At 37.3% G+C, this 72,089-nt stretch overlaps 1 protein-coding gene and 1 pseudogene across 1 annotated transcript; one reads left to right on the forward strand and one right to left on the reverse strand.

Annotated features, from left to right (window-relative positions):
* Positions 1 to 13,127: 13,127 nt before the first annotated feature.
* On the forward strand, positions 13,128 to 18,691 carry LOC147483113 (uncharacterized; annotated as a pseudogene).
* A 45,944-nt stretch (positions 18,692 to 64,635) lies between these two features.
* Positions 64,636 to 66,125, reverse strand: LOC147483114 (UDP-glycosyltransferase 90A1-like). Its single transcript, XM_086578323.1, has one exon. It carries the CDS (start codon positions 66,074 to 66,076, stop codon positions 64,691 to 64,693), a length of 1,386 nt encoding a protein of 461 aa, XP_086434449.1. The 5' UTR covers positions 66,077 to 66,125; the 3' UTR covers positions 64,636 to 64,690.
* Between the last annotated feature and the right edge of the window lie 5,964 nt (positions 66,126 to 72,089).

The following is a 72,089-nucleotide window of genomic DNA, read 5'->3' on the forward strand; positions in this document are numbered from 1 at the left end:
AGGTATGACACTTGACTAAATTACGTAACAAAAATCCTAGAACCTAGCTACCACAACTCATGTGATTTGGCCATTGTGAGGGGCGTATGTGATATGATTGGCCCTTCTGGCGTTTCAGTGAATCTGAATGGCCCTTCGGGCGTAAGTAATTTGATTGGCCCTTCTGGCGTTTCAGTGAATCTGAATGGTCCTTCTAGCGTAGCCGAATGGTGGCTTGATTATTCCGTTCGCAAATTTAGAACGAGATGCGCGATATTTTTATGCCAAATAGTGGCAGTACTCAGATAATGGCTTCCGTGTGAGGGTTACCTGGTATGCGATATCCCGCTTAGGATAGCTATGCATGGAGTGGTTCATTATGTGAGGGGAGACATGTGGATGTACATGTTCGGTGTTGGGTAGCGATTGTGGTAGCCAGGGAAACTAGGTAAGACATAGATATGACGTGATTTTAGGGACACACAAAGAAAGCCTTAAATAATATAATTATGGTAATATGTTGGTTAATGATATATCTTTAGATAGATGAATATATATGGTTTTGCATAAGGGTAGGTCAAATTAATTACTTGTGCAGAGACGACCCACTCTGTAATTGAGCATGAAATGCGGTAAGTATAGAATATGCTTGGCTGGTTATTAGTTTAGTTAGAACCTAAGACGCCTCGGTAGAGGAACTAAATGTCTTTGTATTATTGTTGGGAAGCTAAGGCGCCTCAGTGGAGGAACTATCTGCCTTAATTATTGTACTTAAGGATGTTGCATTATTCGTTGGATGTTAAGGCGCCTCAGTTAGAGGAACTAACTGCCTTATAGATTGTGTATGTATATGTATAAGTATATGTTATATTTTAGAGCTACTCACACCAGCATTTTTATAATACTGACCCGATTTGCATGTTTGCTTATCGGGTGTGTTCATTAAATGAACATAGTTGATAAGTCTTGACAGATTTAGTGTTGAAGAAGGTTGGTTGCTGCTTGTGGTTTGCGTTAGCGACGCATTTCAAGATAGGTTTTGTTTTCCCTTGAGGTGAAATAGATTTTTAGTTGAGACAATGTTATGTGTATTTTCATTTGTAATTTTAAATAAAGAGTTATTGGAAAGAGATTTGTAACCTAATCTTATTTGTGAACTTTTGTAATGAAGAGGACTTTTGTTTAATTTAAAAAATTTATTGGTTTTTAATTATCCGCATATTTAAACTGTTTATGGGTTTTTGGAAGTTGAGAGTGCATCACACCTCGAAAATCGAAGAGTCGGAAACAAATATTGTTTTTCAATTCTGTTGAAATTTGGGGTGTGACATTTAGCATTGCACAACAATAATAATATCCCTAGAAACTTCAAACAGATTAAAATCAGGGTTATTGCCTATGGTAAGAAAATCAAAATTTATTGCTTGTCTTGATATCATAAAAACGTTTGCTTACCATTCCCATGGCATAAACAATATGTGTGCTTCCGAGTCCCCAACAATTTCCAGGCCATACGGTGTACACGAAAGCAATTAACAAACAATTATTATTACTCAACTATAACAATGCAATTAAATAGAGGTGGGAGATGGAGAATAAACAAAAGAGGTTCAAAGGTACCTTGGTTAACCATTTGCAGTATACAAAAGGGTTCCTTAGGAACGATTTAATATACACATGATTTTATTACACCACTTATGCCACTTATAACAAATCTAAGAACTCTGTGTCAAGAAAGGATTCTACTACACATTTATCCAAACACCACAAACTCAGTTAGAAAATTCCGAGTACCTCATTTAGCAATATAACGTTTAAAAAAGAGAAAGGAGAAAGAAGGTACCTAGTGCTTTGATGAGAATGAAAATGAACAATTGAGAAGTGAGAACACTCATTTATGAAAAAAACGAAGGGTAAAAAAACTGTGTCGAAAACGAAAGATTTTTATAGGCCTCGAAGATTTTAATTCGTAATCTCACTCACACCATCCCTTAAATTAGATTTGGGTAGTCTTGCCACAAATTCATGAAGGAGAAGAGTAGATAAGAAGAGTTCACCGATAGAGGAAAAAGAGAAGACTTACCTGAGTCAAGCTTCCAATAAGGCGATCGGGAGAGATGTTTTCCATCTCTTGGAGAGAGAGAAAAATTGGAGAGATGGGAGACCAAAAGATTTTGAAAAGAGAAAGTGAATGACAACACAACACGGTGTGAGGAAAGGAGAAGAGGTGAGAAGCGGTTTTTTTTTTTTTTTTTTTTTTTAATTTCACAATTAAAATTCTAATTAATTTCTAATCCAACGTGGGGCATTGTGGACCCTTGATTTATACCCCCCTCAAACTCAATCCCAGCCGCGAGTCAGGAACAGTCCTATTTTGTTAAGTTGATATGCCACGAGCATAAGGAATGCGTATGTGTAGTTAAATTTAAATTTCGTTTGTATCGCCTAAACTTCACAATTTAGGTGCGCATGGGCCGATGATCTTACCATCAAGTCTGTATTCCTTTGGTCCACAGTGTGTCTTGTTGTTGGTCATGTAATTCTTCGTTATTCATATTTCAGTGCCTCCATTCAAAAAATTGCACCACACAAGGAGACCCTCCCAACTCTACTAGGGAATGGTTATTTGAACGCTACCTTAAATAAATTTCATCTCCAAAAGTCGAATTACATGAATGCAAGATGGATTGAGGGCTGAATTTTGGTGATGATAGTTTTCTCATAATTGAGAAACTAAGCTCCTCACAAAAATCAGTACGTTCTAACTATTTTTAGCCTTGTTATTTTTAAATTGAAAATTTGGGCCACTTCGATAATTAAATTTATAACATTCTAAACAACTTTTTTAATAGATAATGTTAGAAGTATTTAATTGAGCTAATTTTTCGTGATGATAATTTTTATTGTGTGGAGAACAACTTCAGGAAAAATCAGCTTCTAATTTGTTGTTTTCACTGCAGAGTTTTTTATTTCCGGGACCAATACACGTGGAAATGAAACCACTCCTGAAACACTTCATGTTGGTATATGGGCAAGTCGACATGGTATTGAATTTGGCTCCTTAGGAGTTCAAATTGGAAGGGCATTACACACACACATTCAATTGTTCATGTCAGGCTGTTTTGGAAACGGTTTTGTTTTGGACTATGGCAATTTCAAGTTTGGAAAGCAATTAGACTTAGGGAACGTAACCCAAATAGAATTAGGAAATCAACTTGTAAAACTTGGGTCTATAACTACCCCACAGTTTCCAGTGTAGTCAAGAGAGAGTCAAAATAGTGTTAAATTAGTGAGAGCTAAATTGCACGGGTGTGCATAAAACCGATAGAACCGACCGAACCGAATTGAATTAGTTGGTTTTGGGTCAGTTGTTTATCAGTCCGGTCGGTTCAGTTAAGAATATGTGAAAATCGATAGGTCGGTCAACATCGGTTTACCACCAAACCCGGTTTATATACCCGAATATATATATATATATATATATATATATATATATATTATAATATATATATTTAATTTAATTTAAGAATATGTGAAAATCAGTTGGTTCGGTTAGGGTATCGGTTAGGTTGGAAATTGGATCAGTTTTGTTCAGTTTCGGTTAGTATAACACAGTCGGTTCAGTTAGTATAACATATAAACCGATAGGGTTGGTTTAGTCCCATACCCAACCCGAACCCACCACCCCTAGTAGGAGAATCTTTTTACTCCGTGGGCAGTCATTGCCTATGAAACTTGAACACTTGGACTATTTTCTATTTGAGCCAACTCACCACTAACAGCAGTAGAAACGGACGTTTTAAGTATTTAAAAAAAACTGAAACTTACAAAAATTGAACCCAAAAAATAAGGAAATTAAATCCTACAGGAAGATTTGGCGCGCTCTCTTTCTCTCCCTTTCTTTTATGTTTGTCTCTTCCACTTCTCCACTTCATATATCCCTTTCTCACTCACCAAGAAAATAAAAAACACGACAACAACTATCATAATGTTTTGCATCTTTCTCTGAATTTACTTAGTTTTCCTTAATTTTCATATCATCTATCTCATTTTCTGCATTCCTTTTTGTGTCTTCTTCTTTTTTTTATAGTAGTATTCTAATGTTGCAAATGGATAACGAGGAAGCAAAATCCAAACTAATACTGATACTGTCGAAGTATGATTGGACTGACATTTATTTCAGATGAAGAAACTTATGATTTTATAATTTATATGCAGGGGCTATTGGATTTAGTATAAGGAAAAATCAAATGACTAAGAACAAAGAGGGGAAATATAACACGAAGGCAATTAACTTGTTCATTTGAAGGCAAATACTATAAGAAAAATACTCCAGTGAATTGAAGAAAAAGAGCAAAAAAAGAAGAACAGGATGTGAAGCAATGCTGGAAATTAGACTTGCATGGTGGAATCTATATTGTTACAAATTTTAAAAGGGGCATAATCATAATCTTGAACCTCCATCCAGAGTTCATCAGTTGAGATCACAATGAGGCATCGATCCTTCTCAAAGAAGATATTATTTTTCATAATGAGAGTTGTTGGAATAGGGCCTAGTAAATATACATACGATTTCTTTCGTGCGAAGCAGGTAGAAGTGGGAACTTGAATTTTTACTTGAACAAACTCTAATAATCTTGCTCCAGAGGCGTGTCGATTTTCTAAAAGCAAAGGGGATGCAAATTGTCTTCTTAATTATTTTCAAAGTAGCTTAAAAGAAACGTTAACAAGTCAGTTTTTTAGGCTCATGACAGATGATGATAACCGAATATCTTGTTGTTTTGGTGTGATGCAAAATCCGAGAATTAACTACAATCTTTTTTTGGTGACGTTATCTTTTTCAACACCACATATAAGCACCAACAACTATAATATGATTTGTGCTCCAATAGCAAGGGTGAACAACCATGGGTTTTATTTTTACTCTCCCCGGCTGCGGATAACCGATTATGGATATATATCAAATATTTTGTCTCTGTAATTCCCAAGTGTCCTTTGTCGATTGTCGATGTTTGCATGACTTTAGTGGTAATGATCCTCTATCATCGTCTCCACCGTTTGGTCGGGGAGCCTCGCTCCCTTTGCTCGTTCGGTCGGGACCACGCCCTTGACCTATACTCATGTCGGACCCCTTGTCCTCAAGGGCAGAGGAAGCCTCTTTGCTTCCCCTTGCCGGCATCTCATATTGTGTCCGGGGCGACTCCTCTCCCCGCTCGCCGAGATCTCGCGACCCATCGTGGGACGCTCTTTTTGCCCCGACCGAAGTTTTAGACTTCGCCCCTCCTCCGGCTCTCCCTTCCGTTCCTCTACTCAAGGCAAGAAAAATTCACGCGACATTAACCATCTCAAAAGTGCTAAAGTTTTATATATGTACAACTAGCTCATGTGGTTTACAGCCACTCCCCATTACATTTACTCATGAAATTTCTTTAACAGCCTTACATTCCACGGCTTTTCAACAGCTCTCCCTTCCAAGGTTCGCAACCTGTAGGTGCCTGACCCTCCTACCTCAATTACCACGTAAGGCCCTCCCATGTTGGACCCAAACCACCTTCTTGGTGTTGGGGGTTACCCGCCCTTGATGCCAGTCTCCCACCTTAAAGCTCCTAGGCTTCACCCTCTTGTTGTATTGCCGTTGGAGGCGGCGATGGTACTCTTCTAGTCGGATGCGCGCGGTGTCTCTTCTTTCTTCAGCTAGATTCATATCTCCGCTAGGATGCCCCAGTTTGATCGATCCTCGATGGGCCGAGGTTCTAGTAGTAGTTGCCACCCGGTTACGCTGGTATCACGGCCCTCAACACCATATGCTAAAGAGAAGGGAGTCTCCTTGGGTAGCGTGGTCCTTGGCGGCCGCTCGATATGCCCATAGTACATGGTTGAGCTCATCGGCCCGGGCCCTTTCTTGCTTTCCAACTTTCTCTTGAGATTGTTTAGTATGGTCTTGTTGGAGGACTCCTTTGCCCATTGCCCTTCGGGGTTATGCGGGGGGCCGAACCCCCGCTTCACATGATAGGCCTGCGAAAAGCTCTTAACTCGATCCCGTGAACCGCGATCCATTATCTGCCGATAGATAGCATACGCAAACCCTGCGGCAAATGATATTCTCCCACAAGAATTTAATTACTTGGGCTTCCTTTACCACTTGCAGGGCACGACTTCAATCCACTTTGTAAAGTAGTCTATCGTGACTAACAGAACCTCCTCTTACCTCGGGCCATTGGCGTGACCCATTATGTCGAGGGCCCACATTGCAAATGGCCACGGACTTCGATACACGCGCTGTATCGGTTGGGGCCCATATTAGTTGAGAGAAATCTTTGACATTTCTCGCACTTCCCCGGAGAATTCTACAAATCTCTCTTTTCATGTGCGGCCCCGAAAGTAACCTTTTGCGTTAACAACCGTGTACCGTTGTCCGCCCCATTGAATGACTCTCGATCTCTTCCGTGAAGCTCAGGAGCACCTCTTTGAGCCACCCATTTAAACATTTCAATAAAGGCCCGCTGAAGTTCCTTCTATATAATTCTCCTCGAATCGTGTGTGTACCTCCGGAGCGCTTGTTCCAATCTCCGCCTTTCTTTGGGGTCTTTCACCTCGACCCCTAAGAACCGCTTGAACGGACCCATCCATCCATCATCACCCTCCGTCGTGGATCATTACCTCTAACTTTTCCTCGATTTTCGGCCTCCTCAATTTTCCTTATCTCCAATTGTCCTTTCCTCGGATCCCGGAATGGCGGGCGCCACGTAAGCGGAGCATCGGCATGGCGGTTCTCCCCACGGCTCGATGGATGAATCGGTTTGGTTGAACTTTGAGGCCCAAGCCCGTAGGACCCCCAAATACCTTGCCATTCTAGGACACCGGTAGCCGCTGATCCCCATTCGCTGGCATACCACCAGATTTAGTTCGAGTATACGGTGAGTTCTCTCACGCCTAACTTCTACCGCCATTCTCATGCCATGCGATCACTTCATACTCCGCCCTCGTTATTTGATGCCGCAAAGCCCAATTTCATCGTCTGCTCTAACCTATTGTTCTCCGGAGTGACAAGTACCACGCTATTCCATTGCCGGCATCCATTCGCGATCCATCGCAAGAACACCCTCCAACCATTCCTCGCATCCTGGGGTTCGGACAATCCAGTTCCTCCTCCCTCTCGGCTCCAAACCATCTCCTCCCCATGTAGGATCCTCTGCGGGGAACTCCGCCAAGAATTCCGCCTTCGCCGAGCCTTCTCCATTTGTCCCTAACTTGATACTGAATCTCATATGAACTAAGCATCACGGCCCATTTCAAAGATCCTCCCCGATTTTTCAGCCCTCCGAGGCACAGCGAGGCGGGCAGGTTAGTCACCACGACATACTGCATGGGGGCTTCATAGGGCTTCAAACCGGGGCCGAGAACACCAAGGCTGGTGCATTTCTCTACTCGGTACCACCTGAGTCTCAAGGTCTAATAAGGTCTTGCTCGAAGTACACCGTCTTTCTATTTTATCTACTACCCGAACGAGGATCGAGGTGGATCGCGTGTCACTGTGGACCCCCAAGTACAAAAATAGTTTTTCTCCCACTTCGGACGCCGGCACGCAAAGAACGGTGTCTCCTCTAAATAACTCTTAAGCCCCCGGAATGCCTTTTTCGTGACTCTGCTTGTCCATTTGAAATCGGTGGTGTTCCTCAATGCGATCGATCTGGCACTTACATTTGTCGGATGACTTTGAGATAAACCCTGTTGAGAGCCGCGACTCTACCGCCAACCACACCTCCCTTCATCATGTCATGGGGCGACGGCATCTCCACCAACGATCTTATCCTGTTCGGGTTTGCCTCTATTCCCTTGCGTCCGCGATGTACCCTGTAAATTCCCCGTGGTGACTCAAAATGTGCATTTCTTCGGGTTAAGTTTCAGGTTGTGGACCCGCGATCTAGAACGCCTCCTCAACCCCTCTAGGTGCTCTAATTGACATGCTTTTTTCGACCATATCATCAATGTATATCTCAATGCCCCCGTCCGGATCTTGCCCTCAAACATTTTCTCCCAACCGAATGGAATGTAGCCCCCCGCGATTTTTCAACCCGAATGGCATCCTCATTATAGCAAGAGACGTGCCTCCTTCTACCACGAATGATGTCTTCTCCTCGATCGGGACCATACATCGCGACCTGGTTGTACCCCCCCATGGACGATCCATAAATGAGAATATTCTTAAAGCCCTGCCGTTCGCCTACCAATTCGGCCCACTTTCGGCATAGGATAACTATCTTTCGGACACTCCAAGTTTACGTCTGTGAAGTCGACACATATTCGCACCTTCCCATTCTTCTTTGGGACCGCGACTATATTGGACAGCCACTTCGTGAACTCCACCTCTCTTATGATCCCGTCATTTTTTAGCCTGACAACCTCTTCCCCGGATTCCTCCGCGCGTAGATTAGACCTCATTCCCTCATCTTACGTCTCACCGGCCACGTCCTCCCTCATATGTAGGCGATGACATGCGAATCCCGGATCCAAGCCCGTAACATCCTCTATTTCCCCATGCGAACACGCCCCTCGTTCTCCACCAAACATTGCACCAACTTAGCCTTCCACTCGCCGTCGTCGGCGGATCCAATCGACGCCAACTTCCCCATCTCCGCCTCTCCCGGATCCACTACTGCTTCATCTAAAGTCTTGGAACCATCAGCGGCTCTTTCCTCCCCTCCACGCCCCCCAAGATCAATTGCTATCAGGCCTCTTCCTCGGATTCAGCCGATCCACACCCCGTTCATGGGACATCCTCTTAATTGTGTGTTCTAGTGGGCGCTTCTTGAGGCCACCCGATCTCCGCGGACCTCCGTGATGCTCCCCGTCCGGTAGGGAAACGTGATGATGACGATAATAAGTCGAGGGGCACCGCTCTCATCTCGTGTATCCATCTCCTCCCTAGGATCGCGTTATCAGACGGATTGGGAGTCCACCACCATAAATCTCGAGAACACCGCCACCGGACCGTTGTCACCGGGCAAAAAAAGTTCACCCATAGGCTCCGTGGACGCTCCATTGAACCCATACAACCGGTCTTGAGGGCCTTAGTTGCCGGGTCCATCCCCATCTCCTCAAGAGCTCCCTTTAACAACAAATCCATCCACTGCCACGGTCAATCGGGACTCTTTTGACCACATAATTACCCATCGCTGATGATGACTGAGCATCTTCTTCATGCGGTATCCACGGTTCGAGATCTGCGGCCGAGAATGTAATCCCTCCTCCCCTTTCCTTAGCTCCGTGCGTAACTCTCGCCCTCGGCGGGCCTCATTAACTTGTTGAATGCTTTTGTCCTCCCCGACCTTATCCCCCATGGTCATTGTGACTCGCTCTTCCCCAATCAATAACGCTTATGGTTCCCAATATTCTTCCCCGCATTGGGCACCGGCTCCCTATTCTGTGGTTCAGCTCTGAAACTCCCTCATCACTCCTTTCTCAACTAATCTCTCGAACCAACCATTTTAAAGCATAGCGCCGTTTGTTCCATGATTGTGCACCTGTGATATTCGCGGATGGCTTGTTAGGCATTTCGGCAGAAATGTTCAAGCGGACCTTCATATCCCGCACATTCTTTATCAACGGCGCGATATCTCGCTCAACGGTCTCGCCAAAGGCACTTTGTTCTACCTCGCGGGTATGGCTTTCTCCCCTCGCTCCCTGCGTTACCATTTCTCTCCCCCCTCTCCCGTCACGGTCCCGTGCAGCGATACCTTTCCCCACCTCATCTTTCTCCCTCTGCCTTCCTGCGCTCCCTTCCTTTTTCTACCGCGGTAACTGCCTTAGCTCCCCTCTTTGAGTCTTTCTGCATAGTGTCCTCCTATCTGATATACTTCTCTACACGCGGATAGAGCTCATGCAATGTCGCATCTCATTCTTTTGCCACGGACCGATGTACCACATCGCGGTACGGTCGCCCCCCTCTCGAACGCTATTACCGCCGTCCTCTCATCCAGATTTTATACTTTAAGTGTTTCCGCCTTGAAGCGACATAGGTACTCCCTGACTGATTCGGTGGACCTTTGTCTGACATTAAACAAGGCCGCGATGTCTACCACCCTCCGCTTCTGATGTATAAAGTGATCAACAAAGGCTTGCTCCAACTCTTGGAAATTGGTTATGCTCCTTGATGGCAACCGATAGTACCAGTCGGAAGCCCCTCCTTTAAAACTGGCCGGGAACATCATACACCGGACCGTCGTGCCGCTTCTTGCGAGAGGCATCTCGTTACCGAAAGTGATGGGCGGATCTGCCGTCTCCTGCCTTCCCATATCTCTCAAACCTTGGCTGATTGAAACATTTTGGCACCTCAGAAGTCCATATCGCATCTGCTAGCGGGTTGCGGTTCACCCCACCACCACCACGGACGGCGCGCCCGTCTGAACTTTCGTTTGCAGCCATTCGCCTCCGGTCGTTGTTAATCATTTGTTGGACTTGCTCCATCGTTAATCCCACCATTGGGTTGTCCCGCTGAGTCGGCCCCTATTCCTCCTCCTCTTCCACCCTTTTCGTTCTCCGATTCCTCCTTTGTCTCTTCCCCGGACTCCTCCTCACCCTTTCTCTTTCTCTCCTCGACCCCTCATTTTCTTCCCTCAAATTTTCAATCTCCTCCCGCGTAAGTCGAACTTCTTCTTCTCCCCTTCCTTCCCCTCGCTCTTCCCTTCCTCCACCCGCTTAAGCATTTGTTCTAGGACTTTTACCTTCCGAGGTCTACCCACCGCCTTCTTTGGTGCCATTTCTTCGGTCCCCACAGACGGCGCCAAATGTTACAACCCTTTTTCTGTTACAAGCACTACCCCTAGTTCACAGACCCTTGTACAGTTCCATTCTCTCTCCTCTCACTATTTTCTCTCTTCAGACACTCTCCTCTCTCCTTTCTGATGGCCTCCTCTTTTTCTCTTCCCTTCACTTTCTCTTTATATCCTTTCCTTTCTTCATCCGGGCCCTCCACCTGTCCCTCCATCTCGCGGTCTCCTTCTCTACGCGTGTAGGGTTTCCGTACTGTGACCATGTGACTTAGCCCCGATCCAGTGCGCCGCGGCATGCTACCTTTCGTTAACTCGGGCGCATCCTATCTTGGACCCTTTGGGCCCCCAATACTACCACTACAGTTATGTTATACGAAACAGAAAAATGAGTTGTAACAACACACAAAGAAAACATTGTGCGATATGCTTTTCAGCTTTTGGCACTTTGCATAATTGGTTTAGAATTAATATTTTATACCCAGCACTTCTGATTATGTTAGAATTAATATTTTAAACCTAGCACTTATGATTATGTCATACTGGCAAGTGGCAACGCAACTATTTATTTTTTTATTTTTGTAATATACATGATTAGAGCAATTTATTTGTTCAAAGATACCTGCCATTCTTTCCCCGTGGTTTGATGATTGGGGATAACTCTTAAACTCCATTTGTACACAAAACCTTGTCTAAAAAATGATTACATTTATTACTAAAAATATGATTCCATATATGTAAAAATGTCTGATAAGTCATCTCATCTCCAAGATCGAACAGATAATTACGTAGAGAGAATCATAACTCTACCATTCCCTCTTTATAATTGCCTTTAGATAATCAATATCTTCTTTCAGACTCTGAATTTCTTCTTCCTGAATTTGTATGCACTGATTTCTAAAGCGTGTGTCGTTTTTTTTCGCAATCTCAAGTTTGTTGCAAATTTCTTCTATTTCTTCGTAGTTATAGTCTACTACTTCAAAGCCTATCTCACTGCGCATAAAATCAATTGCTTTATTCGATGCTGAATCTTCTCGAGTTGTTGAATTTCCTTCGAATTGGTGATTGTCTTTGATGTTAAAGATTGGAACGTCAATTGATATTTGACATCTGTATTGATTTTCTCCCAATATTTCGTTGAAAAATTCTGGGTCATCTATCTTTAATATTTTGGTGCAGTGCATCAGCATATCTTTGAATTTTAGAGGGATAAGTTTTTGAAATTGAATTCACTGCATCAATTTATAGATCAATTTATTGTTAGTAAAACACTTAAAAATTACAATTAACCAAAAATATGAAATGTTAAATCTGTTTACCTTTTTATTGAATTTGTTGAGACTTCGAAAGTACCGTTCTTTATTCTCCTTGATCATGAGTTTGGTATTGTTTAAAATAATACTTCTAATATTTGTACTGGATATTCCGTGTCGTGCTTCAATTCTTCCAACCTAAACTTTAAAAAGTTAGTGATATATAACATATGAAAAATCATATTAAATAAAAAAAAACTTGCCTCCTCGCTAGATTTGTTTGATATTCATTGATTTCTCGAGGAATTCGATTCTTTCTTGTTGTTCTTTGAAGAACTTTCGCTTGATTTTCAACTCCTTGAAGTTGTAGTCAACAACTTCAAATTCATTAACTTTTTGTGTAAATTCAATTGCCTGTCTTGCTGCAGTGTTTTCAGTCTCTTCAATGGATTTTGATGGTACTCCTTTAAAACTTATGATTTCAGACGCACCTTCCACACCAACTACATCATTTCTCACCCTGACGCTTGCATTGTACATTCCGTTATGTATTAAACTTTTGTAAAAAGGTTGATCCAGATTTAGATCTTTCATTATTTCTTCCAGCATAGGTTTGAATGACACTTCAATCCCTCTTGAATATTGCTCTGTTCCCATCTCCATAGTGATCCTTTTATGTTTTTTAGTATAAGATAGCCAAGAAAAAATGTTATGTTCACATTGTAGTAAGTAGAAGATTATTTTTTTAATCAAACTAACTAAATGTAGCAATACACATTCAGAAAAAAAAGATACTTGTTTTAAAAAATCGTACCTTTTATGCTTCTTGTAGATCCATATTGAGAACAATATATCAACTTATTAGACATGATATGGAAGAATTATAAAAATTTGATAGGCAATATTGGAAAACTTTATTTGATTCATGTATTGGTAAAACTACCATACTCTACCTTATGGATGTGGCATTTGGAGTAAAAATGAATGGGTGACCATATTGTTATTGCCTTTGAAGCTAATTCTAATTTGTTTTGGGCTGAAAGGTATGGCAACGAAACATTGGGTATGAATGATTTATTGGTTAAATATTGTGGGATTAGTGATATTGGTAGTTTAAAATTTGGGTATGACTGTTTTATTTTCTGCTTATTGCGCTGTCACTGGTATTCCTGCCATTGTGTTTTTACCTACGGATAGAATATCGATGGTGCAATTGGTTCAACCTATTGCGAATGGTGCTTTTGTTTTGAGTCTTGATAGGAGATTACGGCTGAGTTGCCTTTCCAGCAGTTTGATTGGGAAGTACCGGATTGGGTTCATGTGTAAGGAATTATGACTTGTTGATAGAATGCTTAGGCTTGTGGTTGTTAGTTTTGGTCATGGGCTGAAATTCACAGTCTAAAGCATACAACTATCTGTTCGAATATTTATGCTTAATTCATGGATTAAAATAACACATGTTAAAGCATTCATGGATTAAAATAACACATGTTAACTAATATTATTAAAAAATCTAATAAGATTGAAAAAAAAATTATTGGAATGTGTACTTTTTTTTTGTAGTAGCTCTGAATTCTTGTTTATGATGATAAGTTTTCTTAAAATTATTTTACTTGAGGCATTGTTGTGGTGTATTTATAGGTTTAAATTGATTAGGCTTCCCTATTTGATTAGAAGTTTAGTTTGTGTATTATTCTAACTTCATGTATATCTATAGTTGTACTATTCGGCTTTGGTGTCTTTAACTTGGGCTTAAGCCCATTATATTTTTCACGAATAGACTTGAGGATTTTCTTTTCTTTTTCATGTTTGAGGTCGGTTATTTCAATCAAGGAACAAAATATCGCCGATATATTGTCGATATATATCGTTTTTTTGGTACCCCGACATCGATATATATCCACTGAATATTGAATCTTTTTTTTCCCGATATATATCGGAATTTCCGATATAACGATATATATCGACCGGTATATACGATATATCCGATATAAATTGTTGATTTTGACCGATAGTGTTGACTTTGACCGATATATTGACGATATTTCCGATATAATTGATGATATTTCCAATATATCGACATACAAAACAAAATTTTGACTGGTCACAAAAAAACTAGATATATCCGATATTTCCGATATATCTGATATATATCGGTTTTTGGGTTACACTGATATATTCACCGAATTCGATATTTTGATCCTTGATTTCAACATACTACTTGATTTCACGTCTGAATCTCTTAATTTCATTTTCTTCAAGTGTTAACATTTGGGCTATATCTCATCACATTTCTTTACTTGTTTTATTATTTCCCACACTTTTTGTTCCTTGTGAGGCAGACTAATAGAGGCTTAACACGTTTTTCAATCAAATCGACTTTAAAACAACCCCAATTACCATCAAAATCATTATGTTGGAATCATAATTTGTAATTTGATAGTTTATTATGAGAAGGTTTTTGTGCATGTCAGGTTGGTGTGATTGGGAATTTGGTCCACTCATCCCCAAACATAAAGAAGCTAAGGATGTTCTAGTTGCTGGAGCTTAATTTACAACCTGTAATTGGATTACTAAGGTACTTCTTCATTGCAGGCTTTGAAATCCTTATTATATGTTCTTATAGCAGTTTAGTAGAACACAAAGTTTTCATTGGATGTTTTTTTTTGTTTCTTCCATCACTGCTCTGAGAGACAATGGGAGGCGACTTTGTTACTTGGGCGCTTTGTCTTTGATGCAGATTCAGATTGCATACTTAAAGAACAATAGCAGTTATTTTTAATGTTAATAGTATTGTTGTGAGTAGAAGTGTTTGTGTTGTTGAGATGCTTCAATCTCCGGATACACAGCTTAGGGAAATGTCGACCTCTGCATTGGGGGATTGGCAATGTATGTAATGATTGGTTAGTTTTGTTTGATTCTTTTGTATCAAGTATTGTGGTTTTATTTGGAACTTATGTGTTCTATTTGATGTAGTCTCTTGACGCTATGAAATACATGTTATTTATTAGGTAGTAGTTAATCTTGTGGGATTTTTATTGCAAGGAGTGTGGAGCCTTCTGGCAGGTCAAGATGTTGTAGGTCTTGTGCATAATCTCTCAAATGGTTTAAATCCCCAGTCAAGCATTACTTTGACATCTAGTCATCTTGTTGGATTGAAAAGTTCACTTTGCCGTGTAAGTGTATTTCTCTTTAATTTTTACCCATCCGTCTGTCTTTCAAATTTTGTAATTTCATGAAATCGTCCCAGCCCATCTATCTGTTGGCATATCTAATCTTAACAATAAGTGAATCTTTCTTCGAATCTTAGGATGGGGATTCCAAGGTGCTGGATAGTTTCCTTAGATTAAAAAATGAGCTTGCCGAACTTTATAGTTTCCTTTGAGTTGTGGGATAAAAGCTTGCGTTGCAGTTTCTTATTGATTTTGACCGCTTTACAGGAAAAGGTTTATATCCTAAATAACCTAGCCCTCCCAATTTCTCTTCTTCCATGAGAATTATGTTATCCGCGCAGTTTTCTATTCAGCGGTCGTGGTTAATTGCTTGAACATTTCACACCTCTTGATCGGCCTAGGCTTATATCCTTGTTCAGATACTTTATGATATAATCTCGTGATAAAATGAATGCCTCGACAACATAGGAAGGATTCCTTCAATCTTTGGGACTTGAGTGTATATTATTTTGTTTTGTGTATATAGGTCGGGGCTATATTGACACCCCTATGACTTCCTCGAGTTGAATTCTTTCACCTAAGCATACCACACAATATACAATTTTTTTTCCCAAGTATTTTAAGGAGTTTCTCTTAATCAATTTTATGACAACTTGACATGGTTTTGGTGTCACCTATCCGTAGCTTTTAAGCTACATTGATTGGTATCAAAGTTGATGTACTTGCTTTGTATCTCATGATGTAGTATATTTTTTACTGCTGCGATTTGGAATATTAGTTTAACTTAGATCCGAAAAAGTAGTCCTAAACTAATTTAACTCAAAACTTTCATAGAACCACTATCAAGGCCTGAAATTTTGCTGCTGTAGATATTTTCTTGACTGCTTGGTGAGCCATAAATTTCTATGCCTCGTTAAACACATTGAGTTCACTATAACATAAAATTACCGCCAAGTTTGACTATTCTCGTTTCTAATAAAGGATTTGTGCTCTTCTGTTCACTGTTTTACATTTCCATTCATTAATTTTGACAACCATAGCCTATTTAGTGCTCTTTGAGAATGCTTTTTCTTTCATATTGTTTTATCTAGCTATAGTAATTCCTTATGGACGAAAACATATTTATTGTTTATTCTCTGGAAAATTCACACATATGAGCCTCAAGCTGTCATGTGGATGTGGGTTGTATTACCATCTACCTAATACCTTGTCCCTCTTTGACGTTTGATGATCTTGACACCACATGCTATATCTGTAGGTAGGTTCAGAGCCAGGGAGGATATATATAACAATAAAAACTCTCGTGTTACTTTACTCTGAAATATTGTACTTTCTATTATTATATGTTTATATATATTTTATAATAGCTTCCCTGTGTATGTGTTCAGTGCCCAACCTGCATTTGCCTCCTCATGGATGAATTTTGTTTGATGTTGAATGTTCTCAGAAAGGATTTAATCATTTGAGGTTGTGTATTTTCATATCAGAAAGTATCATCAAAAGTTAAGATATATTTCTAGTGTAAGAATGTAGTATGATGTGGTTTAGGGAGAGTGATATACATATAAAGTTCCTCCGTGTCATCCCTAATACTTGGAAAGACTTGTATAGCGCACATGCGCATATTTGCAACTAATTTCAAATATCTTTTGTCTGTGTTTTCTCAATCCAAGTTTATTAAGTATCTTTCAGTTTTGGTCAAAGCTATTGTAATAAGGATGCTTTCTAGCTTAAACCTTTTTTCATCCGATGCATTAGCTAGCATTTGTTCTAGCGAGAGATTTCACCTTTCTAGAGCTTGTGTAACACTTGCTTCATTGAAAAATACAGAGGCAAGGTTCTTTTCTCTTCCTAATATATCTATATACACTCTCAGTAGTTGTCAATCCTTCCCATGTTACCGATTTACCCGTATGAATTCTTTGTGCCTACGAAAATTTCTAAATGGTCTGTCGCACATAGTTGGTCCAGATAGGGGACATCTTGTTGAAGGCTCCAATAATACAACTGTTTTTATGATTAATTTTTTTCTGTTTAAAAGATTTGCGACATCCTGCTGAAGACTCCTAGTCTTGTCTAATGGGCTTGCATTCACTTCCCCATAGACTGATGTATTTACTTGCTTCCTACATTAAAAGTACAATAATCATAATAAGAAAGTAGTCAACCATGATGCTTGCATCTAGTCAGGTTCAGGTTCACCTTCTAATTTGGCAGTGTTCTATTCCTCTCACCAGCTAGTGTCTTCTTAATCATATTCAAGACCATTTTGAGTGGGGAATAATTATACTCTTCGAACCCACTGTGCCCTGCCTCTATATCACTTAAGTTTCTACTTTGAAGAGCTCTTAAGAGGTTTAGTGATGGACTACACTCTAATATTCTTATCCGGAAAATAAACATTATTTTGATATTGAAATTATATATCTAAAGCTAATATAGTTGATATGGTAATTCAATTGATTTGTATTTGTGTTTAATTTTTATGTTTGTAAACTTTCAACCCCTAAGCCAGCCTTACATGTTGTTCTGTACTCATGTAAAATATCAGAACAAACCTTAATCCCACAAAATATTATTTTGATTTCCTACCCCGTGTTTTCAAGTGTATCTCGTGTAGTTACTTGGTTGCAAGGGCGGTTGTCTTTGGAGGAAGTGGGTTGCAAGGTAAGGAATTGGCAGAAATTTAACTTACTCAAGAAAAATCAGCACAGAGAAAGACTTTTTGATCAGAATCGCAAGTTTACCGGTCATTATGCTAGGGAGTGGCCCAATGTGGCCGTTTGTAACAACTGTGGTGTTCCTAGGTAATGAAACACTCTCATCCTCCATCTACATCCAAAAAAATTAATATGGATATGTTATCTTTCCTTGGCATTATTATCAGGCACATTGCAGCTGAGTGTTCCACCAAGTCATTGTGTTGGAATTGTCGTGAGCCTGGCCACATGGCCAGTGACTACCAAAATGAGGGGATATGCCATACTTGCGGTAAGGCTGGTCACATTGCCAAAGATTGCGCGGTGCCTTCTCTACCACCTGGTGACCTCAGGGTTTGCAACAACTGCTATAAGCAAAGCCATATAGCTGTTGACTGCACAAATGATAAGGCATGCAACAATTGCGGAAAGATCGCCACCCCGGGTCGTGGATCGTCCGAATGAGCCTGCGTAACATGTGCAATATCTCTGGTCATGTGGCTAGGCAGTGCCCAAAATCTGAATATGTAGGAGAAAGAGGTGGTGGAGTTCGTGATAGTGGTTACAGAGACATTGTTTGCCGGAGCTGACATCAGGTTGGGCACATGAGCAGGGATTGCACGGGGGGCTTGATGATATGACACAACTGTGGTGGATGTGGACACATGGCATATGAATGCCTATCGGGCAAATTTATGGAGCGTGCACCCCGAAGGTACTGGCACTTTCCAAGAAGAAGGTTATGGACGGGTAGGTTTAGCAAGGATGTTGTTGTTCTTTTCATTTGTGTCAACATGGAAGTTTTCATCACTTTTTAGTTAGTTTCAAGCTTTTAGGTCATTTATAAGCTCCAGGTTCCAAAACCGATTTTCTTGGTCATAGTGAATGGTGTAATATGTCATCTAGATATTAATTTTCTTGGTTTTTTTTTTGACGTAGTAATGGTAGATCTTCTTGGTCGTGCTGGACACTTGGAAGAAGCCTTAAACCTTGCAGCGACGATGCCTATTGAGACGTGTGGGGAGCACTCCTTGGTGCTTGTCGGATCCATGGAAATCCTTATTAGAGAAAAAGGACTCAGAAAGAACCCTGGCTGTAACTTGATGGAAGCAGAGGATGAGATTATACATGAGTTATTTGCTGGTGACATTACGTACCCAAAGTCAAAAGAGATCAAAGAAGCACTGGAGGAGCTTTTACAGACATCATTTGGACTATTGACTACGACTGCTGGAACCCCCATTAGGATTGTAAAGAACCTCAGAGTGTGTGAGGATTGCCGCACTGTGATGTGTGGTGCGTCTCTGATTATGAGGAGAGAGATTGTCTTGAGGGATAACATGAGGTTTCACCATTTTCATGATGGATTGTGCTATTGTGGTAATTTGTGGTGATTTAGGAGAGTTTATATAATGGAGTTGCAAAACTGCCCCGATAATACTAAAAAAATCTAGACATCTAAGAATGTTGCTGACTGCCTAATTCTTTCGCACTCCCAATAGTGTTTTTTTTTAAAAAAGATCATCTGGTATTTTGCATTAGAATACTGAAGGAGGAACTCACTATCTTATTAATATTTGGAAGACACTGTCCAGTATTTTACATTGTAGAATGTTCAGGGCATCCACTTATTGCAGTATGGAAATAGCTGATCAGCTATTATTCTTCACTTGTTTTTTTATCGATATTTGTTAATTATTAGTTTATTTTGCTAAATTCGTTTGTAATAATAGTAAGGGAGGATAGGTAATGATTACATTTACTTAGTTCTTTTAGAAGGTCAGCAAACAAAACAATACTATGATACGAATACCTACTCCAAAGGAGACAAATGACTTATATTTTTTTCGATATCGAACACAATATAACTTGAAGTAGTCGAATTGGAAAAGTGAGCGCGCTAATATTATAAATTTAAACTAAAAATTAAAGGACTCAATAGTGAAAAACTTTCATAAATAAGAAGCATTAAACCTCAGCCATTAATTGTGATGATTTCCTTTTCTTTATTCTCAAATCTTTCTTCTCGTCTTTGCTGCTAATATCTTTCCAATCGTTTTTCTTTTTTTCCTTCATTTGTTTAATTATTTCCTTGAGCTCAAAGATCTTATCTCTGTTTTCTTTGTCTTGAATCATACAATCTATCATAAGGTTATTGAGGGTGTCAAGCTGATTTTGTTTTTCTTCAACTTATTTTCTTTTCTTCAACAACTCTTTGAAATTGAAGTCTTCAATTTCTATTATACGTTCATCTTTTATAAATTTTATTGCATTAAAAGCAGGAGAATCTTGTGCCTTTTCTAAAGAATATGTAGAGCTTCTATAGAATTCTTTAACTATAACGTCTTCATTGTTAAAGAATATGTCTTTTGGTACATGTAGTGTTACACTACTGATGAATCGTCCATTCTCTATTTTTGTGTTGTACACTGGATCTTGTTGAACATCAAGAACTGCTTCTAGAATTTCTTTTAGCAACTAAGTTTTTCGTAAGTTGTAATTTTCATACTCCATGACCTTGCAATAGAATTTTTTATATAGGAAAACACAATTAAATATATGAAACTCATAAATATAGATATTTCGATTAAATTGAATTCTTTGCTATATAGCTACACAATATTGAGGAATATAAGAAGAATTGTTTACCTTAACTGTTTGTTTACTATAACGTATGCTCTGGTTTCAATATGAATGAGTTTTATTTTTCTACATATATAGGTCTATTTATGTAAATTGATTAGGCTTCCCTATGTGTTTTATTAAGAAATAATTAATGAAAAATAAAAAACTAGATGTAAATTCATTGAACTAACCTCAAATAATAATTAACGAGAAATCGGAAACTAGATGAAAATGCAACCTTATCGAATAATAAACGAGAAATCAAAAATTGGATGCAAATATATTAAAATAATCTCAAAGAATAATTAATGGGAAATCGGAAATTGGATGCAAATGCATTGAACTGACCTCGAAGAACAATTAATAGGAAATTGGATGCAAATGCATTGAACTAACTTCAAAAAATAAATAACGGAAAATTGGAAACTAGATGCAACTGCATTGAACTAATATCAAAAAATAAATAACGGAATTGAAAATCAGAAATTGGATGCAAATGTATTAAACTAACCTCAAAATATAGTTGTGTTATATGTTGTGGGAATGTCTCGATAAGTATAGTTTTGCATTTAAAATAGTGTTTGTCTTATTTCTTTTCATATAATTAGGAACGTCTTGCTATTCAAGTAGCTTCAATATGAACTTCGCCTTAATAGGCAATCTCACAAAATTTCAATCAAACTTCAATTATTAAACAACAAAATGAAGTTGAAGGGTTTTATCAAGGGTGAGTTTTTTTTTAATGGATAGTGTGGTTTTCACGTTATAAAAAATTTGGATGAGTGATCAATATAATATTTATATATAATAGTTCTGCATATATAGTTGCAAATATTTTTTAGAATAATTAATATGATTCAATATAGTATCGGTTTCTTACTCCATCTAGCTCAAAAGGGCGATAAAGACATCCATTATGCTACATGGAATTCCATTATGAGATATGCTGAAACAATTTGTGAGTTCTCATCAGATTCTGATGGAGGGAAAATGTATTAAATAAATCAACAATTAACTAACCTTAGTTTGAAGTTAGCAAAGTTGCATAATGATTCATGTCATACTGCTACGGAATCTTTATTTGACTTTGACTTTTGTTCATGTATTCAAACAACAAAAAGGAAGAAAAAAAAAGTCAATAATTTTAAAAAACAAATATCAACTCAGATGTATATATACTTAGCTATTTCGTTGATCGTTAGCAATTATTTAGGTTGCTAGATTGCCTAATTTAAGACAACGACCAAGCTTACTCCTTGGTCAAGCTTTTCTAGATAAGAAAAACAAAAAGAATATGGCAACAAAAGTGCAGTGGAAATGAACCAACCCACAGGTGCATTCTTGAGTTCTCGAGTTCAATGTAAATTGAAAATCTAAACCACATTAGAATTCCCAAAACAAATGGTAAAAACAAACAGAAATAATAATAATAATAATAATAATAATAATAAAATGGAAAATCGGAAACTAGATCGAATTGCAGTGAACCTCAAAAAATAATTAATGAGAAATCGGAAATTGTATGTAAATGCATTGAACTAACCTAAACTAACCTCAAATAATAATTAATGGGAAATCGGAACCTAGATGCAAATGCATTGAACTAACCTAATTAACAAGAAATCGAAAACTGGATGCAAACGCAACGAACTAACCTTAAAGAACAATTAACGGGAAATCGAAAACTAGATGTAATGAACTAACCTAATTAATGAAAAATCGAGAACTGGATGCAAGTGCAACAAACTAACCTCTCAGAACAATTAACGGGAAATCGAAAACTGTAAGCAAACACATTGAACTAACGTCAAAGAATAATTAACAAAAAATCGGAAACTTGAAGCAACTACATTTAACTAACGTCGAAAAATAATTAACAGGAACTTGGAATCTATATGCAAATGCATATATTGAAGTAACCTCAAAGAATAATTAAAGGGAAATCGAAAACTAGATGCCATTGCATTGAACTAACCTCAAAATATTATTCACAGAAAATCAGAAATTGGATGTATATGCATTGAACTAACTTCAAATAATATTTATTAGGCAATCGAAAACTAGATGCAAATACATTTAACTAACCTCAAAAAATAATTAACGTGAAATCGGAAACTAGATACAAATGCATTAAACTAATATTTACAAATAATTAATTGGAAATCGGGTTCGATCAGGTCACAAATGTATTGAACTAATCTCAAAGAATAATTAAAAGAAATCAGTAATTGGATGAAACTCACATTTTATTTTTTAATTTTTTGCATGAAGCTAACCTCAAATAATAATTAACGAGAAATCGAAAACTAGATACAAATGCATTGAATTAACTACAAATAATATATAACGAATGCAATTGCATTGAACCAACCTCAAATAATAAATAATGGATAATCTGAAACTAGACGCAACTGCACTAAACTAAGCTCAAAAATAATTAACGAAAAATCGGTTTGGATGCAAATGCATTGAATTAGCCTCAAAGAATAATCAATGGGAAATCGGAAACTGGATGCAAGTGCATCAAACTAACCTCAAAGAAAGTCGAAAAATTATATGCAAATGCATTGAACTAACATCGAATAATAACTTACAGAAAAGCAAAAACTGGATGTAAATGTATTGAATTAACCTAAAAAATAATTAGCGGGAAATCAGATTTCTTAAATAATAATTAACGGGAAATTAAAAATTGGATAAAACTGCATGGAGCCAACCTTTTTTTTTCCCTTGCATAGAACTAACCCCAAAAAATAATTAACGTGAAATCGGAAATTGGATGCAAATGCATCGAACTAACCACAAATAGTAATTAACGAGAAATCGGAAACTGGATTCAAATGCATTGAACTAACCTAAAAAAATAATTAATATGACATCAAAAATTGAATTCAAGTACATTGAACTAACCTCAAAGAATAATTAATGGGAAATCGAAAATTGGACACAACTGCACTGTACTAACCTTAGAGAATAATTAACCTAGAAATCGTGACTAGATGCAAATATATTAAACTAACCTCAAAGAATAATTAATGGTCAGATTCTGGATGAAAACACAACGAATTAACCTCAAATAATAATTAACTGGAAATCAGAAACCTAATGCAAATGGAATGAACAAACCTCACAAAATAATTAATGAGAAATTGGAAATGCGTTAAACTAATCACAAAGAATAATTAATTAACAGAAAATTGAAAACTGGATACAAATGCATTGAACTAACCTCAAATAATAGTTAATGGGAAATTGAAAACTGGGTGCAAATTATTTGACCCTAAAGAATAATTAAAGGAAAATCAAAAACTCAATGCAACTGCACTGAACTAACCTAAAAAATAATTAACGGGAAATCGGAAACTGGATGCAAGTATGCAACTGCATTGAACTAATCTCAAAAAATAATCAACGGAAAATCAGAAACTGGATGCAATTGCGTTTAACTAAACTCAAAGAATAATCAACATGAAATCAGAAATTATATGCAACTGCATTGACCTAACTCTCAAAAAATAACTAATGAGAAATCAGGAATTGGAAGCAACTGCATTATAAACTAATAACCTAAAGAAAATGACCATGAATTCTCAGAAATTGGATGCAAATGCATTGAATGAAGTAACTCTATTTATTTTTATTTTTATTTTTTATTTTTTGCATGAAACTAACCTCAAAGAATAGTTAATGTGAAGTCAAAAATTGAATGCAAATGCATCGAACTAACCTTAAAGAATAATTAATGTAAAATCGGAAACTGGAGGCAAATGCATTGAACTAACCGAAAAAAATAATTAACATGAAATTAAAAACTGGATACAACTGCATTGAACTAACTCAAAGTATAATTAAGGAGAAATTAGAATGGATGCAAATGCATTGAACTAACCTTAATGAATAATTAACGAGAAATCCAAAAATTGGATACAATTGTGTTGAACTAACCTCAAAACATAGTTGTATTATATATAATTGGAATGTTCGACAAATATAGTTTTGCATTTAAAATAGTGTTTATTATATCTATTTTCATATGATTGGGAATAACTTAGTATTAAAGTAGCTTCAATATGATCTTTGACTGCTTATTGGACATTCTAACAAAATTTTAATCAAACTTTTATTATTTAACAACAAATAAATAGAAGTCGAAGAGTTTTATCAAGGTTGTGTTATATCTGTTTATAGAGCATGGGATTTTCACATTACAAGAAATTTAGATGTGTGATCAATATAATATTCATATCTTCTAACTCTGCATAGTTACACATATTTTTCAGAATAATTTAATATAACGGCACCCGTTCATACGATGGGTTCAAAAGCTAGCTATCTAACTACTTTAAAGAGCGCGCCCCACCTACAGTTTTTTTCATACGTCGTTTTTTCATTTTTCCAATTTTGTCATTGCCAAAAACTATTATTACAACCCATGTTACATCCCATACCATCCAAAATTTCGACAATTTTATTGGAAATTTGGACAAATTTTCACACTATTATTACAACCCATGCCATCCGAACTTTCAACAATTTCATCATAAATTCCGGACAAATTTTTAGAAGTTACTTTCTTTTTTTTTGGTTCAAGGTGGGTATTTACTATATATATTTTCCGACAAATTTAACAAATTTAGTCTAAATTAGTGGGTTAGTGGCATAGTTAGCAATTCGTAATACGACAAAAATTCGATACGGAAAATATTCGAATAAAATTCGAGCTTCGATAAGAATTCGTTTTTTCAATTCGGATTAAAAAAAATGAAAACGGCAAAAGTTCGGATTCGTAAGTAATTCGAGTATAATATGAAGCTAAAAATAAAAAAATACTATAAATCGCGAATTAATGATTTCTTGTCGAATTAATGAATTATTCTGTATCACTGAATTAATGAATTATAAATCGCGAATTAATGATTTTTAAGCGTTTTCCGAATTAAACGAATAATTCACCGAATTGATAACTATAGTTAGTAAGACCTCCTTACATCTAGAGTAATAAATTGGGTCAGGAATTTAAATTTTTAATGATCGATTCAAATTTGAATTTTGGAATAGGATTTTTTTTATTAATCCGATTGATTTCGGTTTCGAATTGGTAGCATAACATAAATGTGAAAAACAACATGCGCAACGCGCGTGGCAGAATAGGTTTCACGCTCATCGAGCATGCCCAGAATGCCAGTCGAATAATAATAATTCCTTCACCAGCATCAGCCAAAGGTCGAGGTAAGTAATTCTTGTTTAGTTTTTTTTAGTTATAATATCAAACCAAGTAATGGATAAGTGACCAAGCGAAATCAAAGCTGCAATACTTTCAAGGTTACCCCGAAGACCTCTTATTGCCATGTAGGGCTTCACTCAAAATGAGCCCAATCTATTTCACTCAACTTATTAATGATGAAAATAACCTTGTTAATACAAGTCATACAAGTATTATTAAATTTTGGTACTCGGCTCATGCAATGGCCTCTTCTGTTTATCTACTATCCAAACTAAACTTGTTGCTCATAAGGACTATATGTGGTCGTTGATGATATGTATTACCTTCCTTGCGACAATCCAATTTACATTTTTAACCCCATCACTGGTGAAAACCGACAACTCCCATGTTTTGATTTTTGTAGACAATGGAAGGATGTTGTACAACTTGTGTGTGGGTTTGGATTTGATGCTTGATGCCGATAGGCGGGAGTTCAAAATGGTATTGGTGTCTTTCTGTAAACTTAATGATGGTGAGGATGTTCAGAGTGAGGTTCATGTTTATACATTAGGCAGTGATACATGGAGAAAGTTGATTGTTAATGGATTTTTAAAGCCGAGGTAGCTGTTTCGTTTGAGTTTGCTAATGGGTCTCTTCATTGGATCGCTGTGGATGCCTGTTCTCCCAATTCAAAGCCAGTTATACTGTCGTTCCATTTGGGGGATGAAGAATTTACAGTCTTCCCACACCCGAATCAATTGGGGTGAATCGTGATGATCCATTGGGAAATTGTGCCTTTAGAGGGTACTGGATAAGTGTCTTTCTTTGGTGGATTCGTCTTGGGAGCAGAAGTCTGATGTATGGGTTTTCAAGGATTATGATGGGAAGATGTCTTGGAACAAGCTATTTTCCATGAGGAAAAATATGATTTGTCCATATTCTGGTCGATCAGTTAGGCCAGTCCGAGGTGTGAAGAATGGTGGATTAGTAAGGCCTATCCAAGTTCTAAAGAATGGTGAAATTTTACTCGTGTGGCTTAACTGACCTTGTTGCATATAACACCAAAAGCAACCAATGCAAGTTTCTTCAAATGGATGACCACAGGTTAGATGCCCAGGGAACCTATTACTTTCTAGCAGTTCCATTTGTTGGCAGCCTGATATCAATCAAGTCCATTTTCGCAACGAATTGTGAGGGAAAGTGTACGACCTGATTTTGGAAAAGGGTGGAAGTCGTCAGCTTCAGAGCAATCAACTCAAGAATATGTTGAGTGGTGGATTGGGGGATGACGAGGTATTTGCTAAACTAGTTACAGAAAGAGTAGAAGTTAATGCAGGCATTTTGTGTCAGAGCGGCAGATGAGCCACTTTCTATACTGGTGGCAGTTGCAACTGAGAGAGATTTACGACTTCATGGAGTTTGTAAGATGAGAATGATATGCTTTGTACGTTAGACTCCTGATATACCTTGTTTAACTTAAAACGACTAAAAAGGGTATCAAACTTTACACCTTTTGACAATATGGGGACCAATTTTTTTTTTTCCTCACTTTGGTTCCAAACTGTTTGATTTTTGCAATGTAGGAACTTCCGTTAAATTTCTTTAACACCGTTTCTAATTTGTATTAATTTGTTTTTTTTTCAACATTGCAAATTAGAAAATTTATATTAATTTTTTTCAACATTTCAAATTAATTTATATTAATTTTTTTTCAACATTACAAATTAATTTTTATTTGTATTAATTTATAAAATACAAATTAATACAGATTATAAATTATAAATTATAATTTATAATTTAATACAAATTTAAATTTATTCTAAAAAATATTAACAATTATGAAGAGATATGAGATATATATAAAAATTATATTAATCACTCATTCAAATTTCTTGCACCACTCTCAATGAAAATAAAACACCAAACCTTGATAAAATATATTGACTTCTTTTAGTTGTTAGGTTTAATAATTCAAGTTTGATGAGAATGCTCAATATGGCGAAGATGATATTGAAACTAGTTGAATAGCAAGACACTCTCAATCATAATAAAATAATTATGATAAACACAATTTAAAATGCAAAACTATACTTGTTGAGACATTATATTCCCCCTACAAATAATACAACTATGTTTCGAGGTTAGTTCAATGCATTTGCATCGAGTTTCCGATTTTCTGTTAATTATTCATTGAGGTTAGTTCAATGTAGTTATTGCATCTAGTTTCCGATTTCCCATTAATTATTCTTTAAGGTTAGTTCAATGCAGTTGCATCAAGTTTCCGATTTTCCGTTAATTATTCTTTGAGGTTAATTCAGTGCAGTTGCATCAAGTTTATGAATTCTCATTAGTTATTCATTAAGATTAATATAGTGCAGTTGCATCTAGTTTTCAATATTTCGTTAGTTAGTTTTTGAGATTAGTTCATTGTATTTCTGTCACAGCCCGAATTTCTAAACAATAACAAAGTGAATATTTGAAATATAAATATCTCAAACATCACTATGTTCACTTGTTTAAAAACCCAAACTATGACGGGGTGGATACAACACATGCCAAAATCGAAAACCCACATCATAAAAGAAACAACTTAACCACAATAATCTTCCAAAATTATCCGTCATCACTTTATTAAACTATCTTCCGTCCAAATAAAACATCAAACAAACTCTCTGAATAAAATTCTTCACTACCATGTTCTCATGTCATGCTAAAAAGTAAACTACATTATTACATCTTTCCAATAAGAATCAGACCTATTAAAAGAACTAACGATCGCTTCCGTGCAAGAATCCAAATCACGCCATGGTTCCATCGCCTTCCACCTATGTTCCTAAGAACACACCCACGTTGCCAAAACAAAGCAAACATGGGTCAAAGAAAAATGGAATTTCTTTGGTATGAGTAGATTAACCATATATAACAATTTCCAGTCTTTACTTATCATAACTAACACTTTAAATATCATAATATAATCATTCTCAGCTTGGAAGACAGGTAGTTCCGTCATTTCAACCGGCATAGTTTATTTCCAAGCAAGACTCCTATCTTATTAACTCGTTATAACAACTTATTTTAATAACTAAGTAATTGAATTAAAACTTACCGATATCCACTGCTATATAAGGGTAGGACCGCGTCCCTGCACAAAATATTATTAAGTCCTACCCTCCTGCAAAAGAAAGTTAGAAATTTTATATAACATATGTAGATATCCTATAGGTATTCAAATGCAAGTCCAAACACACCCGTACAATCAATGAATACAACTAACCCGCAAGGCGAATACCTTAGTTCATCTCTAGGGCAGTCCAAACAATCTGGTCATTCATGACACATTCAATGAATACCCATTTATAACGCTAACGGGCCATTTATGACACATTCAATAAATGCCCACCTAACATATGACATCATCAGTCATAAAACTCATTTCCAAAACTTGAGGCGTGGAGAGTTCTAAAGGGTGCAGTAAATTTGTTTACGCATTATTGAACTTTATTGCATATATTATTTCAGAGAACTAAGGAGTATCTTGTTTCTTATATTTTTGGTTTACACGTTATTAATTATATGGATGTCTAAGTAAGGGTGGAATTTGAGCCGAGAGCTCGGAGCTCGGCTTGGGCTCGGCTCGAGCTCGCTCGTTTACTATATGAGCCGAGCTCGAGCTCAAATAAAAGCTCGTGTAACAAATGAGCTTGATGAAGCTCGGCTCGTTTAGTTCAAATAACATATTTATAGTGTAAAATAACCGAGGGCTCGGAGCTCGGCTTGGGCTTGGCTCGTTTAAGCTCGGCTCGAGCTCGCTCGTTTACTATATGAGCCGAGCTCGAGCTCAATTTAAAGCTCGTGTAATTAGCGAGCCGAGCTTGAGCATGGTAAAGCTCGGCTTGTTTAGCTCAAATTCCACCCTTATGTCTAAGTGTCATAGTGTCGTATATAAAACTGAAATATCACATAGTAGTTAATACACGTACACACGTATATATAAAGGTCTTAACCAAGCATGCTAATAGCCCTAGACCTATCCTAATAGACCGAATAATAATCCGAGTTAAAAGTCAAACTGGGTCAACTGGTCAAAGTCAACCCTGGTCAACAATCAAAGTCAACCTGCCAATGGTCAACAACAGTTAACCAGACCTAAACTCCTCTAACCCAAATGCCCAAAGCCTAAAGCCCAAAGTCTAAACTTAAGTCCAAAAAAAATGAAAATCTAAATTTAAAAACACATAAGCCCACCCACGATTTGGCCCAAGCCCAAATCAAAATTCATTGTTCACCTTCTTCTTCCTCCAGCACCTCTCCTCCACCTCCAGCCACCACCGGCCATTCATCAAGATGAGTTGGTTCTACCCAAACCACAATAGGAAGGGTTCGGCCCAAGCCCAACTGAAAAAGAAATCGCTGGTCATCTTCTTCCCCTCACAGCGCCTCCACCACCACAGCCACCACCGACCATCACTCGCCACCACCATTGAACCTAGCGGTTGGGTTCCTTAAGAAAACCCCTACATACCTATACCAACCAATCGTGATTCCATTATACTATGAAAAACTCGAATCTACTCCATTAACGCTCTGTAAAAGCTTCCCCCCACACTCTCCAGCACCCAATCAAACCAAACGCCACTTCAAAACCCAACACTTCACCACAACAACCAAATATCACCAATTATAACCCTAACAGTTTAACATCACCACAAAATCAAATAAAACACATAATTCAAACACAACCAATAATAGGACTATTTGGTGTTAATGGCGACGCCATTAACAACCGGTGTCAAGGCTTCGACAATTCAATGCTCACATTCGTCATAGTTTTATTTAATGTAGTACTTCAAAAAGGGTATCTAACAGCCGACACCATTAACAGAGTCGGCACCATTAACAGAGTTACAAGATAATCAAAACAAGAAACCAGTATTACGGATATGATTAGCAGAAAACAAATATTTAAAAACATCGCCCGACTACTCATTGTTTATAAACCGAACAGCTTTCCGAAAGCGAAAACCCCGAAAGACCAACGTCAACTGTCGCGCGAAAAGACGATCTTCCTCGTTCAAAACCTTTTCAGTAAAACTCCCTTTTTTTTAAAACTCTCGTTGTGTTTTTCTCTCAAAAACTCTACGTGAGAAAACTCCTTTTTTTTTTACTAGTTTAAAAAAAAACTCACCGAAAAACAAGGACAACACTTATCTATTACTTATGGGACTTTTATCCCTAAGTTGATAGTTATCCTATATTATTTTATCTATTATTCATTATTATTAGGAAAAATAAAAGAATAAAAACACGGGGTGTTATAATTTCCATCCAGGTTCCAATTTCTCGTTAATTACTCTTTCAGATTAGCTCAATATATCTGCATCCAGTTTCTGATTTACAGTTAATTATTTTTAGAGGTTAGTCCAATGTTCAATGTATTTGCATCTAGTTTCAAATTTATGGTTATTTATGCTTTAAAGTTAGTTCGACCAGTTACATCCGATTTCTGATTTCTTGTTAACTATTCTTTGAAGTTGTTTCAATGCATTTGTATCAAGTTTTTGATTTCTCGTTAAATATTCCTCAAGATATTGCATCCAATTTCTAATTTACCATTAGTTAATCTCTGATTTTAGTTTAATGCAGTTGCATCCAGTTTCTAATTTTTCGTTAATTATTCTTTGAGGTTAGCTCAACGTAGTTGCATCCAATTTTCGATTTCTAGTTAATTGTTCTTTGAGGTTAGTTCAATGCATTTGCATCAAGTTTTCGATTTTCTGTTAATTATTTTTTGAGATTAGTTCAATGTAGTTGCATCAAATTTATGATTTCTCGTTAATTATTCATTGAGATTAGTTCAGTGCAGTTGCATCCATTTTTCGATGTTTCGTTAATTAGTCTTTGAAATTAGTTCATTGCATTTGCATACAATTTCTGACTTCCTGTTAACTCTTTGAGGTTAGTTCAATATATATGCATCTAGTTTTTTATTATTTATGTTTTAGTTCGATGCAATTACATCCAGTTTCTAATTTTTCGTTAACTATTATTTGAGGTTATTTCAATACATATGCATCTGATTTCCAATTTCCCGCCAATTATTCTATGAGGTCAGTTCTACGCAGTTGCATTCGGTTTTTTATTTTTTGATATTAGTTCAATGCATTTGCATCCAGTTTTCGATTTTCCGTTAATTATTATTTGAAGTTTGTTTGATGTATTTGCCTACCGTTTCCAATTTCCCGTTAAATATTTTTCACGGATTTGCATCCAATTTATAATTTCTCGTTAGTTATTCTCTGTCGTTAGTTTATTGCAATTACATCCAGTTTTCAATTTTTAGTTAATTACTTTTTGAGTATGGTTTATTGTATTTGCATAAAGTTTTCGATTTTCTGTTAATTACTCTTTTAGCTTATGTCACAGCCCGATTTTCTAAACAATTAAAAATAATGAATATTTGAAATATAAATATCTCAAACATCATTATGTTCAATTGTCTAAAAACCCAGGCTATGACGGGGTGATACAACACATGTCAAAACCTAAAACCCACATCACAACAGGATCAACTTAACAACAAAAATCTCCATAAATTCTCTTTATTACTTTATGAAAGTCTATTTCCCATCCAAAAATCATCACTATAACATTCTAAGAATAATAGGTCCTCAACATCATATTCTCATGTCATATAAAAATGTAACCTACGTTATTACATCCATCCAATAAAATAGACCTAATAAAAATAAACTCCCGGACTGCTCCAGGCAAGAATCCAAATCACACGCCACGGTTCCACTGCCTTCTACCTATGTTCCCAAGAACACACCCACGTTGCCAAAACAAAGCAAACATGGGTCAGCAAATTGAATTTGTTGGTATGAGTAGACTAAATACATATAAACATTTCAAACTTTAATTATCCAAACAATCACTTTATATTTCCCATAACTTAATCTTTTCTCAGCTTGGAAGACAGGTAGTTCCGTCATTTCAACCGGCATAGCTTCTTCCCAAGCAAGACTTCCATTTTATTAACTTCCATTTTATTAACTCATTCTAATGACTCCTTTTAATATCTAAATAATTGAATTACACTTACCGATGTCCGCCGCTGTATAAGGGTAGGACTGCGTCCCTGCACAAAATATTATTAAGTCCTACCCTCCTGCAAAAGAAAGTTAGAACTTGTATATAACATATGTACATATCCTATATGTATTCAAAAGTAAGCCCAAACACACTTGCATCATCAAATAAATTTCTCTTATCACTTAATCAATTACTTTTCTTATACACCCACCCTTTAGTACCTACTCCACGATTTGCACTCCACGCATTTGCCAAATCACACATTCCTGTGTGCCTCTCTTCCACCGAATACCACAATATCATAGCCATCTCTGGGCTTTCATACACATATTTCACAGCCTCTTTGGGCACAAAACTCAGGTCATTCGTGGCACATTCAATGAATACCTTAGGTCATTCCCGCCACATTCAAGGAATACCTATCATATCACTAACGGGTCATTCATGGCACATTCAATGAATGCCCTGGGTCATTCCTGCCACATTCAAGGAATACCCAATCCTACATTCCCGTACATTCAAGGAATACAACTAACCCGCAAGGCGAATACCTTAGTTCCTCTTTAGGGCAGTCCACACAATCTGGTCATTCATGGCACATTCAATGAATACCCGGGTCATTCATGGCACATTCAATGAATACCCTTATATAACACTAACGGGCCATTTATGGCACATTCAATAAATGCCCACCTACATATGACTTCATCAGTCATAAACTAAATTCTAAAACTTGAGGCGTGGAGAGTTCTAAAAGGGTGCGGTAAGTTTTGTTTACGAATTATTGTATTTTATTGCATAGATTATTTCAGAGAACGTATGAAAATATTGATTCAATTATTTTTGGTTTACGCGTTATTAATTTCATGAATGTATAAGTGTCATAACGTTGTGTATCTCAAAAGACAGAAAAATCACAAAGCAGTAAATACACGTACACAAGTATATTTATAAAGGTCTTAGCCAAAAATCAAACACGTTAATAGTCCTAGACTTATCCTATTAGACCCGAATCATAATTTTAGGAAAAGTAAAATTTTTTTGGGTCAACGGTCAAAGTCAACCCCGGTCAAAGTCAACAAATAACTCTGGTCAAAGTCAATGTCAACTCGGTCACGGGTCAAAGTCAACCATCCCCAACTCTTCTAACCCAAAGGCCCAAAGTCTAAGGCACATAGTCTACACTAAAGCCCAAAAATAAAGTCCAAAAGTTTTAAAACATATGAGCCCACACGATTTGGCCCAAGCCCAAATCGTGTGGCACTGTTCATCTCCTTCCTCAAACCAAACTTCCTCCACCACCGACCACCACAACAGCCACCACCGCCGCTCCATGGCAAAAAGAAACCCCGCGGTTTGGTTCCTCACAAAAACCCCCACCTACCCATACCATCAAATCATAGTTCTGTTATACTGAAGAATTTCGACCGACGCCATTAAAGCCAATTCCAAGCTTTTCCTAAGCTCTAATAGCACCTAGTAACAGCACCCATCCCAATCACAGTTTGATAATTCAACAACATACACCACAGAACAACAAATCCGTTCGACTAGTTTAATGGAGGATGGGCGTGCCACCATTACTGCTCCCTCCAAGCTTAAACAACCCACATCTCAAATACCCCAACAAATCGCGCAAATAATCTAACGATAGATACTTACCTAGTTCACGTCGACATCAACCTAACATCAACGGCAAACAACCCAATCAACTACACATAATAACCTGCGAAACTCAATTCTATTTCGCATAAACATTTCTTTTTTTTCTTCCAGCAGTATATAACTAATAGCTTAAACCAGTAGTTGGAATGTTATCGACACTTTGGTTTAACAGCACGCATACAATTTGATAGAGAATCAGAACAATGACACGACACAGAACTGAATACAACTTCTCCACAGTAGTTTAAGCATTCAAAATTTCCAGTCCTTACACAGTGTGTATCTATAATTATATAAACAATAAACTTTTTGTTTTCGAGAGAAACCTTTTGATAAAATAAAAATTTGTGAAAGATAAAATCTACTCACTTGCATGAACAGCTCCTACGAATTTCTCCGAGTCCGAGCCGTCGTGCTCCACCCTCCAGAAATCCAGCTTTCATCTCTGCCTCCATTTTTTATATTTTATTCTCTTCAAAACCCTATTCTCTAGAACAGTGTGTTTATATACTTGGGTCCTAAAACCCAAGCCCAACACCGACTTCGGGCCCAAAACCAAGCCCCACGTATCCCGGAGTCCAATCCGGCTAATTTTAAAATAAACAATTAAATTAATTAATTAAATAGAAAAATACATTATAAAAACACGGGGTGTTATAATATACACACCTTAAAAGGATCTCGTCCCGATTCAAGGTAGAGTGTAGATTAACCAAACAAACAAGATGCGTCAAACGAGTAAAATAAGACATAATGTATACGCTAGTATACACACCTTAAAAGGAATACACATATACAATATCATATAGATAGACATACTAATATTCAAATCACATACTTTGAAAGTGTCTATATACGTATTGAACCCAAGAAATACGTGTATACACTAGCATACACAACTCAAAAGAAATAAACATAATTAGTTTATTCAATTGCCAACACTTAATTAAAACCATTATTTCTCAATTTAGCAAAACCCATATTCTTCAAGTTAAATCATACTAAGAAGGCAATGTAGTTCCTCTCACACCGAGGCAGTTAGTTCCACTCTTAGTATTTCCCAACTAATCCAATGCGTTTTTTTTTTTTTTTTTTTTTTTTTTTTTTTAAAACAACATATTAAAATTTCCTTTTTAACGATATTCCTTGTCAAAACTATTTGTTTAAAAACTCATATGCTTCATCCACCACCTTAGTGTTTACACATATATCAACATTTCTCTCAGTGTTTCACAAACACCACATGTTCGAAAAATAAAAAAAAAATAAAATGTATAGACTGATTCATATTATCAACGGCCTATACTATGTCCACCATCACATAGGATCAAACACCTACAATGTGAGGCATGCATACTGGCTCACACACCAACGATATGCAAGTATACACTGGTTCACACACCAACTATGCATACTAACTCTCTCTACCATCACATAGGATCAAACACCAACGATGTGTGGTATGCATACTGGCTCACACACCAACGATATGCAAGTATACACTGGTTCACACACCAACGATGCATACTAAGAGATGTTATGTATATTGGATCACACACCAACGATATACATAACTTGACAATATCAAATATTTCAAATCCAACCTTTATCAAAAGGGTTTCCTTATTCCTTGGATAATTCCAATTTACTCAAATATGAAATTTTAAAAAAACAATTTCTTCTTTAACCAATACTCACTTAAAATCGAAAACTCCGTCCATGAAAACAACACTATAATATCTTTGAACAATTTCAATTATAAATCATAAGAAACTAACCGTTAAAATAACCAAAGATTTTATTTTCATAATCATACGATAAATCTTACATGCTAAGTACCAATAAAGGAAACTAGCAAACAACAAAATCAAACATACCTACATTAACCAATGCAGTTCTTAGCATAGTGTCCCAACTGTCCACATTTATAACACTTGCCTACTAGTTCATTTGGTTTAGGACATCTTCGAATAGTATGCCCAACTTCCCGCTAGTTCAAACAATCACCATCAAATCTCTTTTTAGCGAAGCACTCGCGCCCTTATCCACATGTTTACTTGTTTGCCTATTATATGGGTGATGATGACTTTTCTCTCGCCTTTGACGTGGCTGACTAGAAATAAGGTGTAAAATCTGGCTTGTTTGGGGCATTCTCTTTAATATTCTCATCTCCTCGGTCTATTGTCCAATTGTTCATATCTTAATGCCAAATCTAACACACGATCGAAAGTTTACGAATCAAAGGGTATCAAATAACTTCGATAGATATGGCTCTAGTCCACGGATGAACTTCCTCGGTTTTTCTTTACTTGGGTATCCACTAGATAAGGAGCATACCTTGATAGTTCATTGAACTTAGTCACATACTCGTAACAGTTTCCCTCCTTGGGTCGATTAAAGAATTCCTCGCTTAATTGCTCCTTACTTAACAAAGATTATTAGGAACAAACCTTCCCTCAAATCTTACCTGGAAATCCTCCCAAGTCATAGTTTCCACATCCACATTATCCTTGATAGACCTCCACCAAAATAAAGCTGATCCCTCCAACTGGTGAGAAGCCAACTCCTGCTTCTGCACCTCAGTGAGTTGCATCTTAGCAAACACGGACTCACACATAGTAACCCATTTCTCAGCATCAATGGCCCCTTTCTCTCCCTTGAACTTCTGGCCTCCTAAAGTTATAAAATCCTTGTTTCTTCTAGCAAAAGGATCCCCTAGATTAGCATGTTGACCCCTCTGAATAGTTTGCACCAACTGAGTTAATATTGATCCCAAATCAGCAGATATGGTATTACTTCCAGTACCAGTAACGTCATTGTCATCTCCAGCCATCACCTTAAAACAAAACGGACTTCTATTAGTACTCCAAACATCTTAAACTCAAACACACCCAATCAATCACCACATTCCGAGGATCACCTAGACCTTCCAAATCTAGGCTAACCTAAGCTCTGATACCAAAAATGTCACAGCCCGATTTTCTAAACAATTAAAAATAATGAATATTTGAAATATAAATATCTCAAACATCATTATGTTCAATTGTCTAAAAACCCAGGCTATGACGGGGTGATACAACACATGTCAAAACCTAAAACCCACATCACAACAGGATCAACTTAACAACAAAAATCTCCATAAATTCTCTTTATTACTTTATGAAAGTCTATTTCCCATCCAAAAATCATCACTATAACATTCTAAGAATAATAGGTCCTCAACATCATATTCTCATGTCATATAAAAATGTAACCTACGTTATTACATCCATCCAATAAAATAGACCTAATAAAAATAAACTCCCTGGACTGCCTGTGCAAGAATCCAAATCACACGCCACGGTGTTCCATCGCTTTCTACCTATGTTCCTAAGAACACACCCACGCTACCAAAACAAAGCAAACATGGGTCAAAAATTGAATTTGTTGGTATGAGTAGACTAAATACATATAAACATTTCAAACTTTAATTATCCAAACAATCACTTTATATTTCCCATAACTTAATCTTTTCTCAGCTTGGAAGACAGGTAGTTCCGTCATTTCAACCGGCATAGCTTCTTCCCAAGCAAGACTTCCATTTTATTAACTTCCATTTTATTAACTCATTCTAATGACTCCTTTTAATATCTAAATAATTGAATTACACTTACCGATGTCCCCATTTTGATAAGGGTAGGATCAAGTCCCTCTAGACAAAATATTATTAAGTCCTACCCTCCTGCAAAAGAAAGTTAGAACTTGTATATAACATATGTACATATCCTATATGTATTCAAAAGTAAGCCCAAACACACTTGCATCATCAAATAAATTTCTCTTATCACTAAATCAATTACTTTTCTTATACACCCACCCTTTAGTACCTACTCCACGATTTGCACTCCACGATTTGCCAAATCACACATTCCTCGTGCCTCTCTTCCACCGAATACCACAATATCATAGCCATCTCCGGGCTTTCATACACATATTTCACACCTCTTTGGGCACAAAACTCGGTCATTCGTGGGCACATTCAATGAATACCTTAGGTCATTCCCGCCACATTCAAGGAATACCTATCATATCACTAACGGGTCATTCATGGCACATTCAATGAATGCCCCGGTCATTCCCGCCACATTCAAGGAATACCCAATCCTACATTCCCGCATACATTCAAGGAATACAACTAACCCGCAAGGCTTAATACCTTAGTTCCTCTTTAGGGCAAATCAACAAATAATCGGTCATTCATGGCACATTCATGAATACCCGGTCATTCATGGCACATTCAATGAATACCCTTATATAACACTAACGGGCCATTTATGGCACATTCAATAAATGCCCACCTACATATGACTTCATCACCATAAACTAAATTCTAAAACTTGAGGCGGAGAGTTCTAAAAGGGTGCGGTAAGTTTTGTTTACGAATTATTGTATTTTATTGCATAGATTATTTCAGAGAACGTATGAAAATATTGATTCAATTATTTTTGGTTTACGCGTTATTAATTTCATGAATGTATAAGTGTCATAACGTTGTGTATCTCAAAAGACAGAAAAATCACAAAGCAGTAAATACACGTACACAAGTATATTTATAAAGGTCTTAGCCAAAAATCAAACACGTTAATAGTCCTAGACTTATCCTATTAGACCGAATCATAATTTTAGGAAAAAGTAAAATTTTCGGGTCAACTGGTCAAAGTCAACCCTGGTCAAAGTCAACAGTCAACTCTGGTCAAAGTCAATGTCAACTCTGGTCAGTCGGTCAAAGTCAACCATCCCCAACTCTTCTAACCCAAAGGCCCAAAGTCTAAGGCACATAGTCTACACTAAAGCCCAAAAATAAAGTCCAAAAGTTTTAAAACATATGAGCCCACACGATTTGGCCCAAGCCCAAATCGTGTGGCACTGTTCATCTCCTTCCTCAAACCAAACTTCCTCCACCACCGACCACCACAACAGCCACCACCGCCGCTCCATGGCAAAAAGAAACCCCGCGGTTTGGTTCCTCACAAAAACCCCCACCTACCCATACCATCAAATCATAGTTCTGTTATACTGAAGAATTTCGACCGACGCCATTAAAGCCAATTCCAAGCTTTTCCTAAGCTCTAATAGCACCTAGTAACAGCACCCATCCCAATCACAGTTTGATAATTCAACAACATACACCACAGAACAACAAATCCGTTCGACTAGTTTAATGGAGGATGGGCGTGCCACCATTACTGCTCCCTCCAAGCTTAAACAACCCACATCTCAAATACCCCAACAAATCGCAGTCAATCTACGCATAGATACTTACCTAGTTCACGTCGACATCAACCTAACATCAACGGCAAACAACCCAATCAACTACACATAATAACCTCAAAAACTCAATTCTATTTCAAGCGATAAACATTTTTTTTTTTCTTCCAAAGAAGATATAACTAATAGCTTAAACCAAGGTTGGAATGTTATCGACACTTTGGTTTAACAGCACGCATACAATTTGATAGAGAATCAGAACAATGACACGACACATAACTGAATACAACTTCTCCACAGTAGTTTAAGCATTCAAAATTTCCATCCTTACACAAATATGTATCTATAATTATATAAACAATAAACTTTTGTTTTCGAGAAAACCTTTTGATAAAATAAAAATTTGTGAAAGATAAAATCTACTCACTTGCATGAACAAATTCCTACGAATTTCTCCGAGTCCGAGCCGTCGTGCTCCACCCTCCAGAAATCCAGCTTTCATCTCTGCCTCCATTTTTTATATTTTATTCTCTTCAAAACCCTATTCTCTAGAACGATTGTGTTTATATACTTGGGTCCTAAACCCAAGCCCAACACCGACTTCGCCCAAAACCAAGCCCACGTATCCCGAGTCCAATCCGACGAATTTTTAAAATAAACAATTAAATTAATTAATTAAATAGAAAAATACGTATAAAAACACGGGGTGTTATAGCTTAGTTCAATGTATTTGAATCCAGTTTCCGATTTTCTTTTAATTATCCAATGTGGTGTGTAATACCAACTTCAAACAGGACATAAAAATAAATTGTGTTTCGTTTACTATGTGGGATCATAAAAAAGTATCCAGTTCTCGATTTTCCATTAATTATTCTTTAAATTATATATGACTCACTATGTAGGATCTTCAAAGATTATCTACGAGCGTGTGATGTTATATTAATTATTCTAAAAAATATTTGCAACTATATATGCATAACTATTATATATGATGAATATTATATTGACCACTCATCCAAATTTCTTATAACGTGAAAACCTCACTATCCATTAAAAAAAAAATTGCCCTTGATAAAACCCTTCAACTTCATTTTGTTACTTAATAATAGAAGTTTGATTGAAGTTTTGTGAGATTGTTTAATAAGGCGAAGTTCATTGAATCTACTTGAATAGCAAGACGTTCCCAATCATACGAAAAGAGATAAGATAAACACTATTTTAAATGCAAAACTATACTTATTGAGACATTCCCACAACATATAACACAACTATGTTTTGAGGTCAGTTCAATGCATTTGCATTCAATTTCTGATTTTCAATTCCGTTATTTATTTTTTGATGTTAGTTCAATATAGTTGCATCTAGTTTCCAATTTCCCGTTATTTATTTTTTGAGGTTAGTTCAATGCATTTATATCCAATTTATAATTTCCTATTAATTGTTCTTCGAGGCCAGTTCAATGCATTTACATCCAATTTTCGATTTCCCGTTAATTATTCATTAAGATTATTTTAATGCATTTGCATCCAGTTTTTTATTTCTTGTTTATTATTCGATAAGGTTGCATTTGCATCTAGTTTTTTATTTCTCGTTAATTATTATTTGAGGTTAGTTCAATGAATTTGTATCCAGTTTTCAATTTTCCGTTAATTATTTATTGAGGTTAGTTCAATACATTTGCATCAAGTTTATTTTTTGAGATTAGTTTAATGCAGTTGCATCCAGTTTCCAATTTCCCATTAATTATTATTTAAGATTAGTTCTACACATTTGCATTATGTTCCCAATTTATAGTTATTTTTTTTTATGTTAGTTCAATGCAGTTGCATCTAATTTCCGATTTTCCATTAATTTAATCATTGAGGGTTAGTTCAATGCATTTCCAACCAGTTTTTGATTTCCCGACAATTATTTTTTTATGTTAATTCGATGTATTAGCATCCAAGTTTTGATTTCCCGTTAATTATTCTTTGAGGTTAGTTTAATGCAGTTGTATCTATAGTCCGATTTCCCATTAATTACTTTTTAAGATTAGTTTAATGTTTGCATTTACATCAAGTTTTTTATTTTTCATTAAATATGATTTGAGGTTAGTTCGATGCATTTGCATCTAGTTTTTGGTTTTCCATTAATTGTTCTTTGAGCTTAGTTTCATATAGTATTATATATATGTTAAAATATTTGTCATTATTGGTTTACCGTTATTTTTTTATTTTTTTATATACATGTGAGCTTGCATTAGAATTAATGCAAAATTTTATATTATATGTTTTGTGATGTTATTTTTTGTATAATTTAATTTTCCACTATAATTTGTTTTGGTTTGGTATATTATAAAATTGGAAATTAAATTATAGTGTTGATTTTTTTTTTATAAATTCTGAAATTTAATTGGAATATGTCGTAATTACTGTGAAGGAAAAAAAGTAAACCAATCATAAAATAAGCAATAGTGTATGTTTCGGCAGTAAACTGCTTCAACACAACGAGAGCAATGGTAATGGTAAAAGACACTAAAAACAGAGGAATTTGATGTTGGGGAGATGGCCGAACCAAATAATGGCTGCCCTCGTACCCAAGATCTATTCTCTAGGATCAAGTTTCCACGTAGTTCCTTATGAAAAATAGTTTGATATATATAAAGGTAGAGTAGAGAGTCCTTGTAGCTCAAGTAATCTTGTATCTTGAGTAATTGTGATAGAGTATAGCTCGTCAACCGATAACTATCTCTTTGATAAGAAATGAATGCGGACATAAATCAACGTTATATTAGTGGCAAGCCATGTGGCTAAGGTTCACCTTAGACACATGAGTAAATGGGCCTGTACATTGATCCATGATATTGCGAATGGGCTTTAGCCCCGCGTTGATTAAATGAATAAAATAGAGACCCTAACTAATGGGCGTTTGCCAGGTGGGGGTCGCTTAACAAATCTATTTTATTCATTTAATCAACGAACAAAGCCTATTTTTTAATCATCATGGATCAATGTACAGCCCTATTAACTCATGGTCTAAGGTCAACCTCTCAGCCACATGGCTTGCCACTAATATAATGCTGATTTATGTCCGCATTCATTCCTTATCAAAGAGATAGTTATCGATTGACAGCTATATTCTATCACAATTACTCAAGATACAAGATTACTCGAGCTACAAGGACTCTCTACTCTACCTCTATAAATATCAAACTATTTTTCATAAGGAACTACGTGGAAACTTGATCCCTAGAGAATAGATCTTGGTGCGAGGGCAGCCATTATTTGGTTCAGTTCTCCCCAACATCAAATTTCTCTGTTTCTTTGTGTTCTTTTACCATTGCTCTCGCCAGGTTGGGCAGCCATCATCAAAACATAATCGGTGCCATCCGTGGGGACAAAGAATTCATTATCACGTGAAACAATCAAGATGGTAAGCACGAGAAGTAGACCAAATAGTCGACATATTCCTCCTGCTAATAATACTCGCAACCCTCAAAATTCAAATCGACCAATGCAAGAACCATTGAACAATCAAGTTGATCCTAGTGGTAGGATCAATTCTCAACATCCGATCAGAAGTAATAAGAACCGCCACCGCCTTCGCCATCGCAAAAGGTCGTACAACCGCCGGCACAAGTGCCACCACCCTTAACACCTTGCAACAAGAAAATCGACAAGTCAAGAATCCTCCATGCGTCCGCCCGTCTGTCCATGTCGATCCTTCACCTGACATGGATATGGGCGTGGATATTACTCTCACGCCAACTAGCGGAAAAGGTGATAGTAATGCCAATTCACCCCTAATACGGTTGAAATTTACGACGAGTCAAAAATTTAAATAGGAATTTGAGAAGGAAGCCGGCAAAGAGGCAAAGGCGGTGGGCGATGTTGCAAATTCAACAACATCAAGGCGACCACGGCGGGGCAGCCATTCCAGTAGGGGACCGTCTTTGACGATCCCACTTCGCCGTCCTCGAAGCGTGCTATTTCTCAAGCACAATCAACCATTGCACGCTCTAGGAGTAATGACCCTATTACCCGTATTTATGGGGAGAATCAGATTGGCGGGGATAACTACTACCCTAGACATGTCCGATCTCAAAGGGAAGATTTACCTCCGAAAGCAATTTCGGGGAAGACCACCGTCCGAGATATGTCCGACATGACCGAAGGCGGCATCCCGCAAAGAGCAACAAAACATGGAGAAGTGGTATAATTATTCCGACCACCCGCCAAGGGTGACTACCGCCTAGATAGGGTCGGTTACTGTGGATAGACAAAAAGACAATCACCGGTCGGAGCTGATCGATCGCATACCGCCAAAGATCTCTAACTCCAATAAGAGATAATGGAAGGTATCCTTCTCCACATGGGCACGACCGGGCCCCGGTTTGTTCGAGCCAATACTTTAACTCTAACGTAACAACAACGGAAAAGAGTTGATTGCAAAAAGAACTTAACGATAGAGAGTCAAGGGATGTAAGAATGAAAAACTTGATACCAATGATGGCGCATTTGATAAGTTTTCGGTCGACATTCAAGAAGCTTACCACCATCCCGACTTCAAACAACCCGATTTTGAACTTTATGATGAGTCGGAAGGAGATCCTGGCTTGCATGTTCTATCGTTCAAAAATAAGTTGGTGTTATGGGGTGGAGATGATCCGCTCATATGTAAGCTCTTTCCATCAACTCTAAAGGGAGAAAGATTACGCTGGTTTAGTGAGTTGCCTTCACGATCAATTCACCAATTCAATGAACTAGAAAATCAGTTTGTTAATCGTTTTCGCCACAATTGCAAGTCGTCAAAGGATGTCGACTCACTTTAGAACATCAAGCAACAACGTGACAAAAAGTTACGTACTTCTGTTACTAGGTTCCGGAAGGCAGCAGCACCGCCGCCGCCGCTACCGCAAACGGCAATACAAATGCCTCCGAAGAAAGCCGCGGAAGAAAGTATAAGGAAAAACTTCATCCCGTTGGACCGACTTGGCGGAAGGAAGGCCGACCAGATTTTGGGAAAATCGCCATCCTAGACAGGTCCATCCATACAGGGAAAAAAGGCGTCACAGAAGAAAGTATAATGAAAACCTTCATCCTAGATTGGACCGACCTGATAGGGAAGGCCGACCTCGCAGATTTGAGAAAACGCCATCCCGCATGTGTCCGACCCGTGCAGGGATGGAAGGTGTCACAGAAGTAACTAGAGGGAAGACCACAATCCCAGACAAACTACCGACCTAGATAGGTTGGTTACACGCAAAGAAAAAGACAATCTCCAGTTGGACCCGAACGTGTGTACCGCTTAAAATCTCTAACTCTTGTAAGAGGTAATGGCAGGTGTCATTTTCCACATAAGCTCGACCGGGGTAATGCATGCTTTTAAATCTTCCGATAAAATGGATTTCACCCCACTTTAGCATGAAGTCCCTTTGATGTAACTTCCCACTCATCATAAAGGTCATCCCGAACCTTAACGAGACTTGTCCGATTCATCCGTATCCGTTGCCACGAATTTCCGAACCGGTGAACGCCGCCGGGCTTCCAACGCCTATCTTTCATGGATGCTTCTTCGTGGTACTACCGGATCTCTTTGAATGTTGATGACCAAGAGTTCACCGCTTTCATTACCGATTGCTGCATTTTCTGCTACATCTGTTATGCCTTTTGGTCTGAAAAATGCCGTGTGCAACTACCAAAAGCTTGTCAATACAATTTTTCCGATCGTTGGGGATGATAATGGAGGCTTATATTGATGATATAGTCGTTAAATCGAAGCTTATTGGTGATCATCTTTCCGATCTTCAACTTGTTTTTGATAGGCTTAACAAGTATAATATGAGACTCAATCCCGCCAAATGTTCTTTTGGCCTCTCTTCCGAAAATTTCGAGATACCTCATGACTCGTAGAGGTATTGAGGCTAATCCCCGATCGATCCGTGCCGCTATTGATATGCCATCACCAAAAATAAGAAGGAAATTCAACGGCTTACTGGGTCGGCTTTGCCGCCTTCATAGATTTATTTCTAAATATTCGATCGTTGTCATCCCTTCTTCCGACTTTAAAGGGAGCGGCAACTTGGAACATTGATTGTGGAGATGGCATTGCAACAAATGAAGAAATACTTGGTCGATCCTCCTATATTGACAAGTCCTTCAACGGGTCAACCGATTGGCATGTACCTAGCAGCTACAACTCAAGCTCGTTAGTCTCGTTCTTTTCGTCGATGATGGTAGACCGCCTTTTTTTATCGATAAGACGTTAACCGAGCCGAGTCTCGTTATTCAAAGATGGAAAAATGGCACTTGCATTGGTTCATGCCGCCGTCGGTTAAAACCATACTTCGAGTAGGGTTTGTCGAGTTTATAATCGGTATCCCTTACGCGCAAGATCTTTCAGAATGCACAAGAATCAAGCAGATTAGCCGAATGGGAAAGTTATCTTAGTGCATATAGCATTGTCTTTGAAAGTCGATGGCTGAAAAAGGACATGCTCTAGCTTCTTTGATAGCTGATTTTCCGATTGATGATTCTCCTATTGACGATTTCTTGCCAAGAAGAATCTATGGAAGACATTCTGCCACCAATAACGGGGCTTAATTTAAGACCAACTTGCAAACGCAATTCTAATCCATTTGACCTATGGATTGTTTATTCGTGATGGCTCCCATAATAAATCCGGGTCCGAATTGATGCGCTTTTGTTAAACCCGGGCGAGAGAAGATTGAGAAATCTGTGCGACTTGGCCGCGCTTCAAATAATGAAGCCGAGTATGAGGCTGCCGTTTGTGCCTTGAGAACGGCTTTGAAGCCGGGGCCGAAGCTCCAGTTATACACGGATTCTCGCCTTTGTGGCCAATCGGTTTGGGGGTCTTTTCAAGCAAGAGATGACCGTGTATGGCGGCTTATCTTGGTTTGATACATAGCCTTGCTCGACAATTTGATAGCATCTCTATCACTCAAAGACCGAAAATGACATACGTCATGCTGATTCATTGGCTTATCTCTCGCTAGAAGCGAAGAGTCAAGACACATCACTGTGGAGTTCCGTGAAAGAGCCAAGCATTGACTTTACCGACAAAAGAATTGCATGACTTGTATGTACATGAAAGCAATTACTTGTTTTGCTTTGTACGCTAACAAATAAATACGACCCACGATAATCGCACTCAATCATGACTTCGGAAGCGAAAAGGGAGATGGAAAATTCACAACATGACCATACTTTGGATCTTCCATTAGAATCTATAGATCCATTTGTTCCTCCCCGAATTCGCCCCCAAACAGATAGTGAGTTGGTACATGAAGCGGATGATGATAGTCCCGAAGTTCCCGATATGATACTATCGAGCCGGTGATGATCTCCGATGCACAAGATTGGCGTCTTCCTTATATCCACTACTTGAAGTTTCTTCACTTCCGCCCGAACCAAAACTTCATTTGAAAGAATCAAACGCGATGCATGGAAGTTTTGGTGATATCTATTATCGACGGAAGTTTGCACTTATATCGCAGAAAGGCTCCTGACTTTAACCCTATGTTGCGATGCCTCTCAAAACAGGAAGGACTTCAAGTTTTGGAAGAGATTCACTCCGGCTTATCGCGGAAGCCACTCCAAGGGGCTTAAGTTTAGCTCATAAGGCTATGACCGCGGGGCTATTGGTGGCGGAGATGCAAAAGGATGCAAAACACCTATCCGAGAGGTGTGAGCCATGCCAAAAGCACGATAATATGAGTAAACTACATTCTATCGAAGTTGCATCCCATGCTAAGCCCGTGGCCATTTGCCAAATGGGGCTTAGACATTATTGGTCCTTTACCTAAAGCTCCGGTGTAGTATTCAATTCCTTCTTGTGGCAACCGATTACTTTACCAAATGGGTAGAAGCAAAGCCTTTGGTCCAAATCCATGCTTCCAATGTCAAAATGTTTTTGTGGAGAAATATTGTTTGTCGTTTCGCATCCTCGCAAGACTTGTATCGATAATGGTAAACAATTCGATCTTGAAGAAATTAATTCCGGGCTTCAAATGCTAATTTGAAGATACTGCATAACTTCTCCGCGACCTTATCATTCCGCGAAGTTAATGGGCGGTAGAAGCCACCAATAAGGTGATTTTGGCCAACCTAAAGAGGCGTTTGACTGGCGCCAAAGGAAATTGGGTCAAGGAGTTACCAACTGTCTTGTGGGCATATAGGACAACGCCAAAATATTCAACTGCATTATCACCTTTTAACCTTGCATACGGTGCTGAAGCAGTCTTACTTACAGAACTGATTGCCAATACATCTCGGTCAGTTGCGGTTGAAACAGGTTCCAATGACACTACTTTGGCTCAGTCAAAAGCCCTTATTGATGAGGTTCGCTCTGAGGGACTACAACAGCTTATTAAGTATCAAGATGACATGAAACGAAACTACGACAAGAAGATCCGTCCTAAGTCTTTTGCTCCTGAAGAATGGGTTCTCTGTAGAAACCCAAAGCTTATAGAATCAGGAAAGTTTGGAGAAAATTGGCAAGGACCCTATGATAAGAGCCCAAAACTGTAGTTTTAACCCCTTAATAATCATACCGTTAGACCAATTATATGAATAATAAGTAAGAGTTAATACTGATTACGTGTTTTATGCATTTCGGGCTTCAAAGTCCATTATGTGCGAAAAATGTGCCACTTTAGCGAGATAAAGGAGCAAAAGTCGTGAGAACTTCTAAATGCCATATCTTTGGACTCGGACTCGAATTGGGCCTACCTTATGTCAAAACGACCGACTCGGAAAGAGCTTTTGCAATGGTCCAAGCCTTGACCCAATCAGAGGAGCAGAAGTGGACGAAAAGTCTGTGGAAGCCAACTGCAGCTGAAGAGGCCTTTTTGGATCGAAAGACTTGGGTTTTGGGCCCGATTCTGCGCCCAAAACATGGCTCCAAGCCCATGCACGATTTTGGATCTGAATGTATAAAAACAAAAGCTTAGCTCTTTGTTAATGGTATCTAGTTAGACCTAAATTAAGATATAGAATTATAGATCTAGTTTTATTAATTAAATTAAGTTTTAGATCCATTTAAATTCTTGTTTTAGATTAAATCTCTGAATCATTGTTCTTGATTGATTAGATAAATAAAGTAGTATTTTTATCAAGTTCGAATTTTGTCATTTCATTTATAGATCTAATTTCAATTCTTGTTCTTATTCCATTCTAGCCATTAAATTAGATTCATTATTGCTTAAATTAAGTAAACCTAAATTTCTCACATTATGTTTAGTTTAGATTCAATGGGAAATGTTAGTTTGATGACTCAAGGCTAAAACCTCCATTAGAGGGGTTGATGAAGCCTTGATGAAAACTTAGTTGTTAGTATAGAATTGGTTGTAGATTCTATTCCACTCTGTAAGGTCGTGGTTTTTAGCCATGAGAATGGGTGGACGACTCACATGCTAGTTAGTACTTGGTAGAAATGCCATGAACACTAGGGATTAGACTCGAAATTCTTGCCGTGAAAACGTAAGAATCGAGATACGACAATCTATACTAGGTTATTAAGTTGGATTCGAGGTGGATTCAATTCCCCTCTAATCTCTTTATCTAGATTCAAACAATAGTATTTCCATAGCATTTGTAGTTAAACTCAAGTAATCAAATTCAGTAAGTATCGTAGCATAACATTTCGTAAAGCTCTCATTGACTTAAGACTGATTTCTTAGACTTAGAGAACAATCCGTGCTAGAGAACTAGGAGTGGAACGAACTTCATACTCCATTTAGTGCAATTCGCATCGAGAGTAGAAGCTTTGATAATAGACACGTAAAAGATTAGTTTTAGTTTACTTACGTAAAGAATACATCGTTCATTTCGTAGGTAAACTACTCATTTTATGTTTATCACCCTACATCATAGATCGTCTAGCATCTAAGGGGTCATATTTCCTCCATACTATTTCTAGAACAATGATAGAGAAGCCATGGAATGCTTACCACCTTCGCAAGTTTTACCGTTAGGAGATTTTTTGTATTTTTACAATACTCCATCAATAACAAATCTATCCATCTATGTAGTTCGTTCTATTTTATCCATCAATAAAGACATTCAACTTCCATTCTCTTAGTTTGGTTGTCATTTTACATTACTCTATTCTTCTGTACTTTTACTTTCATCAATATCATTCATTAACGTTCATTCCAGAACGGGCATCCATATTATGCCTTTTTCGGTCAAAGTAAGTCGCATTCATGCCTACTTGACGGAAATCCGAGTCAATAAGATGGTTATTCTTGCTCGGAACAATTATTGCAATACTCCCAAATTACAATATCCGTGCAAATTCCACTACTAAGGCAACGGCGTTGTGTTTTAGTTTGGTCACAGTGCACGAGTGACGACTTTGCACCTTTGACAACTCCAACAGTTGTCAAGCCGTGCTTCACGTTCGGTACAAATATTTTGACACCTGAATAGCTAGGTTCATTGAGGACGATCATGTCCCCTTTGTATTTCAATAATTTTAAATAGTGATTTTATATTGGGAGGTTTATTCTCTCTACATGGGGGCGTCTCATTCTTTTACATTCATCAATCAACAACACTAAGTTTTATGAAGGTATGTTATCTGACATCACAATGATATTCAATGGCCAACACATACTTTATTTTTATTTTCATAAAAAGAATTTTTAGCTCTACGGTATTACATACTCGCAATCACATGATCATTGGTTTGGGAAAATCCGATGGTTCCTTCCCAACTTTTCGCATATACAACTCGTACAAAATCTTTGTAATTCATCTTCTCACGCTTCTAGTTCATCTCCGTTTCTATTAAAGTCTCTCATCAATTCTCTTACGGACGATTCACGATTGTGCCATTTGCACGCGTGATCTTGGCCGAGCGGCTTGTTTAAATCTGTCATTAAACTGTTATTTTTCTCTACCTCTTTTTATGACGCGTTTAAGTTCCCCGATCTTTGGTCGCCATGAGTGACTTCAATTCTATCACATCTGCTTTTAAGTGTTTATGTTCCTCCATTATATCACGGGCTTTCCCGAATTCTTCGTGACGATCTCTCCTCTCGCTTCTTCCCGTCCGCTTCGGTTAAGCTTTTGTTTTCGCTTTCTAACTCTCTCGATGGTTCCGCTTTAACGCTTTGTTTGCCTCTTCCAATTTTGGTTGAAAGTATCTTCACTTTCTCTATTTCTTCTAAGGCATTGACTTCATTCGGAACGATATTTTTCTTCGCGACTTTTTCATGGATTTCTTTGGCCCGTACTACCGCCGTTTTAACCTACGACAAAAAATATCTGGTTTCATCAATCTTTCAGACTTAAACACAAATTTGCAATTTAAAAAAAAAATACTATCATACCTGGTTTATACTATCGAAAATCATTGACACTGCTCTGTCATATTCTCCGATATTCTCCGTATTCTGGTCACATTTTTGATATTTTTCGAGCCCTTCCATTGGCGTAGTCCCGGGCGATCCCTTCACTTCATCTTCCAAACTTGAACTTCTCTGCTTCATCTGCCATTTTCATCGGTTTAGTGTTGGACACAAATTTCTTTACCGTTCTAACGCAATAGTAGAAATGAACGGTCAACTTACTGTTAACAGATTCTGTGGTTTTCCTCCATGAGTAGAATTACACCTGACAGTACTTGCCAGTGGTTGTTGGATTCTTTGCTCTTGCATTTTGCTTTGCCGTTTATTTTCTTTCACCGACTTTGTGTTCTTCGGGCCGCACTATCTTTTTGTAAGTATCAATCGCTTTCGCTCTTTTCCCAGCCATTCTTTTCCCTCAGATTTACCAAAACAGGCGAGATATTACATCTCTCTACACTTTTACATATCTATGTTTTCTACGGTACATACCTTTTCCTCTTTGTGTTGAGAATGTATTATTTTCCGTCTGGGCTGTTTTGTGCATTGTAGTCTCGTCCCTCGAGGCATCATACATGGTAACGTTGGTTGTCTCTCTTGGTCTCCGTTCGCCCGTTTTCTTGTCGAACATTTTCTTTTGTACAATTCGCTATTTGTATTTGGCAAGCTCAGCACTAATTCTCGCTGTGTTAATTCCGTTCCATCTTCTTTTTCACTATGGCTATCGCTGCCAAATATTGCATTTCTGAGACTCTTATTCTTCTTCGCCATTTCACTATGTGTTTCCATGGACCTATTGGGCCGTTGTTCGATACCCCCATAATGTCGGAAATCAACGATATCATCAAAGTAGCTCGATCTACCAATCTTTCATCGAGCATTCATGAAAGAAGAAAAACGAAGATTGTTCTCCACTTCCTTGTCCAATTCAATGTCCGGTAGTGTACTTTCGTTTTACGTTAGACACAAAAATAACTCGTGTTAGTCAACAGGTTTACTCGTGTACAATTTTCAATACTTATGTTTTGGCTTACCTCAAATTTGTTCGCACTTTAAACTCGGCCGGATTCCACTTCCTCGCAGTAAGCGTACAGAAATCTATCCCATCCGATGTATACTTTTGAAACCCTTTAAAACTTCGCTTTGAATCCTTGAATTCAACTTCAAATTTTAGGTACCCTTTTCGTCGGTATGGCTTTCGGTCGATCAACGCCAAGATTTCTTGAGCCCCTAACCTTCATTAAATTCATTTTGTAAACGGTGCGCCTCGTAAAAGATTAGCCGAGAAATATATTGGCAGTTGTCCCGCAATTTGCCACCACTCCAATAATTGCGCTTTATTTCTTTGCTCAACGGCATTGCGTTCTTCGCAATTTAATTGTGTGTAAGCCATTACTACTTCATCTTCTTCGACTTTCGCTTCAAATTCAGACACTTCCTCCATCTCAAATTTCTCGAGTCCTAGTATTTTCTCAGTATTTCCTTAGCGACCATCGACGCGGTTTGGATAATCACCAGATCATCCACCTTCTTTCCACCTCACCAAGTTTGCGATCGCCATCGAAGTTTTTCTCGAGTATTTTTTTTCGCCCATATAGTACGGTAGTTTCTACCTGAAAAAAGCAAATAAAACCGGGCCGATAGGTCATAAATCGGGTCGAAGCTCAATAACCGGTTCACTGGGCGGATAATGTAACACAGTACACGGTGCCCCTCCTTTGCTGGTGTTGCAACCGTATCTTGTGTGTTATTTCATTTTTCCGCATGCACGGACCAGGTCTTTAAGTATGGTTACGATGCCCCTCCTTTACCGGAGGTGCACTATATCGTGTTTAAAGTTTCACTTTGTGAAACCGCCAACACAAAGACTTCTTCTTCCACGCTAAATCGTTTTTTTCACTTCCGTGAGCCTCCACATGATGGTAAACGGCAAGATATCAACAACTCCGAGGATTACACGGTTGCATAAGCCATTAACGCAAACAAAAAGCCGAACCAACTTCGAGCACTTCTGGCGATCCTGGCTTTGCTAGAACTTCGAGGATGGAGTAACATCAACGTTTTTCGACTCCATAATTCCCGGGCCGTTTGTTTCTCCTTGTGGTTCCTCCTAATCTCTAGCATCACGAAGAGAAGCCTCAAAGTCAGTTGACTCGATTACAAGAACAAAGATAAAAAGTACTAACCTTTTCTTCGTCGACCAAACTTTTTCTTCATCCAAAACTAACGCCCGACAAGATGGTGAGCTTTCATCGCCACAATGGTTTCAGTACCTTTGTGAACACGGTGGTGTTTACTTTTGTTTTTATCGTTTATCGGTGTAGATCGTGGCTTCTCTCTAAGATTTGTGATAAGCATGGATTTCTCTCGTGTTGTCTGCTTTTAGACGGGCGTACCAATTATGTTTCGGCAATAAACCGCCTAACACAACGAGAGCAATGGTAAAGAACACACTAAGAAACAGAGGAATTTGATGTTGGGGAGATGAAATCGAACCAAATAATGGCCGCCACGCACCCCAAGATCTATTCTCTGGGATCAAGTTTCCACGTAGTTCCTTATGAAAAATAGTTTGATATATATAAAGGTAGAGTAGAGAGTCCTTGTAGCTCAAGTAATCTTGTATCTTGAGTAATTGTGATAGAGTATAACTGTCAACCGATAACTATCTCTTTGATAAGAAATGAATCCGGATATAAATCAACGATATTAGTGGCAAGCCATGTGGCTAAGGTTCACCTTAGACACGTGAGTAAATGGGCCCGCATATTGATCCATGATATTGCGAATTGGGCTTTAGCCCCGGCTGATTAAATGAATAAAATAGAGACCCCTACTAATGGGCGTTTGCCACGTGGGTGGGGGTCGAACATCACTCTTTGTCGGTGAACAAAGTTCACATGGCAAAAAGAAGAGTAAAGCAGTGTGTATAAAAGTGTCGTGTGAACGTAACTGATAAGAAAAATGGACAATCGGGCAGAAGTCGTGAATTATCGGAAACGAAATAATGTTAAATTAACGTGTACTGGACGCAATGACGTAGTTAAAGAAAAAATGGCCGAAAATGCACAGATAAAAGAAAAAATGCACATAAATAAAATACGAGCGAAAATATCAAAAAGAAATTGAGTGATTAATATCGCATCAATGCGTGTAAGTAACAAAGCCAAAGTGATGTCGATGATGCGTACCAGCGGAATAGCAATACTAGGATTAGACCGTTGAAAACTATGGAGAAAAATCCGCGAATTATCCGACGGAACGGACATAAATCGGCGAATTACGGTGAACGAAATAATAGGAATTCGATATATGTCCGAAATAACGAAAAGATGTCACGTGAAAAGACTACAGAAACTAGGACTCCTAAATTAAATCCGGATTGGATAACGCTTATCAGCGAGTCTCCCATCTTAAGTCAGTTTGGATGGAAGACTTATACACCGACAGAAAGACCGGACCAGCGCAAGGAAAGTATAAATAACAGATAACGGAGAGACTCATCCAAACCAGTAGGTTCGACGAAGAAAAGCTGCGGGTAGACGAAGAAAAGCTGCGGTCTTATATCTGATACTCAACCTCGTCTTCTGTCGCCTCTACTTCCAGGTAACCCCTCGCCTCATCGTCTTCTTCTCCGTCTTTTGTTTTTTTGTTTTTGTTCGTTTTTGTTTCTGCATATTCACTGGTTTGCGTGTACTGAGGTACGTGTTTGTCGTGATTGGATCACATTGCAGCACAACCTCTTTTGGTTTTGGGTTGGTTTTTGCTTGTTTGTGGTGTGAACATGGAAACCGATGATGTTGTACGAGCTGTTTTTAGTGAACATGGAAACCGGTGAAAGTGAACACAAACCTGTTTTTAGTCTACTCGGTAACAAGCATGAACTAGCTCACGCCATTAATCTTGGTATAAAAACAGATTTGGTTTGTATTGATTATAGTTTGGAGGAAGCTCTGGAATCGACTTTTGTTGTCGTTGTGAAGAAGAAGAAACGTTGTGCTAGTAGCGCCTCTTATTTGAAACTTGTTGCAGTAAAACATGATAGCGTGCACTTACCAGTAAAGGAGGGGCATCGTAACCACTGTTTTAAAATCCGGCTTGGTGCATGCGCAAATATGAGATAACAAACAAGATACGGTGCAACACCAGCAAAGGAAGGGCACCGTACCTGTGTTACATTAATCAGACCAGTGAACCCGGTTTTTTAGCTTTCTGACCCGATTTTGGACCTATCTGACCCGGTTTTATTTGCTTTTTTTCAGGTAGAAACTACCGTACTATACGGGCGAAAAAACACTCGAGAAGAAAACTCGATGACGATCGCAGACTTGGTGAGGTGGAAAGAAGGTGATGATATCTGGACTATCCGAACCGCGTCGATGGTCGCTTAAGGAAATACATAACATACTAGGACTCGAGAAATTTGAGATGGATGAAGTGTATGAATTTGAAACGAAAGTCGAAGAAGATGAAGTAGTAATGGCTTACCACAATTAAATTGGAGGAATGCAATTCCGTTGAGCAAAGAAATTGCGCAATTATTGAGTTATTTTGAGCTGCCGAAGAAGACGGAGAAAAGTTCGGAGAATATGACAAAATGGTAGCAAAAAATTTCGATAGCATGAAACAGGTATGTCAATATTTTATTTTTTTCCAGTTAGCTTCAAATTTTGGTTAAGTCTAAAAGACTAACGAAAAAATTTGTATTTGCGTAGCAGGTTGAAACGGCGGAATTACGAGCAAAAGATATTGACGAAAAATTTCGAACGGAAAGATCACAATGCCGTAGAAAAAATAATAATAATAAAGAAGTGAATAAAGTTTTAAACCTTTAGAAAGTTAACGTAATGCTTAATTTTTGCCGCATCGGAAAACAATAAATTAATGCGAGCCTCGGAAAGTTTCGGCTCGAAAAGTTCCGGCTTAATGCCTTAGAAAAATAATGAAGGCCGTCAAAAATTTCACTTGGTAAATTTCTCGTGAAAGATCGCGCATGCCTTTAGAAAAAATAATGATAATGACGAAAAATTTCGGCCGGAAAAATTTTTAGGAGAAAGATCGCACAATGCCTTCAAAAAATAATGATCTTTGTGGAAATTTTCACTTTCGGAAAATTTTTCGAGAAAGATCGCACAATGCCATAGAAAAATAATGACGCCGGACGGAAAATTTTAAAACGGAAAATTTTCCTCCGAGAAAGATCGGCACAATGCCTTAGAAAAAAGAATGATCTGCGGAAAATAGTTAACCGGAAGCCCGAAGCGAATGTATATTTCGATAGCGGAAAATAGTTAACCGGCAATGGAAAATAAAAGAACCGGATTGTAAAGGAAAGAATGATAGAGAATGTCGGGTGACTATTCAAAACCAATGGCTAAAGAAAAAGTGTCGCTCACCGTGGATGAACTTCGAAAAAAATACTTTAAAAGCGGTGCCAATGATTATTGACGAGAATGAAAAACTATGTTAGTATTTTTTTATAAGTTGTCGAAAAATTTTGGCTAAGTCCGAAAAGATCGACGAAAAAATTGTATTTTTGTCGCAGTTGAAATGGCTGAATTACGAGCAAAATATAGTTACAAAAAAGTCGACGGAGAAAAGTTTCACATGAGAAAAGATGTCAAATAATGTCGAGAAGAAATTAAATAATGAAGTCATTCGGAAAGTTTAACTTCGAGAAAAGTTGTACTTTCGTAAAGATCGGCACAAGGCCTTAGCAAAAATAAGGAAGATGAAGAAAGGTTTTGCTCAGGGTGATCGCGCCGCAATGCCGTAGAAGAAATAAAGAAGTCGGAGAAAATTTTCACCCAGAAAAATTGATGAAAAATGTCTCTCAGAAATATCGGCCCAATGCCTTAGAAGCCGACGGAAAGTTTCGTTGAGAAAGAGCGGCGCAATGCCTTAGAAAAAATAATGAATGCGAAAGATAATTAACCGAAAGTGCTAAGCGAAGCGAATGCAAATTTCGAAGAAGAAAATGAAGATTTAATTGAGCCAATCGTAAGATAATTGACAGAGACAATTGATTAGGTAATTGTGTGAATGTAATACCATAGAGCTAAAATTTCTTTTGATGAAAAATAAATAAAAATAAAGTATGCGTTTGCTATTAAATGTTGTTGTTGTGATAGATAACATACCGGGAAAACCCGACAATGTTGTTGATTTATATAGTTGAAATGAAATAGAACGAGATGCCCCGCAGAGAAAAAAACGCCCCAAATGCATACTTAACTTTGCAAAATTAGGCTAAGCGAGCATAAAAGCGCTCAAACTTAGGGTCGACAAAGCTAAACGTGGTAACCTCGTCCAGATTTTGTCGGAACAATAGTAACGAACTAAGGCGAAAAAAGCGTTCAAACTTAAGGCTGGACCGGGCGGTTAAAGGTAGTAACCGTCGTCCGATTTTGTCGTAGCGATATTAATGATTAAGCGAAATAAAAACGCGTCAAAACGGGAACCGAAGCTAAATGTGGTAACTTCATCGATTTTTTCGTAATGATAGTAATGAACTAAGCGGCGTAAAAAACGTCAAAACGTGAAACCGACGTAAGCTAAATGTGGTAACTTCGCCGATTTTTTCGAATGATAGTAATGAACTAAAGCGGCGTAAAAACGTTCAAACGTAAACCGACGGGCTAAATGTGGTAACCGTCCGGATTTTTTCGTAATGATAGTAATGAACTAAGCCGGCGTAAAACGCGTTCAAACGTGAAACCGACGAAGCTAAATGTGGTAACTTCACGATTTTTCGTAATGATAGTAATGAACTAAGCGTAAAAAAACGTTCAAAACGTAAACCGACGGGTTAAATGTGGTAACTTCACGGATTTTTTTCGTAAATAGTAATGAATTAATGAATTAAAAACGTTCAAAAAACGCTCAAACTTAGAAAAGAAAAGATGATGACCAAAGTGATGTGTCAAGCCCTTCGCCTTCTAACGGCGGAGAGATAATCCAATGAATTTGCATGACGTAAGTCATTTCGGTCTTTGAATGATAGAGATGCTATCAAATTGTCGAAAGCAAGACTATGTATCAAACTAAGATAAGCCGCCATACGCTCATATCTTGCTTCAAAAGACCCACCAAACCGATTTGCAAAAAGGCGAGAATCCGGTGTATAACCGAGCTTTCGCACCCCAAAGGTCAAAGTTGTTCTTCAAAGGCACAAATGACATCCTCATACTACTCGGCCGTTATTTGAAGCGCGGCCAAGCCGCATTTATTTCCCAATCTTTTCTCCACCGGTTTAACAAAAACACATCCAATTCCCCGTGATTTACTATGGGAGCCATCCGAGTAAACAATACATAGGTCAATGGGTTTAGGAATTGCGTTTTTTCAAGTTGGTCTTCGTTAAGCCCCGCCATTGGCGGAATGTCTTCCATAGATTCTTCACTTGAGTTGTAGCGCCGTATATGCCCACTAGATTGACCCGTTGAAGGACTTGTCAATATAGGAGGATCGCCAAGTATTTCTTCGATTGTTGCAATGCCATCTCACAATCAATGTTCCAAGTTGCAGCCCTCTTTAAAGTCTCTACGAAATCATGAGGTATCCGAAATTTTCCGTAAGAGAGGCAAAAAGAACATTTGGCGAGATTGAGTCTCATGTCATACTTGTTAAGCCTATAAAAAACAAGTTGAAGTTCGGAAAGATGATCACCCGTATCCTTTGATTTAACGACTATATCATCGATATAAGCCTCCATTATTTTTCCCAGCAGATCGGAAAAAATTGTATTGACAAGCTTTTGGTAGGTTGCACCGACATTTTTCAGACCAAAAGGCATAATAGTGTAGCAAAAAATGCCTTGGTCGGTGATGAAGGCGGTGAACTCTTGGTCGTCCACATTCAAAGATATCTGGTAGTACCCTGAAGAAGCATCCATGAAAGATAGGCGTTGGAAGCCCGGCGGCGCGTTCACCGGTTCGGAAATTCGTGGCAACGGATACGGATGAATCGGACAAGCTCCGTTAAGGTTCGAATGACCTTTATGATGAGTGGGAAGTTACATCAAAGGGACTTCGTGCTAAGTGGGGTGAAATCCATTTTATACGAAGATTTAAAATGCATTGCACCCGGTCGAGCTTATGTGGAAAATGACACCGCCATTACCTCTTACAAGAGTTAGAGATTTTAAAGCGGTACACACGCTCGTCCAACCGATATTGTCTTTTTCTTTGCGTGTAACCAACCTATCTAGGTCGGTAGTTTGTCCGGGATTGTGGTCTTCCTCTAGTTATTCGTGACACCTTCCATCCCTCACCGGACGGACTGCGGGATGGCGCTTTTTCTCAAATCTGCGAGGTCGGCCTTCCCTATCGCCGGTCCAATCTAGGATGAAGGTTTTCATTATACTTTCTTCTGTGACGCCTTTTTTCCCTGTATGGATGGACCTGTCTAGGATGGCGATTTTCCGCAAATCTGCGAGGTCGGCCTTCCCTGTCAAGTCGGTCCAATCTGGGATGAAGTTTTTCCTTATACTTTCTTCCGTGACGCTTTCTTTCGAGGCATTTGTATTGCCGTTTGCGGTAGCGGCGGCGGCGGTGCTGCTGCCTTCCGGAACCTAGTAACAGAAGTACGTAACTTTTTGTCACGTTGTTGCTTGATGTTCTAAAGTGAGTCGACATCCTTTGACGACTTGCAATTGTGGCGAAAACGATTAACAAACTGATTTTCTAGTTCATTAAATTGGTGAATTGATCGTGAAGGCAACTCACTAAACCAGCGTAATCTTTCTCCCTTTAGAGTTGATGGAAAGAGCTTACATATGAGCGGATCATCTCCACCCCATAACACCAACTTATTTTTGAACGATAGAACATGCAAGCCAGGATCTCCTTCCGACTCATCATAAAGTTCAAAATCGGGTTGTTTGAAGTCGGGATGGTGGTAAGCTTCTTGAATGTCGACCGAAAACTTATCAAGTACGCCATCATTGACTGTCAAGTTTTTCATTCTTACATCCCTTGACTCTCTATCGTTAAGTTCTTTTGCAATCAACTTTTTCAGTTGTTGTTCGTTAGAGTTAAAGTATTGGCTCGAACAACCGGGGCGCCCGTCGTGCCCATGTGGAAGGATACCTTCCATTATCTCTTATTGGAGTTAGAGATCTTTGGCGGTATGCACGATCGACCGACCGGGTGATTGTCTTTGTCTATCCCTCAGAACGCCTGTCTAGGCGGTAGTCACCCTTTGTCCGGTGGTCGAATAATTATACCACTTATCCATGTTTTGTTGCTCTTGTTGCGATGCCCGCTTCCCGTCATGTCGGACATATCTCTCCGGTGGTGGTCTTCCCCGAAATTGCTTCTCGAGGTAAATCTTCCCTTTGAGATCGGACATGTCTCTAGGGTAGTAGTTATCCCCGCAATCCGATTCTCCCCATAAGTATGGGTAATAGGGTCATTACTCCTAGAGCGTGCACGGGTTGATTGTGCTTGAGAAATAGCACGTTCTTCGGGACGACGAAGTGGATCGTCAAGACGGTCCCCTACATGGAATGGCTCTCGCCCCTTCGTGGGTCGCCTTTGATGTTGTTGAATTTGCAACATCGCCCAGTCACCGCCTTTTGCCTCTTTGCCGGCTTCCTTCTCAAATTCCTATTTAAATTTTTGACTCGTCGTAACTCTCGCTCAACCGTATTAGGGGTGAATTGGCTGTTACTATCACCTTTTCCGCTAGTTGGCGTGAGAGTAATGTCCACGTCCATATCCATGTCAACCGGGCGATCGACATGGACGCATCGGCGGACCGCATGGAGGATTACCGACTTGTCGATTTTCTTGTTGCAAGGCTGTTAAGGGTGGTGGCACTTGTGCCGGCGGTTGTACGACCTTTTGCGATGGCGGAGGCGGTGGCGGTTGCGCTGCTACAGTCGGATGTTGAGAATTGATCCTACCACTAGGATCAACTTGATTGTTCAATGGTTCTTGCATTGGGTCGATTTGAATTTCGAGGGTTCGCAGTATTATTAGCGGGGAGGAATATGTCGACTATTTGGTCTACTTCGTGCTTACCATCTTGATTGTTTCACGCGATAATGAATTCTTTGTCCCCACAGGCGGGCGCAATTATGTTTCGCAAGAAAAATTGCTTCAACACAACGAGAGCAATGGTAAAGAACACACTAAGAAACAGAGGAATTTGATGTTGGGGAGATGAAACCCCGACAAATAATGGTGCCCGCACTCCAAGATCTATTCTCTATGGATCAAGTTTCCAATGAGTTCCTTATGAAAAATAGTTTGATATATATAAAGGTAGAGTAGAGAGTCCTTGTAGCTCAAGTAATCTTGTATCTTGAGTAATTGTGATAGAGTATAACCGTCTAACCGATAACTATCTCTTTGATAAGAAATGAATCCGGACATAAATCAACGTATATTAGTGGCAAGCCATGTGGCTAAGGTTCAGCCTTAGACACATGAGTAAATGGGCCTGTACATTGATCCATGATATTGCGAATTGGGCTTTAGCCCTGTTGATTAAATGAATAAAATAGAGACCCCTACTAATGGACGTTTGCCACGTAGGTGGGGGTCGAAACAAAGGGTTTTATCAATAGTGAGTTTTTTTTTTTAATAGAGAGTACGTGGGGTTTTCATGTTATAAGAAATTTGGATGAGTGATAAATATAATATTTGTATATAATAGTTATGCATATATAGTTGCATATATTTTTCAGAATAATTAATATGATAGGACCCATTCGTAGATAATCTTTGAAGATCCCACATAGTGAGTCAGGTATATAATTTAAAGAATAATTAACGGGAAATCGGGAACTAGATAATCTTTGATGATCCCATATAGTAAATCAAGTATAATTTATTTTTATGTGATGGTTGCAAGGACACTACAGATGGATAAGTAGAAGCTTGGTATTACACACCACATTGGATAATTAAAAAGAAATCGAAAACTGGATTCAAATACATTAAACTAAGCTCAAAGAGTAATTAACAGGAAATCGGAAACTTTATGTAAATGCAATACACTAAACTAAAAATGTAATTACCTAGAAATCGGAAACTGGATACAACTGCATTAAACTAACGTTAGAGAATAACTAATAATGAGAAATTAGAAATTGGATGCAAATCCTTGAAAAATATTTAACGGGAAATCGGAAACGGTATGCAAAAATGCATCAAACAAACCACAAATAATAATTAACTGTGAATAAAAAACTGGATGCAAATGCATTGAAATAACCTCAAAATATAATTAACAGGAAATCAAAAACCAAATGCAATTGCATTGAACTAACCTCATAGAATAATTGACGGAAAATCAGAAACTAGATGCAAATGTATTGAAATAACCTTAAAGAATAGTTAACGGGAAATCAAAAACCGGATGAAATTGCATTGAACTAACCTCAAAGCATAAATAATCAGAAATCATAAACTAGATGCATATATATTGAACTAACCTCAAAGAGTTATTAATGAAAAATCGGAAACTTGATGCAAATGCAATGAACTAATCTAAAGACTAATTAACGAATATAGAAACATAAAAAAAAAATGGATGCAAATGCACTAAACTAACCTCAATGAATAATTAACGGAAAATCATAAATTTGATGCAACTGCACTGAACAAACCTTAAAAAATAATTAACGAAAAATTGAAAACTTGCTGCAAATGCATCAAACTAACCTAAAAAAACAATTAATGGGAAATCGGAAATTGGATGCAACTGCATTGAACTAACCTCAAACAATAATTAACGGAAAATCAGAAACTGGATGCAATTGCATTAAACTAAAATCATATATTAACTAATAGGCCGGGAAATCAGAAATTGGATGCAATATCCTTGATGAATATTTAACGGAAAATCAGAAACTGGATGTAAATGCATTGAAATAACCTCAAAGAATAGTTAACTGAAAATCGGAAATCGGATATAACTACATCGAACTACCCTCAAAACATAAATAACCGGAAATTGGAAGCTAGATGCGAACTAACTTCAAAAAATAATTAACGGGAAATCAGAAAATAGATGTAGATGTATTAAACTAACCTCAAAGAGTAATTAACGGAAAATTGGTACCTTGATGCAAATGCAATTATATAATCTCAAAGAGTAATTAATAAAACATTGAAAACTAGATGGAACTACACTAAATTAACCTTAATGACTAACAGGAAATCGTAAACTTGGTGCAACTGCACTGAACTAACCTCAAAGAATAATTAATGGAAAATCAGAAACTTGATACAACTACATTGAATTAACCTCAAAGAATAATTAATGGGAAATAGGAAACTATATCCAACTACGTTGAACTAGCCTCAAAGAATAATTAACGTAAAATCGGAAACTTGATGCAAATGCATTGAACTAACTTCGAAACATAGTTGTATTATATATAGGGAGAATATAATATCTCGACAAGTATAGTTTTGCATTTTAAGTAGTGTTTATTATAATTATTTTATTATGATTGGGAATGTCTTGCTATTTAAGTAGCTTCAATATCATCTTCGTCACATTGTGCATTCTCACAAAATTTCAATCAAACTTCTATTATTAAACATAACAACAAAAATAAATCGATGGGTTTTACCAAGGTTTGGTGCTTTCTTTTGATAGAGAGTGGTGCAAGAAATTTGAACAAGTGATTAATATAATTTTCATATCTCATAACTATGAATAGTTGTTAATATTTTTTAGAATAATTTAATATAACGACACCCGTTTGTAGGACGGGTTCGAAAGCTAGTGTCATTCTAATGGAGATGTTAAAAGGGTCTTAAATTTGGAAGGAGTAAAAAACTCAGCCAAAGTTAAAACCTTCGCTAGCAGTTGCTATAATAAGTTCGGGAGATGGACGACATAGTTTTTGTCGTCCGTGTGTTAAATTTCAACAGACGACAGAAACTGTGCCGTCCGTCTAAAAAAATTTCAACTTAAGTTACAAAATAATGGACGGACGGCAAAAACTATGTCGTCCGTATCATTTAGCACTTTAAAACAGAAAACACGATTGGATTGGTTTTTTTATTTTGGGGTGCCAAATTTGGCTGGGCAAGCTAAAAAGCCTATGTAAGTATGTTATACATTTTAGCATCTCTCCATTGGACTTATAAATTTGCCCCTTGCTATACTCTATTGACACATGCTAGAAAAAAACGAATCTGAAATTTAAATAATTACCATTTTGCCACTCCTAAAAATAATAAAAAATCACCAAATTAAGAAATTGCAACCGTGAAATGATAAAATAACGATTCTGGCCACCATGACAGAAACAAAGACCCCAAATTTTTTATACAGTTTAGATTTAGATGATTAGTTGAGCATTAGAAATGATAATGGGGTTCGGGACGGAAACTGGTAGAGATGGGTAATACCAGTATATTCTCTTAATATCGTCTACCTGTGTCCTATCCTTGAGGTCACTAAGACCTAAGAGTTAATATCTTCTACCTGTTCCTATCCTTGAGGTTACTAAGACCTAAGAGTGCTTACTGGTGCACCTTAGCTTGGGTTTGTACCAGGAAGTCATTAGTACCCTAATTGCCTAACGTTAAGAGCAAACGATAAAATTAAAGGAGTTGGGAATCAATGATATGGTTCTTCAAACAAAATTACAAAACGATCACTATATTATTACAACATAGTGTAGACTTCTTCAAGTAGCTCGTCTAAAGTGCGCCATGACGACCCGCCTTCAACAACAGCCTTTCTAGCCAACTCTCCTAGCTCTTTCACTTTCTTTCTCACCTCTTTACCTTTCTCCCCCTCCATCAATTCCTTCACCATACTCTCAATGCACTCCGAACTCACAAACCCACGGACCGACCCATTTATTGCTAAAACCCTTAAACCAACCCCCAATTCCTCCACCACCATTTTGGCATTCAAATGTTGTTCAGCCATCATTGGCCATGCCAAAATGGGTACCGATTCACATATACTTTCAATAACCGAGTTCCATCCACAATGACTCATGAACCCATTCACACACTCATGTCTCAGTATTTCCACCTGGTCAACCCAGTCTCTCACTATTAGGCCTCTATCTTTCACCCTCTCTTCAAACCCATCTAAAACCTCAAAATCCATGGACCGGGCTACCCATAAGAAACTCACATTTGATCGCTCCAATCCGTTTGCTATCTCCTGCAATTGCTCTAAAGTAATCTCTGCTTGAGAACCAAATGCCACGTACATTACAGACCGTCCTCGTGTTAAACACTCATCAAGCCATTGTGCCCAACTGGGCTTTTCTGTGGCCTGGGCTTTCGGTGGTTCAGCTAAACACAAAGGCCCAACAGACCATGCTTTGACCCCAATCCCAATTTCATTGTTCCAATAGTTTATGAACTTGGCTTCAAGTTCGTAAAAACTGTTGACTAAAATTCCTTTACTTTGCATGTTGGTCTCAATAAGATCTAAAATGAATTCTGCTTGCGGGCCTGTTGCATACGGATCATTGAACGGGTACTCCAAATCGTTCTTAGTGAGTTGAATCGAAGGAAAACACGGAACAGTGAACAACTCGTCGTATGAGTCAACTTTAGCATGAGGCCGATCCCTACCAATCACTGTAGAAATGGTCGTGGCATAGTTGTTCATTCCATAGAAAATAAGTCTAGGTATGCCGAGTCTTGATGCGGTGGACTGAGTCCAACCAAGGAAACCATCGGAAACCATGCAAGTGACACGTGGAAGAAGACTCTGGAGCGTTTGGTCGAAGTCAGGTTGCATGAGTTTGGTTGCAGTAGCAAATGGAACAAAGAGAGACATGGAGGGTAGTTTGTCGGTGCTTTCAATACCATTTGGGATTTGTGGAACGTTTTGCGGGAAAGATAGGTCGATGACAGTGGCTTTTGTGTCGGTTAAAGTTTGACGAATGAATGGAGAGTTTAATGGAGTGGTGATGATGGTAACGGAGATGTTGCGACGTAGAAGAAGGCGAGCTAGGTTAAGAAGTGGGATAGTATGACCTTTGGACATGAAAGGAAAGAGAAGAAAATGACGAGGAGTTGCCATGGCTTAGAGAGAGAGAGAGCGTGGTCGCTTACGCTTAATTATGCTTCTTTCTTATATAGATTTTTCTTATCAATAGGAAAAAACAATATTTATATATATCTTTGTCGGTTGCTTACTTGCTTCTCTAAAATACTAAAATACCAAAACTGACCGAATTTAGGGGAAGCAAGAAAGAAGACTGTCTTTACCAAAAAAAAAAAAGAAAAGAAAGAAGACTGTCTCTCCGGCCTCATAATATTGAATGAGTCCTTCAGTAATATATCAATCATACTTTACGTACTTGACCTTCATTTATTTGGTAACAATGTCAACTATGTTTTTTTAGTAAAGCAATAATGACAACAACTACTCACAAGTCACAACTACTCGTTTTAGTAAAGCAATAATGACAACAACTACTCAGATCGACAAACAAAGAGTTATATTTTTCAACTTAGTTGAATGACAGTCATAAGTAGCCGGTCATAAGTATCCGGGTAATAAGGAGTATTAGAATATCCAAAGAGAATTGAATAGTAGCAGATAGAGTGATTTTTTTTTGCTCCCAGCGGGATTTGCTCCAAGAGCTCCAAAGGAAACAGGAACCAACCAAGTGTCCAGTGAAAAGGAGTCAACAGTTATCAAATTTCCACTTTAATATATGCTTCCTAATTTACCCCAACCTTAAAAAAATAAAAGTAAAAAACTTAACCTGTTACAAAATCTAGTTTTTGGTCTTAATTGTTGGAAAAAAAAAGGAATAAAAAACTTGAAGTGCTGAACTAGTGACACTTCTTTCAAACTATAAAAGATAAAAAAAATCTTTAGCTAATGATGGGAAGAACTCCTATATATTTTACAATGAGATTTTTTTAATTCTTTTTTTTTTAGTGGGGGCAAATCAGGAAGTTTGTTCTAAGGAAGGAATTTGATAATTGTCAATCTCTTTTTAGTGGACACGTGGCTTGGTTCCTGTTTCGTTTGGAGCTCTTGGAGCAAATTCTGCTGGGAGCAAAAAATCACTCTAGCAGATACATGTCTTAATTTGAATACTCAAGACATGTAGGCCTTAGTTAAATAACCGCACTGGTTACCCGTGAATCAAAATCCTATTCAAACTCTAGAAACGTATGGAGATACAATACCATTACTTTATATCAATGGGAAAGAACTGTAAAATAATCGGAGAGTAGAATCACTGACCCTGACCCGTTAGATTAAATTATTCTAAAAAATATTAACATTGTGCAAAGCAATGAGATATGAATATTATATTGATCACTTATCTAAATTTCTTACAACGTAAATAAAAACCCCACAGTTTGAGAATGCCCACATAAAACCAAAAAGATATTGAAACTACTTGAATAGAAAGACATTCTCATTATACAAAAAGAGAGATAATAAACACCACTTTAATTGCAAAAACTATATTTATCGAGACATTCTCACTACATATAATACAATTATGTTTTGAGGCTAGTTCAACGCATTTGCATATAATTTCAAATTTACCGTTAATTATTATTTGAGTTTAGTTCAATACAGTTGCTTCTAGTTTTCGATTTCCCATTAATTATTCTTTGAGGTTAGTTCAATGCATTTGCATCCAGTTTCCGATATGCATTTGCATCCAGTTTCCGATTTGCCATTAAATATTCTTTAGGTTATTTCAATACAATTGCATACAGTTTTTGAATTCTCGTGAATTATTCTTTGTAGTTAGTTCAATGTATTTGCATACAATTAGTTTCTGATTTCATAATAATTATCCAAAGTGGTGTGTAATACCAACTTTTATTGATCATTATGTAATGTCCTTGCAAACATGACATAAAAGTAATTATATATGATACATTATATAGGGTCATCAAAAATTATTAAGTTTTTGATTTCCCGTTAGTTAATTATTCTTTAAGGATAGTTATTCAATGCATTTACATCCAGTTTCCGATTTTCTGTTAATTATTCTTTGAAGTTAGTTCGATGCATTTGTATCTAGTTTCTGATTTCCCGGTTAATTATTCTTTGAGATTAGTTCTAGTTTCCGATTTCCTATTAATTATTCTTTGAAGTTAGTTCAATGCATTTGCATCCAGTTTTTGATTTTTCATTAATTATTTTATGAGGTTAGTTCAATGCAGTTGCATCCGATTTCTGATTTATCCCGTTAATTATTATTTTTGGCTAGTTTAATGCAGTTGCATCCAGTTTCCCATTTCTCGTTAATTATTCTTTGAGGCTTACGATTTCTCGTTAATTATTTTTTAAGGTTAGTTCGATGCAGTTGCATTCAGTTTCCAATTTCCTGTTAATTATTCGTGGATGTTATTTTTATACAATTGCGTCTAGTTACCGATTTTCTGTTAACTATTTTTTAAGGTTACTTCAATGCATTTGCATCCAATTTCTGATTTCCCGTTAATTAGTCTTTAAGTTTAGTTCAATGCATTTACATCCAGTTTTTGATTTCCCGTTAATTAGTCTTTGAGGATAGCTTAATGCTATTGCATCCAGTTTTTAATTTCTCGTTAATTATTATTTAAGATTAGTTTCATGCATTTGCATCTAGTGTCCTATTTTCCATTAATTATTTTTTGAGCTTAGTTCAATGTAGTTACATCTAGTTTCCGATTTCCCGATAATTATTCTCTGAGGCTAGTTTAATGTTTTTGCATCCCAGTGCCGATTTCATTTTAATTATTCTTTTACATTAATTCGATGCATTTGTATCCAATTTTCAATTTCCCGTTAGTTCTTCTTTGAGGTCAGTTCAATGTAGTTGCATTTAGTTTTTGATTTTCCATTAATTATTCTTTAAGATTAGATCAATGCATACATTTGCATCCAGTTTCAAACTTCTCGTTAATTATTCTTTGAGGTTAGTTTAATGTATTTGTATCAAGTTTCCTATTTTCCATTCATTATTCTTTGAGGTTAGTTTAATGGATTTGCATATTGTTTCCGATTTTCTGTTAATTATTATTTGAGATTAGTTAAATGCATTTGCCTCATGTTGCTAATTTCCCGTTAATTATTCTTTGAGGTTAGCTCGATGCATTTGCATCAAGTTTCCGATTATTTGAGGTTAGTTCAACGTATTTGCATCCAATTTCTGATTTTTTTATTAACTATTCTATGGGGTGAATGAAGTTTTGTGAGAATGCCCAATATGACGAAGATAATATTGAAGCTACTTGAATAGCAAGACATTCCAAATCATAATAAAATAATTATATTATGATAAATATTACTTAAAATGCAAAACTATATTTGTCGAGACATTTATTCCCTCGACATATAATACAAACATGTTTTAGGATTATTAGTTCAATGCATTTGCATCAAGTTTCGGATTTTCCATTAATCATTCTTTGAGGTTAGTTCAATGTAGTACGTTGCATCAAGTTTTCAATTTCTCATTAATTATTCTTTGAGGTTAGTTAAATGTAGTTGCATCAAGTTTCCGATTTTTCGTTAATTATTATTTGAGGTTAGTTCAATGCAATTGCATCCACTTTATGATTTTCCATTAGTTATTCATTAAGGTTGATTCAGTACAGTTGCATCTAGTTTTCGATGTTTCGTTAATTAGTCTTTGAGATTAGTTCATTGCATTTACATCCAGGTTCCATTCTCCCATTAATTACTCTTAGCTTTGAGGTTAGTTCAATACATCTGCATCCAATTTCTGATTCCCGTTAATTATTTTTTTAGGTTAGTTCGATATTTTACAATTTCTAGTTATTTATACTTTGAGGTTAGTGTGATGCAGTTACATCCGATTTCCGATTTTCAATTAACTATTCTTTGAGGTTATTTCAATGTATTTGCTTCTAATTTTTGATTTCCCGTTAGTTAATTTCTTATTTTAGTTTAATGCAATTGCATCCAGGTTCGATTTCCATTAATTATTCTTTGAGGTTAGTTCAAAACAGTTGCATCTAATTTCCGATATTATGTTAATTGTTCTTTGAGGTTAGTTCAATGCATTTGCATCAAGTTTCCGATTTCCCGTTAATTATTTTTTGAGGTTAGTTCAATGTAGTTACATCAAATTTATAATTTCCCGTTAATTATTCATTTAGGTTAGTTCAGTGCAGTTTCATCTATTTTTCAATGTTTCGTTAATTAGTCTTTGAGATTAGTTCATTGCATTTGCATCCAGTTTCCGATTTCCCGTTAATAACTCTTTAAGGTTAGTTTAATATATATGCATCTAGTTTATGATTACTTATGCTTTGAGGTTAGTTCGATCCAATTACATCCGATTTCTGACTTCCCGTTAACTATTCTTTGAGGTTATTTCAATGCATTTGCATTTACTTTCCGATTTCCCACCAATTATTCTATGAGGTTAATTCAATGCAGTTGCATTTGATTTTTGATCTTCTGTTAATTATTTTTTGAGTTTAGTTTAATGCATTTGCATCCAGTTTCCGGTTTCCCATTAATTATTATTTGAGGTTTGTTTGATGTATTTGCATACCGTTTCCGATTTCCCGTTAAATATTTTTTAAGGATTTGCATTCAATTTCTAATTTCCCGTTAGTTATTCTCTGACGTTAGTTTAATGCAATTGCATCAAGTTTCCGATTTCTAGTTAACTACTTTTTGAGTTTAGTTTATTGAATTTGCATAAAGTTTTCGATTTTCCGTTAATTACTCTTTGAGCTCAATTATGTATTTGAATCCAATTTCCGATTTTCTTTTAATTATCCAATATGGTGTGTAATACTAACTTATACTGATCCATCTATAGTGTCCTTGCAAACATTACATAAAAAATAAAGTATGCTTGATTTACTATGTGGGATCATCGAAGATTATCCAGTTCCTGATTTTCCGTTAATTATTTTTTAAATTATACATGACTCACTTTGTGGAATCTTCAAAGATTATCTACGAACGGGTGTTGTTATATTAAGTATTCTAAAAAATATTTGCAACTATATATGCAGAACTATTATATATAAATATTATATTGATCACTCATCCAAATTTTTTATAACGTGAAAACCCCATTATCTATTAAAAAAAAAACTCACCCTTAATAAAACCCTTCAACTTTATTTTGTTGTTTAATAATAGAAGTTTGATTGAAGTTTTGTAAGATTGCCTAATAAGGCGAAGTTCATATTGAAGCTACTTGAATAGCAAGACGTTCCTAATCATACGAAAAGAAATAAGACAAACACTATTTTAAATGCAAAACTATACTTATCGAGACATTCCCACAACATATAACCCAGCTATGTTTTGAGGTTAGTTCAATGCATTTGCATCCAGTTTCTGATTTTCTCATTATTTATATTTTGAGGTTAGTTCAATGCAGTTGCATCCAATTTTCGATTCCGTTATTTATTTTTGAGGTTAGTTCAATGCAGTTGCATCTAGTTGTTGATTTCTTGTTAATTATTCTTTGCAGTTAGTTCAATACATTTGCATCAAATTTCCAATTTACTATTAATTGTTCTTTGAGGTGGGTTCAATGCATTTGCATCCAATTTCTGATTTCCGCTTACTTATTCTCAGTGAGATTAGTTTAATGCATTTGCATCAAGTTTCTGATTTCCGTTTATTATTTGTTAAGGTTGCATTTGCATCTAGTTTCCAATTTCTCGTTAATTATTGTTTGAGGTTAGTTCAATGAATTTGCATCTAGTTTCCGATTTCTCGTTAATTATTTCTTGAGGTTAGTTCAATGCATTTGCATCAATTTTATTTTTTGAGATTAGTTCAGTGCAGTTGCATCCGGTTTCTAATTTCCCATTAATTATTCTCTTAGATTAGTTCCACCCATTTGCATCATGTGTTCCAATTTATAATTTTCTTTTTTAGGTTAGTTAAATGCAGTTGCATCCAAGTTTTTGATTTCCCGTTGATTTAATCTTTGAGGGTTAGTTCAACGCATTTGCATCCAGTTTCTGATTTTCCAACAATTATTTTTTTTATGTTAGTTTGATGTATTTGCATCCAAGTTTTGATTTCCCGTTAATTAATCTTTGAGGTTAGTTTAATGCAGTTGTATCCA

The sequence above is a fragment of the Coptis chinensis genome, chromosome 8 (genome assembly GCF_015680905.1).
Source record: "Coptis chinensis isolate HL-2020 chromosome 8, ASM1568090v1, whole genome shotgun sequence".
Taxonomy (NCBI): Eukaryota; Viridiplantae; Streptophyta; class Magnoliopsida; order Ranunculales; family Ranunculaceae; genus Coptis; species Coptis chinensis.

Coding starts and splice junctions, on each gene's coding strand:
- LOC147483114 (XM_086578323.1), bottom strand. CDS start 66,076: ATGGCAACTCCTCGTCATTTTCTTCTCTTTCCTTTCATGTCCAAAGGT.